Source organism: Medicago sativa, chromosome 6 (genome assembly GCF_051527215.1).
Source record: "Medicago sativa cultivar Bolivia chromosome 6, Bolivia_mono, whole genome shotgun sequence".
In the NCBI taxonomy this organism is placed as follows: domain Eukaryota; kingdom Viridiplantae; phylum Streptophyta; class Magnoliopsida; order Fabales; family Fabaceae; genus Medicago; species Medicago sativa.
Genome location: NC_140754.1, coordinates 72,478,082 through 72,539,195, shown reverse-complemented (window position 1 = coordinate 72,539,195; position 61,114 = coordinate 72,478,082). Strand labels below are relative to the sequence as shown.

At 33.3% G+C, this 61,114-nt stretch overlaps 2 protein-coding genes, 3 long non-coding RNA genes and 1 pseudogene across 8 annotated transcripts; 4 read left to right on the top strand and 2 right to left on the bottom strand.

The window, feature by feature from the left end:
* The first annotated feature begins 12,798 nt into the window (after positions 1 to 12,798).
* On the top strand, positions 12,799 to 14,353 carry LOC146916713 (uncharacterized). Its single transcript, XR_015014016.1, has 2 exons — positions 12,799 to 13,095; positions 13,220 to 14,353. It is a non-coding gene; the product is annotated as an uncharacterized LOC146916713 (long non-coding RNA).
* Positions 14,354 to 21,841: 7,488 nt separating this feature from the next.
* LOC146916712 (uncharacterized) lies at positions 21,842 to 22,516 on the top strand. Its single transcript, XM_085721715.1, has one exon. It carries the CDS (start codon positions 21,842 to 21,844, stop codon positions 22,514 to 22,516), a length of 675 nt encoding a protein of 224 aa, XP_085577841.1.
* Positions 22,517 to 25,178: 2,662 nt separating this feature from the next.
* On the top strand, positions 25,179 to 27,124 carry LOC146916711 (uncharacterized; annotated as a pseudogene). The gene is made up of 2 exons (XR_015015228.1): positions 25,179 to 25,312; positions 25,650 to 27,124. The product of XR_015015228.1 is annotated as an uncharacterized LOC146916711 (transcript).
* Positions 27,125 to 27,251: 127 nt separating this feature from the next.
* LOC146916710 (uncharacterized) lies at positions 27,252 to 29,403 on the top strand. 3 transcript variants are annotated; one of them, XM_085718682.1, is made up of 2 exons: positions 27,252 to 28,271; positions 29,034 to 29,403. In XM_085718682.1, the coding sequence occupies exons 1-2, from the start codon at positions 27,483 to 27,485 to the stop codon at positions 29,094 to 29,096; spliced, it is 852 nt and encodes a 283-aa protein (XP_085574808.1). In that variant the 5' UTR covers positions 27,252 to 27,482; the 3' UTR covers positions 29,097 to 29,403. The 3 variants fall into 3 exon arrangements, with proteins under 3 accessions (XP_085574808.1, XP_085574807.1, XP_085574809.1); XM_085718681.1 differs by having other exon boundaries at positions 29,030 to 29,403; XM_085718683.1 differs by having other exon boundaries at positions 28,950 to 29,046.
* A 22,582-nt stretch (positions 29,404 to 51,985) lies between these two features.
* Positions 51,986 to 54,414, bottom strand: LOC146916709 (uncharacterized). The gene is made up of 2 exons (XR_015014013.1): positions 53,947 to 54,414; positions 51,986 to 52,171 (listed from the first exon to the last, which is right to left on the bottom strand). It is a non-coding gene; the product is annotated as an uncharacterized LOC146916709 (long non-coding RNA).
* A 2,170-nt stretch (positions 54,415 to 56,584) lies between these two features.
* LOC146916708 (uncharacterized) lies at positions 56,585 to 60,544 on the bottom strand. The gene is made up of 2 exons (XR_015015229.1): positions 60,088 to 60,544; positions 56,585 to 58,312 (listed from the first exon to the last, which is right to left on the bottom strand). It is a non-coding gene; the product is annotated as an uncharacterized LOC146916708 (long non-coding RNA).
* Between the last annotated feature and the right edge of the window lie 570 nt (positions 60,545 to 61,114).

Genomic DNA, 61,114 nt, shown 5'->3' with positions numbered 1-61,114 from the left:
TTTTTTTTTTGTTGTCAAATAGTTTAGTAATTTTAAAATTATCTTTTTTAGAGGTTTGTCTATAAAATTATTTAAAGGTAGTGGTCAATTGGTATGTCTTTGTCCATTTCTAATATTATAAAAGAAATATAGAAAGTAATTCATTTCATAAAAAGACAAAAAGACAAGTTGCTTTAGTTTATCATAAAGGAAATCGTAGAATTATGACTTTTTAGCAGATAATGGGGTACAATATGACTTTTTCATGCGTAGTTTGCGTGGACTAATCTCTCCAGCCGTGTAAGATCCAAACGGGGGGAAATTCACTTTAAGAGTTTTGACGTTGCAGCATACCTAAAGTTGAATTCAAAGTCAAGACATTGATTAACCTAGAAATATGGATGACAAAATGGGTTGGACCCATCGGATTACAGTTTAATCCGCCATTTTTAGCTTACATATAAGCAATGTTGACTGTAAAAAAGGGGCTTTAAAAAAACTTCAATCTTCTACTTTATATTTATTATAGAGTTGTATCCATGCGCATATATGAACGCATGAAAAAATCTTTACTTTATCTAATGGATTCAACATTTGTATAGAATTATTTATTTTTTATATCCAACTATGAATTGTTTGTAGTAATTCAATAGTAATCTTTTGAAGTCTAATCGTGTGGAGATTATTGTAATATGATGGCCGAGAATGGTTTCTCTCTTTTGGACTAAAGAGAAAAGACGTGTTGAATCTAAGCTAGATAAGAAGTAATCTATGATACAAATGTCATAGTTTTCGAGGGTGTTAATTTTAATCTTCTTTAATTATTTTTTAACTTGATTGAGAGGATGAATATTTATGTCTTGATGAGTATCCAAATTTACTACATTAAAAGAAATTATATGAATTAATTTAGAACCAATTCTTTCTCACTCAATTTTTGTTTTTCTAACATATCTATCTCCCATATTCAATATCCTTAAAGAAACTTTAAAATTCATGTCTCAATATTCTTTAACACTTGCGATCAATACTTATATTTCTCAAACATTTTAACAATTATAAATCGTCACAGGTCATAATTGAATTGACTCTAATAATATTTGGATAAAAGGGACTTTATAAACTTTAATGTTCTAGTTTATATTTATTTATTGATCCCAAAAATAATATTTATTATAGGAAAATGTTAACGAGTGCCTCCAGGGCATTCTTTAAGACATTTAAATGGGAAAAATTTATGAAAATTATGGTATTTAATGCATTGAAAATTGAAATAATTGACTTTTTTAATGGATAATTTCTTGAATTAAAATGTTTAAAGAGTACCCCAAGGACACTAGTTAACAAAACCATTTATTATAGTATAGTTGTTTAATTAGGTGGCTGATATAGGTATCCCTGCATGTCTATGTTATAGTATAGTTTTTGTATTGAAATTTTCTATCCACTTATGAATTTGTACTTTGTATTAACTCGCTAATATAAAGTTTAAAACCAAATCTATTCAACAAAAGAAGGAAAAAAAATTGGAAACTCAATTATTTTAGCAGATTGATTTTCAAAATCAAAAACAAGGGAAAATTTAATTTTTTTTTCCCTTGTTTCCAAAGTTTGAGAATCAATGCACCAAAAATTATTACTAATGACCACCATTAAAAATTAGATGGACAGTACAATGTTAGACATTGGGGTTGGAACAATTTACTTAGCTCACAAGTATAGAAGGTTGTTTTATAGGTAAAACTTGGTCTTGGTCTTTTAAGCCCATCGATGTGGGACAGAGTGCTAGCTGCTTTGCTAATAGCCACAAGGTGTTTCTTCCTCCTGCTCTTGTTTCTAGTTGTTTTATATGTCTTTAGAACTTTGAACCATTCAATCACTTCAATCCAAAGGCTTTCCCCTCAAATATCTACCAAATCTTCCAAACAGCCATTGTTCTATTTTGGATTTTTAGATGGAGCTTCTGAATGATGAAGATACTTCTTTAGATGATCATAATACATTGTCGCATATAACAGAATCATTTTGAATACATTATGTACTTACCATTATCATATTATCTAATGCATAACAACAAACAAACAAATTACAAGTTATATGGTTTTCTTCAACTTTTGTAACTTGTACAAATTGAGAGATGGTGGCATACGAGGGAGTGGAGGCAGTGACAACAGGGATACGAATGCAGAAGCAGCGACCGCGGATCATATCAACGATCTATGTGTTGTTTCAGTATTTTCTGTATTGCATGTCAATCCTACACAAGAATGAATGTCTCATGTTTTGTTTAAAAGCTACTAATATTGCTTTATATTACACTTAACCTGTAGTTTATGGTAGTGCTGTTCATGGCAATCAATTCATTTTAATCAAGCCATTGCACCATTCATCCATTTTCAGTTGTGAGATGATATAGTGTAATGTTGCAAGATCATATATGGTTACACGTGTGTATAGTTATTTTTTAATATGCATATTACAGTGACATGTTCTCATTACTATAAGATGCAAGTGGATGATAAGAACAAATTGTAAGAGAAGATTCACATCTGTTCTTCAATGTCCTGGCCTACCCTTTGCTGATGCAATCAAACATGGCACCAGGACCCTGCTAGATCTTCCAATTCTATCCAATAATTTTGAAATTAAATGCAACGCTCCCAACCTGAAGTTCTAAAAGTAAACTTTTGAGACCAATTTCACAAAAGGATCCACTTTCCAACCAATGATATAATGTGATGTTGTTTCCGCTCTTTACATTGATATGCAAACATGTCTCAGAGAAACGCAAATGATCAACAATTTTGGCTCTTCTGATATGGACAACGTAGATAGTAGATTTGCTATTTTTACATGGCCAGAAACACTAGCATAATCATTCAATAATTGTTTAAGATCATAGCATCATCTGTAGAAAAAAGATCAGAGGGGACATAAGTCATAGAAACCGTGGTTGGGCCTAACACAATCCCACGAAGTCGGTTTTATAAGCATGATCGTTAGGCCCAAATTTTAACAATAAAAACCTCTAGGACCCATTATCAAATTAATATTACAATCTTGCACAAGCTGAACTATGCATCTTCTCAAAACTCCTGCGACCTCCAATACAAAAAAGAAGAAATGACAAAGTGTCACCTTGTATCACTCCCCTTTTTACAGAAAAAATAACAAGCTGATTAAAGATGGCTGTCCGTAGGAACACCAGTCCTTTCAACTCGTCCAGGATATTCATAGGATCTATAACGACGAAGCACAATCATGTGGAACAATATTCTATTGTTTTTAACTTAGTTTCCAAACATTCTGCAAGTGTTTTTAACTCAGTCCAGGGGGCTTTTCTCCATTATTTGCACAGAAAAAATACTTGTTTGGTGTGACACCTACAATATTTCACGAGAAATGTGAGGCAGACGCATATCCAAATACTAGCAAATTTACATTCAATCTACCACCGATAAGGGTGAGTTTATTTTTTGTTATGAGACTCTATTGTGATGTTGATGTTACCACTACCTGTGAAAGAGAATGCTTCTCCTTCTCCCGAAGGAATAAAAGACCCCGACCACCAAACCTCTTGTATGTCCTGTTATTCATCCCTGCTCATATTTTTAGCTTTTTTATATGTCCTGCTGCTGAGAATTTGTATATTTTAGTATTCTTTACAACTTTGAACCTGTTCAATTTTGAATTAAGATGGGATTTGTTGCATATAGAATAATGGTTCAATTGTGGATTCAGAACAAGATGTATGAGAGGAAATTGAACATCAAATTGTGTGTTTGCTATAATCACAGAGAAGCAAACATCGGATATAAAACTCTTAAAACCATGAAGATAACCACCTATGTCAATGTTAGAACAACTCTTGAAGCCATGAAGGGAAGAAGGAAAGTCTTATCAATTACCTAAACTCTTGAAGCCATATGACAGAAATTATCCAACTATAAAATCAGTAAAATACCTAAACTTAAAGTCATATACTGGCTGGAATTGATAGTTGAAAGTGGTTTTCATTCATGGCAATGAAGTGTGTTGGAAATGCAGCTCTCAAAAATGGTTGTAGAAATTCATAGGCAGTTCAATTCCATTCTCTCGAAAAGATTTCCTCTGACTTCTCACTTTAGTAGATAATCCCACCAGGTACAGTTGCAAACATCTAGACCAGATAGAGTGTAATGTTGTCTCCACTCTTGTTTATCACACTATTTTCAACCTTTTTCATTCTTGGAGTGAACCATGTTTTGCGCAAATTATAAACACAAATCATTATTGACTTAAGACAAGTAGTCACATCAATGTTATGTTTCGAACATGAATCAAATAATTTGACATTGATTTTCAAACATGTCTAGTTGAAAGATTAAAAGATTAACCAATAACATATTAAGAAAAATAATAGACATTACGGTTTATTTTTTTAATATTAGTAGAAAATATTATAAGAATCTCTTAAAAAAAAATAGAATTTTTAAAGCTCCAAAAGATTTCCTAAGAAATGAAGAATACTATGAAGTTTAAAATTGTTAGTTTTTCATACTTAGAAGTTTCGAATTAGATGAAGTTTAAAATTGTTAGTTTTTTTTTTCACTCAATCTAAATCGAGTGGAAAGATAGGAGGGAGAGGGATTGAATGAGAATGGAAGAATGAGTTGAAACCCTAATTCAAACGAGAATAATCAAGGGTTCTCTCAATCTTCAATGTCACATGATAGTATTTTTAATTTCTTTGTTATTATTTTTTTTTCCATTTTAATTGATGAAATGTTGGGGTGAAAGTACAATTTAACCTTATATAAAATAAAAAAAAAATTAGGGAACAAAAGAAAAGCTACTTGGAGATTTAGAATAAGTTTAGAACAATTAATTACACTCATTCAAAACTCCTCAAGCCCAATTCATGTTTTGGAGATACTTTTGGAGTATATAATCACTATCATAGCATTTAAGTTTATGTCAAGATTGAACATAAAAGAAGAATTCAACAACCCATAAGAAAATAAAAACATGAATTTTAAACTTGAAAATTTATACGCAAATGGTCGAAAAGGACAAAATTGAAATGAAAAAAAGATAAAGGACTAAACTATTTCCAGAAATTAAGTTACGGGACTAAAAATGTAATTTTGCCTATTGTTTATTTTTTTAATATTAGTAGAAAATATTATAAGAATCTCTTGAAAAAAAGTTAGAATTTTTAAAGCTCCAAAAGATTTCCTAAGAAATGAAGAATACCATGAAGTTTAAAATTGTTAGTTTTTTATACTTAGAATTTTCGAATTAGATGAAGTTTAAGATTGTTAGTTTTTTTTTTCTCTCTCTCAATCTAAATCGAGTGGAAAGATAGGAGGGAAGGGATTGAATTAAAAAGGAAGAAGTAGAAACTCGAATCCGAACGAGAATAATCGAGGGTTCTCTCAATCTTCAATGTCATGTGATAGTATTTTTAATTTATTTTTTATTATGTTTTCCATTTTAATAGATGAAATGTTGGGTGAAGGTACAATTTAACCTTAGATAAAATCATAAAAAAATGGGGGGGGGGGGGGGGGGGGGGGCGGGGGGGGGGGGGGGCTAAAGAGAACTTACTTGAGGAGTTTAGAAGGGAGAGGGATTGAATGAGAAAGGAAAAATGAGTGGAAACCCTATTGCGAATGAGTATAATCAAGGGTTCTCTCAATCTTCAATGTCGGATTAAAAGTACAATATAACCATAAATAAAATAATAAAAAATTGGGGAACTAAAAGAAGAAGAAGGCAAGACTGAGTTCAGAACAAGTTGTGAATAATTCCACTTTTTCAGAACTCGGCCTCAATCCCAACTTCAAATTCAAAAGATAATTTGAAGTATATAACCACTATCATATCATTTCTTTCAACCGAGGTGGGACTCTTTTTGATGCCCTTTTCTTGCTTTCTTTAAGTTTCAGCCCCATGGAACATAGAAGAATTCACTTTAAACAACAACTCATAATCTTGCCATAAGCAAAAATTTATCCATTAGACCATGCTTCTATAAAGTAATTAATATCAACTATTAATTAACAAATCAAATATAGATATCATAAGTACATCTTAAGAAATCACGAGTTTGTTAAAATGTTTATAAAAAATTATTATGATGTTATATGTGGTTACATATATGTAGTTATTTCCAGCACATTACGGTGACATGTTTTCATTATAACTATAACATGAAATTGGATGATAAGAACAAACTCATCCACTAGTTGACATCAATTCTAGAGTGCTGGCTGCTTTGCTTAGCTTATTTTGAACAATGACTTTTCAGTTCACCTGCTCTAATCATTGTTAAGGCAAATGAACAATTGACTATGACAACATAAAAAAAATGTTTAGTTGTGGAAATGAAATGCATGCTTAGGCGACAGGGTTTAAAAATATTCAAGAACAAAGTCATCCAATTAAGCATGGCACCAAGACCCTAATAAATATTCTCATTCTATCCAAAGATGAATTCAATAATTTTAAGACCAGTTACACAAAACTCCAAAAATTTAAAATTGACAAAACTCATCAGCTCATTTGGATATCTCCAAACCTAACCCAAAAGAAGTACTAACAGTTGCAAAAACCTAGTCAGATATATTGTGATGTACATTAGCACAATTTTAATGCAATAAAGCTACCACAAACTCTTCAAACTATGTCTACCGATTTAAGCTTCTAGGATTCCATTTTTAAGACCAATTTAACGAACTACAAGTGCTTCAAAAAGTCAGAAAGCTAAAAGGGTTAATTATGTTTTTGGTCCCTACAAAATTGCGACCTTGTAAGTTTAGTCCTTACTTAATTTTAATAGCATTTTTAATCCCTACAAAAAAAAATTTACTTATAATTTTAGTCCCTGCTAAAATAAATTTTGTTTAATTATCCTTAAACTCTTAAATTTTTTAACGATTCTTTTTATACAAGTTTAGAACACTATGAAAGGTTCATTTACTAAAATCTATAATTTTTTAACATGAAATAAATTAAATATGAATTTTTTAAAACGACAAAAGTTTAAGATATAAGTAACAAAAATATGGACGTAGAAATCAAATGCGATATTTTTTTCAGAGGACCTTTTAATAACGTTCTTAACACGCCTGTAAAAAATTGTTGAAAAACTTAAGAGTTTAAGCATAAATTAAACAAATTTGGATTGAGTAAGGACTAATATTGAGTGCAGAAATTTTTTGTAGGGATTAAAAATGCTATTAAAATTAAGTAAGGACTAAACTTACAAGGTCGCAATTTTGTAGGGACCAAAAACATAATTAACCCAAGCTAAAATTAACAAAACTCAACACCTCCTTTGGAGCACTACAAACCTAGACCCTCATATAGTGTACTGATGTCTCCATCACACTACTTTTAACCTTTTTAATTCTTGGATTTTTTTTATTGCTATAGATTAGCCTATAAATGAAAGTGTAGGTTTTGGCATATTTAATTGACTACAATTGGATATTTAAAAATTCATTCACAATAGTAAAATGACATATAAGTGAAGTAGCAATTTTTTATTTTTTTGGATTACAGTGGAGTAGCAATCTTTGATAAAGTAATTGAATTATGATATAAGCATCATTTATTTGAATCATAGCCGTATTGAATAGGTATTAATTTAAAACATGTTCAATCCACTACTAATAAGGGTGAGTTTATTTTTGGAATGTAGACTCCAATATTTTTTAATAGCTAAGATAAACCATTTATATTTTCAACTTCTACTTTTGCATCTTGTAAAACATTGGATGATTTGTCTTTCACGTCTTTGCATATCTTCAAATCATCTCCCGAATTTAAATCAACCTCAACACTTGTCTGAGATGAAAGCCGAGTTATCGCTTACTGAATTGTGCCTCGAAGAAGAGCCATCAATTGAATTTTTATGTCCTCGAAAAATGTTTTTTTGAAAATTGTAGTCTCATGCTCATAGAAAGTTTCACATGATCTCTCAATCATCTCATTTATTGTGTTTTTCAAAATCTCCACTTGAGAATCATTCCACACAGAAACATAGCATGGTGATGTGGAACGACTTACCCTCCCTAGTAGTTTCACTGCAAAATGCCACAATAGAGATGCAGGTTCTATCATCCTGCACTTAAAAACGAAAATTGAAATTTTTCTACTAAAATAACATGATGTAGATGGCAGAATAACACTCATAACTCATAGCTTAGATAATAAAGCTACTGAGTTATTATTACTTTGTTTAAAAAATTCATTCACGTTAATACTAATTAAGATCTTTATAGTCCTAATAAAATCACACATTTGTTGTATATTAAAAGTAAAGATTAAGAAATCACACAGATGGTTAGAAATCTCATAATCTAGTATGAATTTTCTTGTTCAATGGACAAACCAGATATGCTGTACTTTTAACAGGCTTAAGGAACAAATTTTCATCAATCATTATCATACCGATTAAGAAAAAAGACCAAAATAAAACTAGCTAAGAATACTATTTCTTGAATTCCGATGAAGCGCATAGAATGAAATAGTGCACAATTTTAAATAAAAATGAAGACATGGCCATAAGAGAACAACTAATGGAATTCCAAATCAATGTTTCTTGAATTCCATACTCAAGTGTGCATGTGTCTGCAACACTAAACATACTTAAGCTTGTTTTTCTTGTATAGCAATTAAAAACAAGAAAATAAAATGACAAAAGAGAAAAATAAGAATACTAAACAAGGAAGAGGTGAAAGTAAAGATGACATATCTGATAAATGGTGCAACACTAGTACAATGTGGATTGAAGGATTCTGTGAGTTTGAGACTATAAGAAAAGCATTAACCGTTAAGAAAGAAAAATGAAAACTGAGAGTACAAACTAATTTAAGTATTATATATGTTGAATTATATTGTAGGTCCTTTAAGTTATTTAATTGTAATAAATAGGTTTTCTAAATTTTTTCGTAGCACTTACATCTTTTAAGTTATTTAATTGTAACAAGTTAGTTTTTAAGTATTTTTCGTAATACTCTAATTCTCTAAGTTATTTTATTGTAACTTTTAGGCCCTGAATAACTTACATTTTTAAGTCTGAATCCCCCAAATTATTACAGTTAGATAACTTAAATGACGTAATTAGTATGAAAAAAAAACGTATAAGACTAACTTGTTACAAATAATTAATTTAAAAGACCTAATAAGTACAAAAAAATAACTTAAAGAATCATATTTTTTTTTTCAAAAAAAATAAGTCGAACTATATGTACCTTATATCAAACTTAATTTTCAATTATGACTTATTTAATAAATTTGCATAATGCATTCATTTATAGAGAAAGTAAGTACAAGTACAACAAAAATAAAGACTTGAATTTTTTTCGGTGGATTAATGTTTGAAAGAACAAGTACATCAAAAGTTAATAACAATAACTTTTAATGAACTTGAATCTCAAAAAGATTAAGGCACCAAAAATCATTACTGTTGAACCGTTTTATCAGTCAAGTGAGTAGCCTTAAAGTGAATTTTTTGGTCCAAACAATTACTTTATCAACATGTATACATGGGTATTTTATAGGTAAATCTTCCTATTGACCGTTTAAGCACCACCGATGTGGGACTATTGAAACCAAACTATTCAGTATGTCCTGTTCTTCAACTGCTCATGTCTCTAGTTGTTTTATATAGCTTGGTGGTGAGAAATTTTATATGTTTAAATCACGTCAATATGTTTCAAATAAATCCAATTCCTCAAACAAATCAAATTCTTTCAGCAACATTTCGGTTAAAATAGATTGCGATAGAGATAGAGAAATTTATAAAAAAATTGAGAATAGAAAGTCTAATGTTAAGGAAGAGGAGAATGATGAAGATGCTTTATTAGATGCACATGAAACAGAAACACTGTCACATTTAACACAATCATTTTAAATACTTTAGGTGTAATCCGCAACCACAAAATCAAACAATGCGTAAGTTATATGGTTCAAGTCCTTACCTGGATGAAGTTATTTTCAGCATATTATAGTGAAATGTTCTTATTACTGTAACATGCAGGTGGATGATAAGGGCGGAGCGAGGTTTGAAACATTGGGGGGACGAAGTTTTAGAAGGTGTAATTTATTAAAGAAACACTTAATCTTCAAATGCATTAATATATAAGAAATTTAAGTTATACTCAAAGTTAGTATTTTCAAACAATAACCCACTTGGATTGGTTTGGTGGTATTGACTTGGGACTTACGAGTGTGCTCCTCTTCAAGAATATGGATTTAACAGCGTTTTGATGCTTTGATGCTATTACAGTGACATGTTCTCATTATAACATCAATTCCAGAGTGTTGGCTGCTTTGCTTAGCATATATTGAACAGTGATTTTCCAGTTCATTTGCTCTAATCATTGTACAGGCAAATGAACCATTGACTATGAAAACATAAAAAAAAAAAAAAAAAAGTTTAGTTGTTGAAATGAAATGCATGTTTGAGGAACTGAGTTTACTTTCAAATTTTATGCAACCAAATGTAAGTTTAGGCGACATAGTTTTAAAGTCATCCAATCAAACATGACACCAGGACTCTACTAAATCTTATCATTTTATTGAGAGATGAATCCAATAATTTTAAGATCAATTACACAAAACTCAGCATTTCCTTAAGAGCTCTCTAAACCTGACCCAAAAAAATAACTATTAGTTGCGAAAACCTAGTCACATATATCAAACTTATTTCTAATACTAATAACAATGTTAAGAAATGTTGCCAACCCTAATTCTTGACCTATTGGCGCCAACTCTTTGGTGTTCCCATATTTAATGCATTGCAAGCACAATTCAAGAACCTTTCAACTTCATGTTTGTTGCCTTTCAACTGATGGGGCTATTCACCTTTCAACTGTCATAAAATGAACCTCTTGAGTTGGAGCATTAAAAACTGCACTAATTCATATTTCTCACATTATATATAGAAAAAATGTAACTTCTCATTGCATGATAAATATGTATACCCAAGAGTTGTTTTAACCATTGACTCTATATATGCTGAAATTTAAAGATGTTTTTGAGATGCTATAGTAATTATATATGTCCACATAAAAATCTTATAGACTAAAAATCTTATAGACTAATTAATCGAAATTCTTTTTGTTTGATTCTATACATTAATCAAACTCTATATATGCCAAAATGCCTCTCATTCAACGTGCTCATTAAAAAAAAACGTAACTCCAAAATTCTTCAGCTTTTACTCGGCGGTTTCAAAACGGTTATCGTTGATAATCTTGATAATTCTTCTGAAGTTGCTGTTCATAGAGTTAAGGAACTCGCTGCTGAATTTGGAAATAACCTCAATTTTCATAAGGTGCTTTTTTTTTTTTAATTACGCATTTTTTTGCTCAATTTTGATTGGTTGCAGTGTTTTTTAATTTTAGATATTGATATTTTCTGAATTTAGGTTTACTAATTTGTTCTTCCGTTTGTATTTTTGCAATTCGTTGATATTTTGATTTCTGTAATTTTTGTGATGGCGGTGGGTTTGAAAAACTAAAGTTTTGTACTTTGTTTAGTCCTTGATAATTTTTTTTTTGGAAAAGGTAAAGTTTAGAATTGTTGACAGATCCAAATATTGCTTTTGAGCTTTCTGTGATGTCTAATTTAACACTAAATATTTGACTTTTCATGTTAATTCTGTTCAGTCAATTGTTTATGAGCTATTCAAAAAAAAAAAAAAGTCAATTGTTTATGAGACAATTTGTTTATTTGTTTTATAATTTAACTCTACATATTTTATGTAAATTGTTTAGAGGGGAACAATTTAGATGGTTAAGTTTATATTTAAATATATAGTTGATATTTCAAAAGAATTGAAAGAACGACATAATACATGAGAATATAATATCATGTTGTTCTTTTAAATTTTTGGCCCTCCAAAATATAGATTACTTCTGGTTTTCTAAGTGAAGTTCATTAGTACTAAAGCTATTGTATATTTCTTTTTCTTTTATCAAAAATTATTTTGCACTCCATAGATGATGCTAATATATAAAAAGATGTTCTTTTACTCAAAAAAAATATATAAAAAGCTGTTCCTAATTCCTCTTATCACATCATTGTTCATTCAAAATTAATCTTTCGCTTAAGTTACAAAAACTTTTAAACTCTACTTTATATTTATTTATATGATGTTTGTTAGTCTATTTTCTCAACTTTCTTTCATATTTTGTTTTATTCCTTGATGTGTATGTGAATCGCATTATCCTTTCAAATATTCAGGAAACAAGAAAGGTGACTTATAGGGGGTGAAACACGGTTCCTCATGTCATAATAGGCTCATGCTGTGTTTTTTATCATTGTTGATCGGAAATGGAATCCGCTAAAAGGCGCAAAACCAACGGTATGTAATTTTGATTCTTAGTTTTAAATGACACGAAGGTAGCACAGTAGTTTTTATTACTATAAAAGTGGCAAGTTGTGTCGCAGTCCTTGATCAATGTTGTTCAATGTAGCTGACACTCCATCAACGCATAAAGACAATGGAACTTTACCGTTAGATAAAGTAGGCCTCAAACCAATTGGTCCTGGAAAATATAGTCTAAGGCATGTGGGAAATCAAGGTAGTGGTCTCAGAATTCAAAACATATGCCCAGAAGACGTTCCGCCGACAGCTTCCAATCAATACACTTACGATAATGAAGGTGCTCACATGTACTGAATTATTGTAGTCAAGTATAGACCTATAATGAAAAAAATTACAAAACCTTTAATGTCCTGTTTTTAAAAGATATTGTCTCCCTGTTTTGTTAAATTTTGTGAATTTCTCATTTTTTTTCCTTTAGGGGATGACGTTGATATAAGCGATAGTGAAACACTATCGGATGAATCGGATGTGGATGAGATTGAACCCCCGCATGATTGGTTTAATTGCGCACAAAATAGCGAGCAGTATGATGTTCCTGACAATGATTATGGTAGGTTAAAATAATATATGTTGTTCGTGCATTTCTCTTGAGCGAATAGTTTTCTCTTTTTTATGTTAATATGATCATTTGCGTGCCACAGAAGGCATGGAGGTGATGGAAAACATCATGCCATCTAAAAAAAGGACAAGACGCAAGAGAACAAAATTATTGGTTGAATCCGATATAGTTGGTAAATTTCCAAAAATACTTGCCGATTCTCTCAAATTTATTATTGTTAGTTTTTTTTTTTTAAATTGATTGGATGACACACTCTCAAACTATTAATGCTGCGCATATCTCCCTTGATTATTCAGAATATTTCGATGTTGGGGAACCGCGGTATGTTTGTAAGGATTGCAACGCATTAATGTGGTATGAAGAAAGGGCAAATAAAAACAGGCGCACGTCAACGCCAGAATTTTCTATGTGCTGCATGCAAGGAAGGATAGAGATTGCACCATTCGCCCGCCTACCTCAATCCCTTCATGAGTTGTACTTTAAAGATGATAGAAAGAGCAAATATTTTTTCGATAACATTAGATCATTTAACAGCATGTTCGCCTTCACTTCAATTGGTGCAAAGATCGATAAGACCAAAAACAATGGCAGAGCACCGACAGTTTTTACAATGAATGGAGAAAATTACCACCAAATCGGTAGTTTGCTGCCTAAACCAGGGGATCAACCTCAGTTTGCACAATTGTATATATATGATACTGATAACGAAACTCACAATCGGATGGCATCCGTGAGGTAATTTTCTTATTTCATCAAATATGAGTGCATGTCTTGCTTAATTTAGTTACTAAATCATTGGTTGTTACAATTTAATATCATGGTATGTTTTGCAATACACGTCATGATAGCAGTATAATATACATTATTTGTTTCCTTTCACTATAAGAAAAATATATCACTGAGGAATTTAGACATAAATGTTGGCTTATGCAATGGAACACGATTAATAATTACAAGAATGGGAAGATATGTATTGGAAGGAAGGGTGATTTCATGAAGCAACATTGGGGGCAAGGTGTTTGTGCCTAGACTATCATTGCAACCTTCAGACACTAGAATTCCGTTCAAGTTCCAACGTAGGCAATTTCCCATTACTGTTTGTTTCGCAATGACCATTAACAAAAGTCAAGGTCAATCATTAAAACAAGTTGGCGTATACCTATAGCAATCTGTGTTCTCTCACGGCCAATTATATGTAGCAGTCTCCAGGGTGACATCAAGGAAAGGTTTGAAAATACTCATAACTGACGAAAATGGAGATTGCATTGATAACACAACCAATGTCGTATACAAGGAGGTGTTTCATAATGTATAGCCTTATGCATTCAAGGAACCAATTCATAAATTCCAATTTTTTTGCATTTGTCATAATATACTGTATTTTGATTTCTTACTATATGATACTTGGCTTGGTGCTATACTTTTTATAATCAAGACAATAACTGCCCGTGCGATAGCACGGGTAGGGGGACTAGTTGTGATGTACATTAGCACAATTTTAATGCAATAACGCTACCACAAACTTTTTAAACTATGTCTAATATGTTTTTTAAATGATTCATTTGGCCCAGCTTTTAGTTAATGAAAACACTATTTTTTTCTTATGAAGTTATTTATCAGAATGTGAAAAAACCATTGATATGGTATTTTGGGAGCTTCTTTTTTCATCCCACATGTGCCTTGTAAGCATACTCTTAGAAGTAAGTATGGTTTTTTTTTTTCCGTCCATAAGTATAATTTCACACAAAAATACAATTTGTATTTGTTCAAAAAGTATACTTTGGAAATGATAGGCTTAAGTGCAATTTTGCCCCCCCCCCCCCCCCCCCCCCCCCCCCCCCCTATTTTGACTGAATCGGAATTTACCCCCCCCCCCCCCCCCTATTTTAAAACTCGGAATTTTACCCCCCCAAATTAATGTTTTTCGGAATTTTACCCTCTCCACCACATTATCTTATTATCCACCTAATTAATTATTTAAATTAAATAATTTTTAATTACAAAAAATAAATAACTTTTTAAAAAAATGGAAAAAAACTTTAAAAAATACCTTAAAATGCAGAAAAAAAATAGAAAATAAAGATAAAATGTAGGAATTACAAAAAATAAATAATTTTTTATAAAAATCGAATTTTTTTTAAAAAATACCTTAAAATGCAGAAAAAAATACTAGAAAATAAAGATAAAATGTAGAAAATAAACCAGAATAAACAACAAAAATTCCATTAAAAATACATGGAAAAACAGTATAAACGAAAAAAAAATCCCATTAAAAATACATGAAAAAAAACATAATGCACCTGTAAATATTTAGATGATCATTAGCCAAATATACGAGTGCAATAATACACCTAATAATTGATCATCCAAATATTAGCCATGTATTTTTAATGGAATTTTCCATGTATTTTTTTTGGATTTTTTCGTTTATTCTGGTTTATTTCCTACATTTTATCTTTATTTTCTAGTATTTTTTCTGCATTTTAAGGTATTTTTTAAAGTTTTTTCGATTTTTTAAAAAATTTATTTATTTTTTGTAATTCCTACATTTTATCTTTATTTTCTAGTATTTTTTAGAATTTTTTTCTGCATTTTAAGGTATTTTTTAAAGTGTTTTTCGATTTTTTTAAAAAGTTGTTTATTTTTTGTAATTAAAAATTATTTAATTTAAATAATTAATTAGGTGGATAATAAGATAATGTGGTAGAGGGGGTAAAATTCCGAAAAACATTAAATTGGGGGGGTAAAATTCTGAGTTTTAAAATAGGGGGGGGGGGGGGGGGGGGGTAAAATTCCGAAAAACATTAAATTGGGGGGGGTAAAATTCCGAGTTTTAAAATAGGGGGGGGGGGGGGGGGTAAAATTCCGATTCAGTCAAAATAGAGGGGGCAAAATTGCACTTAAGCCGGAAAGGATATGTCATGTTTTAGAAGTGCAGGGTAAGAAATTCTCATATACTTTTGACTATATAATCAGCAAACACTAGGTGTGTATAATCGAAAAAGTGGTCGGTAAAATTTTAATGATTGATTAAACTTTGATTATATTTCAATTTTAGTCTTACAATCTTAATTGAAAAAAAAAATAAGTATTAATTAAATGCATTTTTTACGTCATTTTACATGTATAAATTACATCGACCATTAATAAATTTTGTCAAACAGTACTATAGAATCAATCAACTAACTTATTCACTATCAGCTGTAAATTTGTATATAAGTCATCCGAGATAACCTAACTTTTTAGCCGTCTTCTATTTTTTACCAAACAAAGCCAAATACATCACTTTAAATGTAAAGTATTCGTCGAAATAATTAATCTTTCATTTTTTTTTTTTCCGTTAGACATTGAGATCACATTGATACTAGTAAACTAGAGAATTTCGTCAATGAAAATAACTTGATTTTAAGAGTCTGCCAAAAAATCTGCAACAATTGAACCAACCCAAACCATATTGATTTGGTTTGATTTTAATTTTAAAAATCAACCGAACTATACCAAATGCTTTTTTATCATGATGACTTTTAACTTTAAAACCGAATCAAACGGCATCACAAATACCTCTAATTATGTGTTAGAAAAATTAGAGATTTATATTTTTTTTAGATAATTTATCTATTGACCAAAAAAAAAATTAGGGACTCGGGACATTGACTACTGATGGCTACAGAAGATGTAAAAATATTTAATAAAATTAATTTTTACATCCACTATAGACCCAGAAACTAATATACCAAATTTTTTACTAATAAACTACTTAATAATCCATTATAACTTTGTGGATTCTAAAGACTCAACATGAAGTATTGGGTCCATGTAATTACTCATATCTAATGTATACAAGTTGTTCTTATAAGTAAATCTTCCTCTTGGTTGTTTCAGTTTCTTTGACGTGGGACTAATGTCCAAGATGTGAATAAGAAATGCGAAGTTGGTGATTGCATGGACTACAAGATCACTATCAGTTAAGTCCATCAAGTGTTTCATTTTGAAAATTGTAGGCTCGTGATCATTGAAATTTTCACATGATCTCTTTTAATCATTTCATTATTGTGTTTTTCAAAACCTTCACCTGAGAATCATTCTGCACAGAAACATTCAAAACAACATGAAGTAGATAACAAAATAAAACTCAAAACTCATAGAGGTAAAGGTTATTGTGTTTGAAAAATGCATTCATGTTAACACTAATTAAACACTTTATAGTCCTAAAATCACACATTTGTTGTATAATAGAGGTAAAGGTTAAAACATATATCACAACGAGGAAAAGGTAGGTAGATCAAGCACTCTTTTATTGTTCTAAAAATCACATATTCAAACTAATTTACATGTACTTAGATTGTTAAAAATCTCTTAATCTAGTTTGCATTTTCGTGTTCAATGAACCAACTGAAGATACAGGGCATTTAACAAGCTTAAGGAACAAATTTTCATCAATCATTGTCAGAATGGCTAAGAAAAAAGACCAAAATAAAACCAGGTACGAATATTATATTCTTGAATTCCAATGAAGCACATATAATGAAATAGTGCACAAGTCATATGGTTCAAGTCTTCAACTTTTGTTTACAGGGAAAAAAAATACACAGTCGAGAATTACACAGATACAAAGACACTAGCTACCAGTTAGAACAAAGAATACTGCTTGAAGCATTCAAATAGATACTAACATGATTATACTTTTGAGATCAATTCATATTAATATCAATTCACTAAAGATTAATTTATCTATAAAATCTAGGTGATCTAAGGAATACAATGTACTGATTCATATAACCTTAAGGACAAAGGTTAGTTAATAAACTATTTTCCGTAAAACTAAAAATAAAAAATTAATGAACTATTTCGAGTGATGTTTTATGATTTTTAGAATGTTTTTATCATGTATAGTTTCAATGACAAATTGTACATATATATGCACTCAAAGCTTATGTAGAACCTTTTATTTATGGGTCATCAGACTAATTACCAAGTGCCTTAAAGTCTAAAGTTACTATTTTTTATTGTTTAAACAATATTTTAAAGGTATTTATTAGCATTTTTCTTTATTTATTTTTAAAAAAAGCAGGAAAATGTGGTTTGTTATTGTAATTGAGTTGTTTTACGACCTTTAAAGAAATACTCCCGCTCAAGTTACATGGAGTACCTTGTTTATTTTATTTTTTCATTTTAAAAAATGAAAATAGCATTCGCATTTTAAAAAACGTTAAATACCATAACTTTTAAACTATAGTACACTAAACTATATTCTTCGAAGAATATATAACTCAAATTCAGCTCAACTATTTATTCAAGCCGGTTGGGATTGGGGACCAAGTCCTTTCCGCTTTAACAACTATTGGTTGGAGAATAATGATTCCAAAAGGGTGGAGGAGGAAGCGTGGAGAGGGTCTCATCGTCAAGGTTGGATGGGTTTTGTGTTGAAAGAAAAATTAAAAGATTTGAAACTCATCTTAAAGGAATGGCATCACGGTTTCTATGGCGACTTGGAAACTAGGCTGAGAAAGGTGGTGGAAGATATTAAAGGGGAGGATATAGGGTTGTGTGATGAAGAGGTGGAATTGCAGAAGACTTTGTTTCAAGAGTTTTGGAGACTTGTAAGAGCGAAAGATTCAAATATCGCTCAAAGAGCTAGATCCAAGTGGCTTAAGGAAGGGGACACTAACTCTAAGTACTTTCATAAGTGTGTTAATTTGAGGAAAAGTAGGAACTCGATCAAGGCTCTTAGGGTCCATTTGGTGCACATGATAGGAAGACAGGATATGATAAAATTATCATATCCCACTTCAATTTCTTGTTTGGTGCACCAATAGGAAAGGATAAAATAATCTCTGATGGAGGTTAGGAGGGTTGTGGTGGAGTACTTTACTAGTCATGTAGCGGATACTCCGTGGGAGAGGCCGAGACTAGATGGGGTGCCGTTTAAGGGGGTTAGTGAGGCGGATAATGTGGGGTTAGTGGCGCCTTTCTCTCTTGAAGAAATTGAGGACGTGGTCAAAGATAGTGATGGTGATAAAAGTCCGGGTCCGGATGGCTTTAATTTTGCTTTTTGTGAAAAAATTTTGGTATTTGTTAAAAGGAGAGGTGAGGATTATGTTTGATCAATTTCATGGGAATGAGGTCATTCCTAAAGCGATGTTGGCTTACTTTGTGGCTTTGATTCTGAAGATTAATTCTCCTTTGGAAATTAAAGATTTTCGGCCTATATCACTTCTAGGGTGTCTCTACAAGCTTTTGGCAAAGGTTTCGGCGAGGCGTTTGGCAAAGGTGATAAATCCTATTATATCTCCAAATCAATCGGCTTTTCTTAAAGGGAGGAATTTGGTGGTTGGGGTTATGATTATTAATGAAATTGTGGACTTTGCTAGGAAATTTAACAAAGAGTGTTTAATTCTTAAAGTTGATTTTGAGAAGGCATATGATTCGGTGGATTGGGGTTTCTTGGTTTATATGATGAAGAGGGTGGGGTTGTGCACTAAGAGGATTGCTTGGATAAAGGCGTGTGTGTGTGGAGGAAGTCAGTGGCGGAGCCAGAAATTTTGCAGAGCCTGGGCAAAATATTTTGCCAAATATTTTCAGAATATATATTAAATAGTTTTATACTATCAGTAAAATTGTCAATTGGTGTAGTGGTTTGTTTTATTGAAACTTACATGGAGAATGGCGGTTCGAGTCTCCACAGGACCATTTTATTTTGAATAAAATTATTTTTAATACAATAGAAGATAAAAAAAGAGGGCTGCCATGGATCGAACCCACATCCTAGGGGGGGTTAGGGCGCGCCTATCTGCTGCAACACCATGGAACATTTGAAAATATTATGGATAATATGATAATTATAGGTAAATTGAAGACTGGAGTGGCACCTATGGGTCTCCTACGAGATCCGGGACTGAGCCCGGGCGTGTGCCCAGGCTAGCTGGGTGGTAAAACCGCCCCTGGAGGAAGTATGTCTATTCTTGTCAATGGGAGTCCAACGGAGGAAATCAATATTCATAGAGGCCTTAAACAAGGGGATCCGTTAGCTCCTTTCCTCTTCCTTTTGGTGGCGGAAGGATTTAGTGGTTTGATGAGGAATGTCGTTCGGTTACACTTGTTCCAAGGTTTCAAAATGAAGGAGGAAGGGAAGGTGTATTCTCATCTTCAATATGTCGATGATACTATATGTATGGGGAAGGCAACGGTTCAAAATCTTTGGACCTTGAAAGCTTTGCTTAGAGGGTTCGAAATGGCTTCCGGGTCGAAGGTAAACTTTTATAAAAGTTGTTTGATAGGGATTAATGTGGAGGTGGATTTTACGGATATGGCGTGTAACTTTTTGAATTGTAGTCAAGGGAGCTTTCTGTTTCGCTACTTGGGTTTGCCGGTTGGAGGTAATCCGGGTAGAGTGTCAACTTGGGACCCTCTTTTGGAGTATCTAGCTAACAAGTTGAATTCGTGGGGTAATAAGTATATTAGTCTTGGTGGAAGAATTGTCCTCCTTAATCCCGTTTTGAACTCTATCCCTATTTTTCATCTATCTTTCTTTAAAATGCCGGTTAAAGTGTGGAAAAGGGTTGTTCGTATTCGAAGAGAGTTCCTTTGGGGAGGGGTGGAGGGTGGTAGGAAAATTAATTGGGTTAAGTGGAGTGTGGTGTGTCAACCGAAGGAGTTTGGAGGTCTTGGGGTCAAGGATGTGCGGTTGATGAATTTAAGCTTACTTTCTAAGTGGCGGTGGAGGTTGTTGTATGGGGATAATGCCCTTTGGAGGGAGGTGCTAGAGGAGAGGTATGGGAGGGGGGTTTGTTCTAAGATGGAAGAAGGGGGAAATTTTTGTCCATCTAATGCTTCAAAGTGGTGGAAGGATTTGGTGAATTTAGATAATAAAGGGGAGGAACATTGGTTTAATGAAGAAATAGATAGGCGGGTAGGGAATGGGGCTAGTACGAGTTTTTGGAGGGTGGCGTGGCGGGGGGCTAGTCCGTTTATGATTGAATTCAATAGACTTTTTTTCAATTTCTAATCAACAAGAGGCTACGGTAGATGAGATGTGGGAGGAGAATGAAGGGGGAGGGAGATGGGTGTTTAGTTGGAGACGTCGTTTGTTTGTGTGGGAAGAGAATCTTCTTAATACTTGTTGGTGATTTCCAAAATAATGGAATCACTTTAGAACCAAAAGTTGTAACTCTTCATGGGAATCATTCATATACATTGGAACATTATTATTTATTGATAGATAATGAACCATGACATTGATTCAAGTGTATATGGTTATAACATTTGGCAAAAGGGTGCTTAATGAACCATAACATTGATTCAAGTGTATATGATCATAACCTTTGGCATAGGGGTGCTTAATGAATCATAGCATTGATTCAAGTCAAAGGGGTGTCTTCTCTCATGTGAAGAGTCATATAATGCACTATAAATGCTTGGCATTTGGGCATTAGTTGGACACAAGAGAAAGAACAACAACACACAACTTTGGACATAATTTTGTTGCATTAACAACATAGTTCTCCCTCATTCTCTTACTCTAAATCATCCATCAATTCACTAATGCATGAGTGAATTGCTGGAACCATAAATCTGTAAAATACTGTTAGGAGATACGCTTGGTGTGGTTGTGCAATACACGTCAAGGAACTCATAGTATCCTGAAGGGGATTCGCCGGTCATTCCTTATTGCATCCAATATACAGTTATTGGTGTGGGCGAATCGAACCTAAAGGTTAGTATGGCAACCCCATACGCTTTGAGTTTGCATGCATAACCATTAATCTTTTCAGGTTTCAAGTACAGCAGCATCTTCCCAACAATCAAGATATACAACAAATCTTTGGAATTTATGTGCACACTTCATCATAGTCATCTTCATCATCTTCTTGGTCAAGTTATTGCAGCAGACCCCCAACACAAGTTCCAACAATACTTTGATGGGTGATTTGGAGGGTTTCGTGAGGGGTGACGTGGAGGATAGATGGAGGTGGAACTTGGGGGAGGAAGATGTCTTTTCGGTTAAATCCTTGTATGTGAAGTTGGAAGGGGGTGGGAGGGACGAGAGTCTTATGTTGGAGGAGGAGAGGAGAGTTTTTTGCAATATTTGGAAGACCGGAGTTCCTACCAAAGTGTCCGCGTTGGTGTGGAAGACTATATTAGACCGAATTCCAACTAGAGTTAATTTGGATACTAGACATTGTTTGCCTCCGGATAGTGGTTCAAATTGTGCTTGGTGTGGTTCGGCTCCCGAAACTACTTCTCATATTTTCCTCCATTGTGATATGGCTAGGAAAATTTGGTTGAAATTAATGGTTTGGTTGGATTTGAATTTTATAATGCCTCCAAATTTGATTATTCATTGGGAATGTTGGAGTGGAGGTGCCTTGAACAATAAGATCCGTAAGGGCTTGCGTATGATTTGGCAAGCGGTTATTTGGGTTATGTGGAAAGTGAGGAACAATTGTATTTTTAATGCCGGTGTTATTAGGTGGGACGAAGTGGTGGATGAGATTAAGGTTTTGTCTTGGAGGTGGTTCTTGGGTAGGTTCAATGTCCCGGCTTGTTTCTATTACGAGTGGGAGTGGAGTCCTTATGATTGCTTGGTGAGATGATTGGGTGTAGGATGTGGGAGCAGTTCTTTTCGGTGGATTTCCTTGCTGTCTGGCTTCTCTCCTTGCTGTCTGTCTGGCTTCTGCTTGCGGCTGCTGCTGTTTTGATGCGAGGGTTTGCTCTTGGCGTGATTTGCCTCTTCATATCGGTCCAGGCTTTTTTGGTTTGTATGCTGCTAATCCTTTTTGGCTGGGCGGTTGTCTTTGTTTCTGCATGCTGGCCGGTTGTTGTTTTTGTTTTGTATTATAGTTGTTTGTTCATCGGTGTGTGGGAATCTCGTTCCTGTGCTTTCTGTGTTGGTTTTCCTTTGGTTCTTTTGCTGGTTGGCCATCTTAGATGTTGATGCAGGGATATGCTGTGGCACTACACCATTTGTTGTCTCTGGCAACACTTTTTTAGGGGACGTGCAAAAATTGTCCCCTAAAAGTGCCTAAGGCAACGTTTTTTGATTGTCAGTAGAAATAAATTCGCAACCCCTAGAAATCGTCCCCTTAAAGACTTCTGGGGACGTTTTTGGAGCGTCACTCTGTTATTTCTTTGGTGACAATCATTAATTGTCCCCTTAAATATTTTTGGGGACATTTTTGGAGCGTTACTCTATTATTTCATAAAAATTTTAACAACATCAAATTTTTGGTGGCAAACTTCCCTCTAAACTTGTTCATCAAAATAATTTTCCCTCCAATCATTCTTTAAAAAATAAAAAAATAAAAAAAAATATTGCTAACACATCACGTTAAAGAATAATATAGTTTTTTTTTTAAGGAGTATATAGATTTTTCTTTTGTATCACATATATAGTAATAATAATATATCTTTATTATGTAAAAAAATTAAAAAGAACATAATTATAATTTTTTTAGTAAACTATCAATTTGGTCCATGGCTTTGTACCAAATTCTCAAATTAGTCCATGACTCTATTAATAACTCAAAATGGCTCCTGTTTTTATCAAATGTTTCTTAGAGTGGTCCTTGACTCTATTAGTCGTTTTGTATTTTTAGTGATAATGGCTCAATGTCTTTTGCATATTATTTAGTGGTTAGTGACATAATGCATTTTGGATCTTATTTGGTACGTTAATGACTTAAAATACAAAACAATTAATAGAGTCGGTGGTCAATCTGAGAAACGTTTGACAAAGACAAAGACTATTTTGAGTTATTAATAAACTCAAGGACCAATTTGAAAATTTAGTACAAAGACATGGACCAATTCGGTGATTACTCTTTTTTTTTTTGACAAAAAACATAATAATAATATAATATAACATAATATAAGAGTATTTTTCTGTTTTTGGTAGTGTGATATTAGAGTATCTTTATTTGTATAATAATAATATATCTTTATTTTGTAAAATAAAAAAATGATATAATAATAATTTTTTTAGACAAAAAACATAATAAATAATAATAATAATATAACATAAGAGTACATGTACCTTATCTTTAGAAAATGTAACTTTCCCAAATTCACTCCGCCATTCACACAAACATTTCTCTCGTTCACTCCACCATTCATTCATTCTTCCAGCAATCAAACATTTCTCAGATCCGGCGACTCAAAAAGATCCATGTAATTCTTCAAGGGTAAGTGATCTTGCTTTATTACCTTCTCAGATTTCACCATTAAAAAAAGCCCCAAATTTTTATGTGAAACCCTAACCCAATTTATTTTACTACCTTGCTCTTATTTGAATTGAATATTTTCTGCCTTCTACTTTTATCTCTTCACTATTCTGTTTATTTTGTTCGTAGATATTTACATATAATCTGTCATCATTTTCCTTCAAAAAAAAAATTTCATCAGTTTTGGGACCTATCTCTGTTTATGGTGATTGATTCTTTGTTTTTGAGTTCACTTCAGATATTGACTCCAGTTTTGTTATTTAATTCGTTCTTTTTTCCTTCCCATATAACTTGTTTTTCAAAAGTTAAATAAATGTTGGTTTGGGTCCCTGTTGTTTAGGATTACTGGGCGAATAAAGGAGAGAAAAATGGATTATGAGAGGAGAGAAAAGGAGAATAGAAAACGTTCTGATTTAATTTTTGGTGTATACAACTTATACACACGTGTATTATTCATTGACTTCAGTGGTATATATACTTCAGTGGTATATCATACATAGGCCCAATACTTTCTAACTAACACATATGATTATGCAAGTAACTTCTCCAATACTAACTAACTAACAATTTTGTGCTTATCTAGAGTATAATTAACAACCTTGTGCTTATCTATACATATATCACACACTATATTAGTGAATCAGCACATCCTTTAGACCTTCATAATGACTTATTATAATTCCAAACATCTAAAATATTCTTGTATTGAAACTTGGTCTATGAACCATGCTTGGATTAGGTGTGTCCCGTTGTTGGACACGCGTTGTGTTCGACACCGACATATATAATTAAACATAATTATATGATTTTTTTAAATTAGTAGCGTGTCTGTGTCAGTGTCCTTGTCCGGTGTCGATATCCGTATCCGTGCTTCGTAGGTTCATAGCCTTTAGATTTTGTTTAGAGAATTTTGAAATCTATGAATTTATCACTGGTTTGGATTTTGTATATCATCTAGCACACATATTAACTATCATTTGTCCATGTTTTTGAGCAAAATACCATCGACTAGCAGCACCTTTTTGACAAATAATATAGCTCAAGTTTATTAATAATCATGACATATACATATGGTTGCAGCACTGTTCTACGTTTACGGCATTTTCGGGGTTGTTGCGTTCTTGCTTCTCTGTGTTGCTGCGTTCCTGCTTCCTGCGTTGGTGTGTTCAGGTATTATTTTCAAGTTTTTTAACTTCTTTGCTGATATATATGTTTCATACATGCTTAAGATATTATTTTACTAAAAATAGAAATGTTTGTTTCAATTTGATTTTGTCTCGGCAGCTTGTATTTTAGTTAAAAATTGAAAGGGTTTCCTACTATATTGTAGTAGTTTTATTTTTTAATAGTTACATGTATGTTGGTTTCATTTGAGAAACTCTAAAATGTATAAAATATATAATCTTATGTTTAGTTAAAATACTTTTATGATGCATTTATTAGGTTTATAATGCCTTATAGGCTTACGGAAATAGTAGGCTTATAGTAAGCTTTTATTTCATTTTAGTAAACCAAACATGATAAAGAAGGATTGGGTGGCATTGCCTCCACATAGTCAAAGTTACAAGGATGGTGTTAATTACTTTTTGGATATTGCATTCACCAAAGGAATGGTTGAAGAAGAAGAGATTTTGTGCCCCTGTGCTGTATGTTGCAATGATAGTTGGGAATCCAGAGATGTAGTGTACGACCATTTATGTAGCAAAGGATTTGTAAAGGGATACATGGAATGGATTTATCACGGTGAAGATGAAAGTCTTATGGATCTTGATGGTGATAGTCATGACGAAACATCATCTCATGATGATATTAATGGCTTACTTTTTGAGACGTTTAAAGATGTCGCTGAAGGAGGTAGAGTACATGAAGGGCTAAATGAAGATGCAAAGAAATTTTATAAACTAGTTGATGATGCAAATCAAGAGTTGTATCCTGGATGTGAAAGTTTTTCCTCATTATCATTCACTATTCGAATCTACTTGTTGAAATGCCTCCATGGATGGAGCAATGCATCGTTCACTGCTCTCTTAGAATTGTTGAAAGAGGCTATGCCAGATTTGAACATCCCTGTCTCTTTCAATAAAACAAAATCTATGATAAAAGATTTGGGCTTAGACTATAAAAAGATTGATGCATGTCCCAAAAATTGCATGTTGTTTTGGAAAGAGCATGAGAAAGATGACTCATGTCATATTTGTGGAGCATCAAGGTGGATAGAATATCCTGAAGTTGCTAATGAGCCTGACGAATCTAAAAAAGCTCACAAGGTTCCCGCCAAAGTTCTAAGACATTTTCCTTTGATTCCAAGATTGAAAAGACTCTTTATGTGTTCAAAGACAGCCGACACATTAAGGTGGCACTCAGATAAGCGTTCAAGGGATGGGAAGTTAAGGCATCCGGCTGATGCCAAAGCATGGAAAGACTTTGATGCAAAACATTCAGATTTTGCTCGTGAAACCCGTAACATCAGGCTTGGGTTGGCAAGTGATGGGTTTAATCCATTTAGGACTATGAGTCTTTCACATAGTACATGGCCTGTTGTATTAACAATATATAATTATCCGCCAAATTTGTGCTTAAAGGCTGAAAATTGTTTAATGTCGTTAATTATTCCTGGACCGAAGTCACCCGAAAATGCAATTGATGTGTATTTACAACCACTAATTGAGGAGCTAAAGATATTGTGGAATGTCGGTGTAGAAACGTATGATATTTCCAAAAATGAAACATTTCAAATGCATGCAGCTCTTATGTGGACTGTGAATGACTACCCTGCATATGCTATGCTATCTGGTTGGAGTACTAAAGGGAAGTTGGCTTGCCCCGCTTGTAATCATAAAACTTCTTCAAGATACTTAAAACATAGTCGAAAGATGTGTTATATGGGTCATCGAGTCTTTTTGGATTCAAATCATGTTTGGAGATCAAATTCAACTTCTTTTGATGGAAACCCAGAATATAGGTCTGCACCTTCTTTGTTAGATTCAAAAAAGATTTTAAAAGACTTAAAAAAGATTCCTGACATGTTGGGGAAGAAAAAAAAGAAAAAAAGGCTTGGTCCATTAGGGAAGAAAAAAAAGAAAAAAAAGCTTGGTCCATGGAAGAAAAAGTCTATCTTTTGGCAATTACCATATTGGAAGGACAATTCTTTGCGCCATAATTTAGATGTTATGCATATAGAAAAGAACATTTGTGATAATATAATCGGGACTCTCTTGGAAATTGAAGGGAAGAAAAAGGACCATGCAAAAGCTCGTTTGGACTTGCAACACATGGGGATTAGAAAAAAGCTCCACTTGAAAGCAACGAGTGATGGTAAGAAAACTCAAATCCCTAAAGCATGTTTCTCCCTAACAAAGCAAGAGAAATCTGTTTTTGTGGTGTTTTAAAGACAGTAAAACTTCCTGATGGCCTTGCTTCTAATATTTCTCGATGTGTTCAAGTTAATGAAGGAAAAGTTTCTGGGTACAAGAGTCATGATGCTCATATTATATTGCATTACTTGTTGCAAGTAGCAATAAGAGGGATAGGCCCTAATCAAGTAGTTATTCCTTTGCTTCAGCTTTGTTCATTTTTTCGTTGTTTATGCCAAAAGGTTATAGATATGAAAACTTTGGATCGCTTGGAAGTAGAAATTGCTGAAACACTTTGTCAATTCGAGCGTATTTTCCCTCCAAGTTTCTTTGACATAATGGTTCACTTACCAATTCACCTTGCAAATGAGGTCAGATTGGGTGGGCCAGTTCAGTTTCGATGGATGTATTATATGGAGAGATATTTAGGTGATTTAAAATCTTTTAAAGCTGTTATGGGAAAGGAGCGTCCCGGCAGGTTACGTTGTTATGGGAGAACAGTAACTAAAACTTCCTTAAAGCGAAAGGTTGAGATTAATGCTTTGAAACAAGCACATAGTCAAGAGGTATCTACTTTAAGGCATGAATTTCAAGATCAGATTGATAAATTGCAAAATGCGTTTAAGACCGTCATACAACAATGCAATCCTCAATTAAATATGGAGTCAATAGAACATTTGCTAGGATTATCTCATGGAGATGCTAACAGTTCCCCAAAGGATAGTAGAGCACAAATGCATTCCTCTGCTTCAATTCATACTCCATGTCATGGAAAGGTAACCATATATAGAAATATTATTGATTATGTTACTGTAATTGAGTTAAACTAGTTATATTTTACTTGTTAATATATGCAAAAAGTTGTTGGTAGTGACATCACTTGGAATGTAGGCAAGTGCTTGAAACTGTTAAGTTACGTGTGTAGGGTCTGAATTAGAGCTGTGTGAATTTATGATTATGTTATTTTGCTGAATTGTTTAAGATGTGTGTGCAGGGTCGGATTCTGTTTGTGTTGTAGAATTTTATGCATATATTTTGTTTTGCTTGTTATTATATATGCAAAACGTTGTTAGTAATGACATCACTTGGAATGTAGGCAAGTGTCTGAAATTGTTAACTTGCGTACGTTGGGTCTAAATTAGAGCTGTGCGAACTTATGATTATGTCGTTTGGCTGAATTGTTTAAGATGCGTGTCCAAAGTTGGATTTTGATTGTGTTGCAGAATTTTATGCATAAATTTTGTTTATGCAATTTGTGGTGTTTGTGCAAACTCGTGATTTATTTTTCTGCATTTTGTGTTTGTTTCTCTGTTGCATAACATGTCATAAGTTGCAGAAACTTAAAAATGAGCTTGTAATGATAGAATAAGGAAGGGAAATGTGTAAAACAAGTTTCCTAATTGCGGCTATGTTGACTATGTTTTACTTGTTGTTTTGGTTTTCATTTGTGCAAGGTACAACACTTGATGATGTCTTTGATTGTCCTTTGAACCAACAATATCTATGGTTGATGTATTTTTTTGTTCTTATGCAGAAAGTTATCAATGAAGATGTTGTACAGGATGAATTTCTTGAGGACGAATTTCTTGAGGACAACTTAAGTGATGAATTTCAAGAGGATGACGTAGATGATGAATTTCAAGAGGATGACATCGGTGATGAATTTGAAGTGGACGATATGGGTGATGAATTACAAGATAAACTTGAATGATCGAGTTGGATGGTGTTTTATTTTGGATGGTAGTTAAACCACATTTTGGATTGTAGTTAAACCACTAAACTTGTCCGAACTATAGTTTTGCTATTTTGCTAGGCTTATACTTCGAAGCATTAAACTTATCAAGTAATGCTTGACATTTTGATTACTATTATGTCTTGAATTAATGTTTGAACTATTTTATTATATTACATCTTTGGTGGTTGTATTGCAAAATTCGATCTTAATTGAGTTATAATTGACAATTTTAATATTGCCTTTAAGCTATAGTTACATTTCTAAAATAATTGGAAAATTCTAAAATTTTACGGGGACACTCTAAAAATGTTGTCTGTAAGCTATGGGGACGTTTTTTGGTTTTCTTAAAGATTCACATTTAAGGCAACGTTTATTAATTGAAGCAACCTATGGGAACATTTAAAAACGTCCCCTCAGAATCCCCAAAAAATCGTCCCCTATTCCTAGGGCTTAGGCGACGTTTGGTAAAAGTGTGCCCAAAGATAATGAAAAAACGTCCCCATAGACTATAGGCGACGCTCGTATAGGAGACCCCTGGAAAACGTCCCCTATACCTTTAGGGGACGCTTTTCATAGTTCTGGCAACATTTTTCGATTGTTGTTATAAAGGATAAATGGTGTAGTGTGGTTTGTCTTTGGTATAGGCTTGCATCATTACTCTGTAGGCTTGTCTTCGGACTGGGGTGGTTTTTTAAGGGGTTTTTGTTCGAGCCGACGTCTTTGCGGCAACCGATTTCCCCTTGTATTTATTTTTTTTCCCACCCAAGCTTGTTAGTGCATCTTGCACGGGCTTGTTGGTTAATAATATTTTGCCAATTCAAAAAAAAAAATCAATTGAGTTCGCATAATGCATTCATTTATAGAGAAAGTAAAGTTCAAAGGATTAAATCAGGTGACAAATCCTTCTATTTGTTTACCACCGATTCCTTTATTATCCATTTGACCAAGATGCTATTGAAAAGAATTTTATCCTAAGGTGTAACGAATACGTCTAGATTCAAACTTCAGTCTCTGCGTCCTACAACATTAATTATCGGTTTGTCGATAATACCGTTATCTATATATTGTAGAGAGATATAATTGAGTGCAATAATATATGGTTAATGCTATCTTAAAAAACACTTTATTTCATAAAAAAATGACAAAATTTATTTGATTTCTTATTATATATAAATTCTTAAAAAACGACAAGTATTGTAAAATCAAGAGTACTAGATAAATGCCAAAAGATGAAAAATAAAATACTTCTATTTATTGGGCAAATTGATTTTAGAGGAGTACTCTAAAAGGAAAAAAAATTAATTTAAAATATTTTTTTTACTTCCGAGCATCCTCAAAAATCAATGCACCGTCGATTACTATACATAACTTAATTATTACAAATTAAGTGAATATCGTCATAAATCAATGCACCGTGAATTATTGGATTGGATCCGAACTGTTACTTTTATAACTAAACCTTCTTCTTGGTTGTTTAAGAACCTTCGATGTGGGATTTGTAAACCAAACTATTTTATATGTCTTACTCTTCCTCCTGCTCAATTATTCTAGCTGTTTTTTTATGTCTTGGTTATACAACTTAATTTTCACCTCAACTTCGACTCATTTAATTTATAAACCGAGTTTAAATCTTTATTTTGAGTCACACGATGTTCATTGATTTTGTTCCTGAGCAATGGTATAGGATTGCAGGAAAATATTAACTATTAAACAAAACAAAAAAAAGGAAATTGAACAGAATAGCATAAGACTAATTGAGAGTAAAAAACTAATAAGAAAGTTTACACAGAATAGTATTTGTTACACAGTAATTGTTGGTATTATTTGTAAATAAATACTTATACTTCATGAAAGTATATACCAGATAAACAACATCGTAATGTCTGTCTTCTTCTCAAATACAGGTATCTATAGCTCGTAAAGAGTATATTTATTGATTAGGCTATAGAATAATATTGAAGAAGGCACAAATAGAAAACATGTTCAATCTGATTGGTCATGCGACCTAATATTGTTCCCTGCAATGTATTGAATTCTATGTGGTAGATAAAACTGAAAAATGAGTCTAGTCGAGTTAAACCCACCTTAAGAAATGTTTCAACTTAAAATTCAACTAACTTTTTATTTTTAGCTCAACTTCGACTCAAATAAATTTATTAGATTCAACTCGTTAGCTTGAATCGTATAATCCAAAAGTTAAAAACAAAGTCAAAATTTTTAGATCTTTAAAATTATAGTTTAATTTTAATTTTTAAATATTTAATTTAATTTATAAATATTTAATTTAATTAAAAAAATCAAATTTAATTTAATTTTTAAATATTTAATTTAATTAAAAAAATCAAATTTTTAGTTCATGTAACAAATTCAACAAATTAATTTATTAAAAATAAATAAATATTTTTAGTTTTTGTCAAAAATAAATAAATATTTTTAGTTTAATATTTAAAATAAAAATTTTAATTTTTAATTTGTCCTACCACTAAATCTATTCAAAAAGAAATAAAAAGATTTAAAGACTTTTGTTATTTCGGTCTATTGATTTTTTTAAAAACAACCAGATTAAAAATTAATTAACAACATTAATTTCAAATCTCGTTGCTGCTTAAAAAATTTCAAATCTCGTTGCTGCTTAAAAAATCAATGAACCAAAAAATATTACAAATGAATCGTTTAAACATTTAATGAACAGTTTAAACAATTAGGGGACAGCAAAATGTAAGTTAAAGTTATTGAGTCCGAACAGTTACTTTCCCCTTTGTATACAAGGATCTTTTATAGGTAAATCTTCCTATCGATTGTTTCATATCATTCGATGTGGGACTATTGAAAAGAGCTAATTAATTACCAGTTCATTTTCTCTGATGGATAATAAGATTTCAAAATTAGGGATGGGTACTGCATAAAAAGATCCTTGTAATCTTTAATGTCAATACCTCCTTTGGTGCTCCATACCTGACTGATAGAACGAACTAACATTTTTTAATTCTTGGAGTTATATTTTATATACGTATTCTTTGTACTAGTATTCAGACTAGGATAACCACTTAGGCCATTGTTTTGGTTTTCCTCAAAAAAATTCCATATGTTTGTACTTAGTAAATCGAAAAACTAGAATAGAGAATACTAGAATATGGATTTAACAGTGTTTTGGAATCGGTCTATAGCAATAAGGATTTTGTTGATTTTATGTATACATGGAGTAGACCAATACTAGAAGGAACCAATACAGCAGGTTTTGTGGCTCTTAACTGTAACGGAGCTGTGACGATTGCAGAGGAGGAGGAGTTGTTGGCTGCAGTGGTGTCATAGGCTATACGGAATGTGATTTCAAAGGCCTAAATCCGGCTTGGCAAAAAGGACATAGTCTCATTCGAGTTGAATCATACTCTTTAATTGCTATCAAACTGATTAAAGATGGATGTCCAAACGAGTACCAGTCCTGGCAGAAATATTAGCTAAACTTAGTCTTTACAGTCTGAGTTATTAAGAGTTTTGTATTCTGTTCCTGTACATGCAAATAACAAATTTAGAGAGAAAAGGTATTTGAAACCATGGAGATAAGAAGCTTTTCTAACAAATAACAATTGAACTCTCTGAAATCTGTGGTAGATATCTTTATCATCCCTTCATATTAAATATGATGGAAGAGATTTCTTGGTTTCCTTCTTGGATCTTATCATATGATTGCAATTGATTAGCTTGGTATATAGGAAGTTTGGTGGTATTTGTTATGTAGTAATTATTGCTATTATTGGTAAATAAATACTCATACTTAATCAAAGTATACATCGGTTACCTTGCATTGACTTGTGCAATCTCTAAAGTTGTTTGTATTGGATTTGATTCAAACCATAGTCACCAGGTTCGCGATTCGCTCGGTACGCGATTCGCCATCTACCAAGAATTCGGTACGTCAGGGGGTACACAGAGTCGGTACACTCGAATTCGTATAATATAAATATAATATACTAATAACTATACTATCAACAAATTTTTGCTTAATAGTTTTGTAAAAACACAATTTATCTTTAATTAAACATTGAATTACAAATTAAAGCATTAAATAATAGAATAAAAAGAAAGGGCTGTATACTTTTTATTTTTGTTTTACTTTTCCAATGTTAAGTCACGGGAGAGTTGTTTTTTTTTTTTTCTACCAAAGCATTTTACACTGTGCATTGAAGACAATTTTTTATTTTTTCTCTCTCATATAATAAATGATATGACTTTTCTCTCTCATAGGATAGAGAACCGCTTCAGCTTCATGGTTCCCTTGCCGGCTTAAACCTATACAACTGCCACCGCTTCGCCTCTTTACCACGAATTAGCACGAACCCGTACCGCGAATCAGTACGGACGAATTGGTTCGCGGTTCGCATAGGGGGAGAGCGAATTATGTGACTCTGATTCAAACACTTACAAGCGTTCTTTCAATGTCCTGGCCTATCCTTGCTAATGATACCAAAGAACTAAAAGTCAGCTCATCACAATAAAACAAAGCATACTGCTTGAAACAATCAAACATATAACATAGAAAAAATGACGATCCTCTTTTATTTTGATTTGTGACTATTTATATATATTATATCATATGTGAATTTGCGATACATCTACACATTACAATAACATGCAAGTTGATGATAACAAATTAACAAACGTGAGCAAAAAATAATGGTAAAGACTGGACTTGAAATCCTCTAAAAAAACATTAGTAACAAACGTGAGAAAAAATAATGTTAAAGATTAGACTTTAAATCCTGTAAAGAAAAGATTAGTAACAAACGTGAGCAAAAAATATTGTAAAAGATTGGACTTTAAATCCTCTAAAAAAATATTAGTAACAAACGTGAGGAAAAAATAATGTTAAAGATTGGACTTTAAATCTTCTGAAAAAAAAGCTTAGCAACAAACGTGAGCATGATATAATGTTAAAGATTGGACTTTAAACCCTCTAAAAAAAATATTAGTAACAAACATGATCAAAAAATAATGTTAAAGATTGGATTTTAAATCCTCTAAAAAAAGATTAGGACTCAAAATATTTTAGAAAAAGATTTGTTAGCACTTTAAATATTAATTATCAATATGTTTCGAGGAGAAGAACATAATTTGTTGTCATTTGACGAGGTTGAAGAGGATACTCATAACTTAAATCAACAGGAATTCCAAAACTCAATTGCTCAAGGAAGTATCCCGAGAAATGGCCTGTGTAATGAGACATGATTGTTATGTCGTGGTTTATTTAAGAATATGTTGGATGTGGAAATCCTAACAAGAAGCAATGCTGCAAAAAGAGCATTCTTGCCTAGAATTAAATTAAAAACAAATGTGAGTTCAGGACTTCCGTTTGTGCTTAGTAGAAAATAGTGTTCCGTTAGACTAAGTTTTGCTATTACCATAAATAAGTCACAATGGAAGATCATTCCCAATGTCGAAATCTATCTTCCATGATATGTTTTCAGCCATGGTCAATTATATGTAGTTTTATCAAGAGGAGTTTCTCAAAATTCAACAAAAGTTCTCATTAAAGGAGGGAAAATAGAAGGAGAAGATGGAGACATTACGAAAAATGTAGTTTTCAAAGATATTTTTTTAGCATAATCATAGCAATGTTTCTTCTACATAACATATCATTTTTGCATTTATGTATGAGCAATGCTATATATCAAGAAACTAAAATAAATAAAAAATAAATGATAATTATTTTATCTTAATTTTATAAGTAGGCAAACTAAAATATGTTGAGATCAAAAATAATTTTGTTATATTCCTTGCCAATATTTTGTTTATAAATCAATATATCAATAATCTTCATTAATATTTAAAATTTAAAAATTTTAATCATAAATATACAAACATAATAAAATAATCACATGCGTTAGCGCAGTAGAAAAAGCGGACAGACGGGCACGATAGTGTCCGTCTTTCCGCTAGTTAAAATAAAATTATTGATTTTTTATATTTTTTAAATATTTTTTTATATTACTATTATTGTTTTTAAATATCTTTTCTAACATCTTTAAATTTTTTTATTTATAAGTTTATAATAATAGTAATATAAAAACTATTAAAAATTAATTATTTTATTCTATTTATTTTAATTATGAAAATTTTGTCTTTAGTGTGCCACGTGGCGTGAAATAACTGGTCCACGTGGCACACCGTTAATTTTAACATTTTTTTAACTTGAAGTTAACAAACGGACCAATGCAATTTTTTTTACAAAATACAAGGACTTAATAGCGACCAATAACATGTTTAAACCTAACTTCTTTTAAAAAATAATTTATAATCAAACTAGTTTATTATCCTTTTTAGGGAACTAGTTTATTATCTTGAACATATTTAATTTAATAATTTATTGGATTATCAGTAAGTATTGTAGCCAATTCTAGTCAACAAGAGCAAAAAAAATTTAGAAACTCCATTTATTTCAGTAGATCGATTTTCAAATGTACAAGAATACGAAAAACTAATTAAAAATTAATTTCTCATTATTCAAGTCCATCAGAAAAACAATGCACCAAAAGTTATTACTGATGCCTCTTTTATAAACTAAGTGGACAACACAATATGCACTATTGAGTCTAAGCTATTAGAGCACAAGGGTCTTTTATAAGTAAATCTTGCCCTGAATTGTTTTAGGCCCACCGATGTGGGACTGTTCAAACAAAAATGCTAGCTGCCTACTAACTGCAGGGTGTGATACTTCTTCCACTTTGCTCATGTTTCTTGGTTTTTGACATGTCTTGGTGTTGAGAATTTCTATCCTTTAGAACTTTGAATTTAGTAAATCCACAGTAGAGTGACATGATATCAATTCTTTCGTATGTCCACAAAAACAAACAATGAAAAGTCAGCTGATCTTTCTTTCGAATATCATGTTTATCACTATGTATTTGATGCATCTGTGCTTGCTTATGAATAGAGTGTACTAGAATATGGATTTTCTTGACTTTATGTATACATGGAGTAGATGGTAGACACTTTATTAGTTTGTTGGTACTTTGTAATTTGAGAAACCAATACAGCAGGTTTTGTGGCTCTTAGCTGTAACGGAGCTGTGGTGATCGATAGAGGATTTGTTGGCTGCGGTGGTGTCATATGCGGTAATTAAGGAAGGTAATTTCAAATGCCTAAATCCGGCATGGCAAAGAGACCATAGTCTCATTCGAGTTGAATTCATACTCCTTAATAATAATACCGAAGGGACAAGTAAAAGAGGCAAGTCACCATGAAATATCAGATAGCCATACACTTCTGTTTTATAGACAAATATCCATCTGTGCTATTTACACATTTTCGACATGGAATCTTAAAACAAGGCCAAACAATTATTAGACAATTTCCAATGGTAGAGGATAATAATGATCATGCTTTTTTAGATGTACATGAAACACTATCATAGCAATTTAAGGAGATACTTTTATCAAATATAAGCACTATCATAGCATTTCCTTCGGTCGAGGTGGGACTATTTTTAGTGTCCCTTTTCTTTAAGTTTTAGTCGAGATGAAACATAAAAGATGAATTCAGCAACTCATAATCTTACTATAAGTAAGCATTTATCCATTGGACTCCTTTAAAGTTAGTGATTCACTTTACATCATAAATTAAGTAATATCAATCATTAATTAACGAATCAGATATAGATATTGTAAGTACATCGTAATAAATCACGAATTTGTTAAAATGATTATAAAAAATCATTAGCTAGATGATATATGTGGTTCTATGTATGTAGTTATTTTCAGCAACAATTCAAAGGATTCATTTTTTGCATAATCAAGTGACAGATCCTTGTTTACCAAGGAAAAAAATATAGTAGGACACTAGCTAATTCAGTACGGATTGATTTAAGAACCATTCTCTCATTTCAATCCCAGGGCCTCCCTTTGGAAAATCAACAAGCACTTCCAAACTGCCATTGGTAAAGGAATCAAACGTTGCAAATAGTACAATGTGGATTGAAGGAAAGTATTAACTATTAAGCAAGAAAAATGGAAATGCAACAGAATAGCATAAAGACTAATCGAGTGTAAAAACTAATGAGAAACTTCAATTACTTTCACTTTATATAATGACGTGATTCCTAAAATATATCTAAATGATATATGCTTTGTTTTTCAATGATTTTTGTCATTCTCACATACAAAAATTGGTAAAAAAAAAAATTGTTAAAAAAAGATGGTGAAGTCAAATAAGGGATGAGGGCATAATAAGGTTTATTAGTGTAACATTCTTCATAACAAACAACTCGGTTTTTTACATCAAATCAAAACAAGTACACTATGGTAGGACTCTTGGCTTCACATATGCTTATAACTAGCTAGTTATTGACTATGATAACAAAACTCTCATTATATTCTCTAAATATTGCTATAGATTAGCCTAGAAATGAAAGCGTAGGCTTTGGCATAGTAAATTGAGTACGCTACGGACAATTAAAAATTCATTAGCAAAACAAAGTGACAGTATAAGTGGTAGCAATCTTTGATAAACTAGTAGAATTATTGCTTGTTAGCAAAGCCAAGTGTAGTAAACTTCCAGAACCTTGACATAACAGCTTAAAGAAGTCCAGAAAAAACAACATGCTTCTCATGGGCGATCCTTCCCATCATAGAACACAATTTTAAATTCAGGTAACCATAGAACATCCATAATAGTTTTCGATGCAGGTTACTTCATCTACTTGTATACAAAGGTATTTTATAGGTAAATCTTCCTCTTTGTTGACATCAATATGTATATGGTATTCTTTAAAAATTTGAACCATTCAATCAGTCCAATTGATAAAGGAATCTAATGTTGCAAATAAATCCAATTACTCGAGCGAATCAAAGTATATTAGCAGCAATTCAGTTGAAATAGATTGTGATGGATAAATATTACACATGTATTTTTGGAGAATGATGACAACCTATTTTCGGATGCACATTTTCGGATGGCACCAGGACCTTGTTATATCTTCACATTCTATCCAATAATTTTTAACTTAAATACAATTCTACCAATCAGAAGTTCTCAGCTCTAACAGTCCACTTTTGAGATCAATTACACAAAATGTTCCACTATTCACAACCTGAAGTATATATTAGGATTATTGCATGGAGGTTCATATTTTATGATTAAAACTCAGTAGTGATAAGGGGGCGTTATTTGGTGCAAAATTTTATAATACTCGCATGATAAGAGACCAATTGTTTTTCCTTATTACTGTATATACTTCTCATATATACCAAACTTTACAATAGTCTCAGTGATAAGGGATCGTTATTTTGTGTGAATTTATTTAGAGGTAGCAGTTAGTTACTTAACTACTCAGTTCCTTGTGAAACAAGAAACTGCTAATCAGTACCAATTCTATTCAACAAAAGTAAAAAAAGCCAATCAACAAAATAAAATTAGATACTCTGATTATTCAGTACATTGATTTTTAAGAATGCTTATCAATAGAGAATGCTTACTTAAAAAAAAAAAAAAAAAACCAATAGAGAATACTAGAATACTAGAAGGAACATAAAACCTGCTTGTGTCTCTGACTGGCTATAACCTCTAGCAGGTTTTGTGGCTCTTGACTGTGATGGAGCAGTGGCGATCGACAAAGGGGTTGCTGACTGCGATGGTGTCATACGTGATAGTGAAGGTAATTTCAAGGCTGTCTTTTCCTTCAACATTAGGCTCATTCGGGTTGACTCAGACTCCTTAGTTGCTATCAAACTGATTAAAGATGGTTGTACAAAGGAGCACCAGTCCATTCAACTTGTCCAGGATATTCACAGGAACTATAACTGCAAAGGCACGATCATGTGGAACTATATTTGCAGGAAGGCAAACCAAGTGGCAGAAACATTAACTAAATTGAGTCTTTCTTTAAATGATAATTATATTGTTTTTAACTTGGTTTCAAACATTTTGCAACTGTCTTTAACTCAGTTTTAGGGTATTGATTTTTCAAACAATTGGTAAGATCAAACTAATTAATGACATTAATTTCTGATCCCCCTCAATCCATTGAAAAATCAATGCACCAAAAAATATTATTAATGAATCGTTTAAACAACAAATTGGACATCACAATGTGAATTACTGGCCCATAACAGTTACATTGCTCACATGTTTAGAAGGGTATTTTATAAGTAAATTTTCCTATTTGTTGTTAAAGCACCACCGATGTGGGACTGTCGACACTCTAGAGTGCTAGTTGATAACGTCTATATGGTTTTCTTCAAAATTTTGGACCATTCAATCAATCCAACTGATAAAGGAATCTAGTGTTGCAAATAAATCCAATTACTCAAACCAATCAAAATCTTTTATCGGTAGGTAATTCAGTTAAAATAGATTATGATAGGGAAAGATAAATTGAGGAAAAAGTTAAGAATAGAAAGTCTGATGTTAAGGAAGAGGAGAATGATGACTGTTACATTATGCATATTACATGTAGTTATTTTCAGCACATAATAACAGTGACATCTCATTATAACTATAACATGCAAGTGGATGGTAAGAACAAATTATTGGAGAGCACTCACATGTGTTATTCAATGTCCTCGGCTTATGCTTGAAGTATCCAATACATCAGCATTCAAATAGATCTTCCCATTCTATCCAAAGATGCAATCCAATGATTTTGAAATTAAATGCAATTTTTTCAACCTGAGGTTCGAACAGTCCACCCTGATCCATTACAAATGTCCTACCACTTATATAGTGGAATGTTGTTTTCAGTCTTCACTCTTATCACATTATGCTTAACGTTATTAATTCTTGGAGTTAATTTTGATATGTATTCCTTGTATTAACTAACCAGCTTTTGCACAAATTATGGACACGAATCAAAACTTGATATCATGACTCCAACGTTCATTCAGTGTGATAAGCTTAGCTTATCGTAGTTTGAGCAGTGACTTTTTCAATTCAAAACTTGATATCATCATATCATGGCTCCTGAGTTGTATGATCTATAATATCTATCTAGTGATGCATTCCAATAATTAAGAGACTCACATATGTTCTTCAATGTCGTGGCCTATTCTATCCAAAGATGCATTCCAATAATTTTGAAATAAAATGCAATTCTTCCAATCTGGGTTCTAATAGTCGTACCACTTATGCATTCTTTGTATTAGCTAACCAGTTTGGCACAAATTATGTAATCAAAACTTGATATCATGACCCATGCGTTCATTCAGTGCGATATGCTTAACTTAACTTTGTTTGAGCAGTGACCTTTTCAATTCATATGCTCTAATGAACCATCCCTAAACATTGTAAAGGAAAATGAACAATTGACTATATGACAACATAAAACATGTTTAGCTGTTGTATTGCATTTTTAAGGAACTAATTTTGCTGTCAAATTTAATTCTATATTAGGAACATATAATCTGCATTGTACAGTCTCGAAAGTTGTTTGTATTGGATTTGAAACTACATATATTAAGTTAAAAAGAACAGTTTTGAAGTTAAAAGCACTTGCAAATGGTGAAGTTAAATAACGGATGAGTGCATACATGAATAGTTTATTTCCATTCTCTTTGTATATGGATAAATTCTACACATGGATAGTTTATTTAACATATATGCACTTAACATAATCAATGTTTTCTATGTCAGACTAACAAGTTCCAAAACCTTAACATAATCAGAAGTGTAAGTAGGCAAGAAAAAAAACAACTTTAAATGCAGGTAACGGTAGCTCCTGTAGAATATATTGGTTAGATTTTAGATTGCAGAATATTGAATAAAAACTAAAAGGTTAAAGTATTTAACTTTTTAGAAAATAATTAGAAGTTCAATTCATATTTTTTTTAACAAAGTTTAATCCACATTTAAAAGGCAAAAATTAATTAAAAACTATCTCAAGCGTTGAAAGGATGTAGTTTAATGTAATTTTAAATATTTATTTTAATAAATTAAAGGTTAAGGTATACAATTGTTTTAGAAAATAGTTTAGGTATTATAAATATAATTGAGCTAACTAATTAGTGAATGAAACTAGAACTATATATAACTCAAATATAATTCCAATTCAGCTTAATTAGTTAATAAAACTCAATTGAAAATTCAACTCAACAAAAAAAAAATTAAAAAATTAGAGACTCAGATTATTTTGGTACATTGACTTCTGAGAAAACATGTGGATCGAAGAATAATTAATGAAATTAACATTAATCTTTCACTCCACTGTGCTCCCAGAAATAAATAAACCAAAAACTATTCCTCACGAACCGTTTACTCAGTTAAGTGGACAACACAATGCGAATTATTGGGTCCAAACTGTTATACTTCGGCAACATGTATACAAGGGTCTTTTATAGGTAAATCTACCTCTTAGTTCCTTACGAACCTTCGATACGGGACTATCATAATCAAACTATTTTATATGTCTTGTTCTCCATCCCTCCTCATGTTTCTTGCTGTTTTATATGTCTTGGTGTTGAGAATTTGTATATGCTATTCTTTAAAACTTTCAACTTATTCAATTTTTTTATGAATACAGGATTTGCTGCATAAAATAATATTTAGAATAAGATGTCTGAGATGAAATTGAACATCAAGTCTTAGTAAATGATACTGATGTGATGTTACCACTACCTATCAAAGAGAATGTTTCTCCTTCTCCCAAAGGAAGATTTAGTCCAATGCTCCTCTCATGTTTGTCTTTTTTTTTTTTGGCTTAATTAATAATTTGGTCCCTTAAGTTATTTGTTGGTTACATTTTGGTCCCATAAGTTATTAACGTTACAATTTGGTCCCTTAAGTTACTTTTTGGTTTCGTTTTGGTCCCTTAACTATTAAAAGTTTCGTTTTGGTCCCTTAACTTATTTTTTGGTTTTGTTTTGGTCCCTTAACTTATTTTTTGGTTTCGTTTTGGTCCCTTAACTCTTCCTCCGTCAACCACTTTGGTCCTTTACGTTAGGATGAATGTATTAGAGTTAAGGGACCAAAACGAAACCAAAAAATAAGTTAAGGGACCAAAACGAAACCAAAAAATAAGTTAAGGGACCAAATTGAAACAAAAAAATAAGTTAAGGGACCAAAACGAAACTTTTAATAGTTAAGGGACCAAAACGAAACCAAAAAGTAAGTTAAGGGACCAAATTGTAACGTTAATAACTTAAGGGACCAAAACAAAACCTAAAAATAAGTTAAGGTACCAAATGAGTAATTAAGCCTTTTTTTTTTTAAGCAAAAAGAGGTGCAGATGGTAAACCAGCTGCAACACCCTTAAAATATATAAATAGAAAGAAACAAAAACAAAAAGAGAAGGGGGACATAGACCAAAACCTTCTCAGACAAGAAAAAAGCAAAACAAGAAAAACAAAGCAAAAAAGAAAAAAAAAAGCAACAAAAAGCCAAGAGATAGGAAGGCAAGAACGAAACCCACTTAAAGAACTCAAATCAAATCGGAGGTCTTCCCTTAGAACGAGTGTTATGAACTTGAAAACCTTTCTGCACATTCTTCTTCTTTTTCTTAGACACCTCAATAAAAGGTTCTTCAATAGCAACAGAGCGGTTCTTCACGTAGCTGATAGCTGCCTCTCTTTCTTCCTCATCAGTATAAACCCGAGGCTCATTTGCACCTTTGTCTTTCAAATATGGCCGCAAAATCTCCAAGCCATGAGCGATGTTGGGCTTTAAAACATCTTGGGTAACCATGACATTGGAAGAACTCAAACCATACCAAGACGGGGGATCTTGAATATAATCCAAGTCTGTCACAGCGTCACTCCAAGGACCAACAATGCGCATATCAGGAAGTTCATTGCTTTGTTCACTTTGTTTTTCATTCATCGCTTCAACATGTGTTGATTGGACCGCTTCAACATGTGTTGATTGAACCTGAGCTGCTCCAACGGAAGGGCTAGAATATAGTTCTTCCTCAAGGTTTATAACATCAACCACAAACACATTAGGTGTTACTTCTTAGATCTCATTATGTCAAGAATAATATAGAAACACAATTCAGCTACATTGCCGCTGTTGACCGAATCAAAGAAGAAGATATTAGAGAAACACCACACTCTTGCAAGTTAGAAATAAAAAATGACATTGGATGAATTGAGTAGTTAACAATAGAATAGAGTATTATCTTGAAAAATAGGAGTTTTAAGCCTAGCTGAGTAAAGTTTATAGTAAGGTCTTTTGCAAATTATATTAATAATCATGATAGTTGGTGGAAACAACTCCAAATTGAAGGTACACCAGTCGAAGTATTATAAGTACATTAATATAGCAATATAATTTATAAAATAATAAAGAGAGAGCGATAAGTAACACTAAAGCGTAAGGCAATGAGACCCTGGCTTCAACACGACACTGACCCATATGTTTATACTCATGTCTGTGTCGTATCCATGTCAGTGTATAGTGCCCGTATAGGCAATAACTCCCATTCGAAAGACAAGAGAACCTGGCTCCCAAAATTTTAACTAAAATCAAAATTCACAACGTGGTCATTCACTTGCTCTTTCATGTAACTATTCAACTAAACTTCAAGTAAATATATAAGGCTTTATTTCTACGTCCATTTTCAATCTCTTGACTTGTGCTCAGGGACGGATTTGTTCAAGGCTGGGCGTGGCAATAGCCACACTAGCCAAGACTCAATTTTTTATTTTTTATTTATATGTCCACTCCAACTAGCCCGACCCATCAATATTAAACACACTTGTTTTTCTCAAAGCACAGGAAAATTTACTCACACCCCAACAATTATACCCAATGGAATTATTTTTTTAGATAATATATCTATAGGAAACGCTAAAGAGTGCCCTTAAAGCATTGGTTAAAAGAACAAAAATAAAAAATTTGAATTAAAAAATGATAAAAAGTGATGAATTTAATTTTTTAAAAGTTAAAATATTATTCAATCCAATGCAAAATTACTATTTCATGATTTCCTTAAAAAGTGCCCTTAGAGCACTTGTTAGCATAAACATATATATCTACACACCAAAAAAAAATTAGGGACTCGGGTTATTTAGCACATTGACTTCTGAGGTCTACAAAAGGATTTAAAACTACTTAACAAAATTAATTAATTACTTTTTAAATCCACTGTACCCCAAAAATTAATATGCCAAAATTTTTACTAATGAACTTCTTAAAAATCCATTATAACTTTGTGGACTCTTTAAGACTCAACATTAGGGATGGCAATGAACCGAACCAACTCGATTAATGTTCGTAATTCGATTCGATAATTGATTCGTCGAACTTGATTTTATATATATATATATATATATATATATATATATATATATATATATATATATATATATAATTGTGCTAACTTTGAATCAAAAAAGTTGAACTATACATAACTTAAATTCAACTTAATTTGATAACTCTAATCGACTCGATTCATTATCAGCTTTTATCTAATTGAGTTTCAAACCTAGTTATAGGAGAGATATTTTAGTCTCTAAAACAAAGGAATTAGACAAATGAATATTTATTTATTCTTATTCACATATTTACAGAGAAAGCAAGGTTCAGAGATTCTTCCTTCTAAAAAAAGTTTCAAAGATTCATTTTTGGAGAACCAGGTTACAAGGGTTCCAATTTCTTTACCGCCAAAAAAATTGATTTCATCAAAAATCAAAAAATTAGGAACTTTCGTTATTTCGGGAAAATTGAATTTTAAAAACACACAGTTGACCAATAATTAACTAATAGCATTAATTTTTAATCCTAAATAGCTTTCAAAGAACAATAAACCAAAAATTATTACTAAAGAGCCGTTTAATCAATTAAGAGGACAACACAACGGAAGTTTATAGAAAAATCTTCCTCATTTTTGTTTAACTCACACACACAGAGTGGAGGTACCACGGTTCGAACCCCGGTCATGACGTCTGGCCTAAACATTTCGGCATTCTTTAAAACTTTAACCTTGTTCAATTTTGAATTAATATAGGCTTCGCTGCATATAATAATTGAACATCAATTCTTATGATATTGATATGACTAACTTTTATATAATACTTGTTCTTGTTTTACCAGTAGTTGAGTTATGCCTAGTTGAGCTTACTTGAATCATTGGCTCTACTCAATAGCTAATTATTGAATTAAGTACTTTTAATTGATACAAAAGAAATTTGGGAACTCAATTATTCTATTTTAGCAGAATGATTTTCAAAAGGCCAAACATATGAAAATTTAATTTTTTTTTTCACACGTTTGCGCCCAATGAAAATCAATACGCCAAAAATTATTTCAAATGACCACCATTAGAAATTAAATGGATAGTACAATGATAAACATTGGTGTTGGAACAATTTACTTAGCTCACATGTATAGAAGGGTGTTTTATAGGTAAAACTTGCTCTTGGTCTTTTAAGCCTATCGATGTGGGACTGTTGAACCAAACTCCCAGGTGTTACTTCTTCTTCCTACGCACGTTTCTAGTTGTTTTGTTTATATGTCTTGGTGCTAAGAATTGCTATATTCTATTCTCTAGAACTTTGAACTTGTTAAATTTTGTTAAAAGAGGAAGACAAACTGAGAAAAAAAATTGTTGTGAAAGTGACTCAAAATTGGAGAAATTGAAGTTTGCTGAGAAAAAAATAATTAGAACAACATAGGATATTCTGCTCTACTACTAACTACAGTTAAATTGGTGTTTACAGAGAGAAAAACAACACTGTAATTTCACCGAAAAGTCACAAATTCAGAGAGGGCATGGTACATTTTACACTGATTATTGTATCTTGATTGGTATTAAACAGTAATCGAGTGAATGAAATTGGAACTGTAAACACTACATTTCCAATAGGTTATTTCAATTGAGTTTCAGCCATTTTTCATCCAATGAGTTCTACTGCGGTGGTGGATCCCCACACTTTGTTCACAAATGCAGCAATAAAAGGGTGAACCTTAATGTCCAAGGTGTGTATTAGAAATGGGAAGTTGGTTATTGTTGTATAATAGAGACAAAGGTTAAGAACATATAGCACAATGAGGAAAAAGTCGGTAGATCAAACACTCTTCTAATAGTCCTAAAATCAGACAATCAAACTATATTTACATGTATCTTTCTAAACTGCGCACAGATGGTTAGAATATTATTGAGTTCCACAATCAAACTCTCCTATGGTTACTATGTTTGTGTTTGGTTTAGTGAATCAAAAATTAATCCATAAGAATATTGAATGCTTATCAATATAGAACTTAGATTTAACAAAGTTTTGGAATCACTCGACAGCAATATGGATTTTCTTGATTTTATGTATATATTGGGTAGAAAGTAGATACTTGATTAGTTTGTTTGTGCTTTGTAATTTGAGCAACCAATAACCTGCTTCCGTCTCTAGCTGGATAAAACCTCTAGCAGGTTTTGCAGCTCATAATTGTGATTGAGCTGTGGCGATCGACATAGGAGTTGCACGCTGCGGTGGTGTCATACGCAATTGTGAAGGTAATTTCATGGCTGTCTTTTCCTATACATTAGCCTCATCTGGGTCGAATCACATTCCTCAATTGCTATTAAACTGATTAAAGATGGCTGTCCAAAGGAGCATCAGTCCATTCAACTCGTCCAAGATATTCATAGCATATATAACAACGAAGGCATGACCATGTGGAACTATATTCATTAGCTAAATTTAATCTTTCTTTAGATGATAATTGTATTGTTTTTAACTTAGTTCCAGACTTTCTGCAAGTGCCCTTAATATTCATACCTCACTTCAAATGCTGATTTTTTTCTTTTTGGGGCTAAAACTACACCAATTCTATTCATAGCCAGGTCTTCCATATAAAAGTATCAAAAACAAGAGTCTTTAGAAGTATACTGATTTGGCTATGCTACGCAACAATGTAAGTATCAATTTATAATAATGATGGCTTTAGATAGGAAGGGTGACACATTATGTACTTCACAAAATTCACGTTCATAGCACATCGAGACACGAGAATTATCAGGCAGACGCAAATCCAAATATTCACTAAAACTTGTTCAATCTTCCACTAATAAGGGTGAGTTTATTTTGTGATTACGATACTAATATTGTGTTGAGTTAATTTCGCCTCAACTAAATTCATAGAAAGCCTTCCTTATGCTCCTGACCATATACTAATATGCCTGATTTAATTCCTTTCATTGCATGGAGCAGCAACCGCATGCTATGTCGCATTGCATCCACAAGTTAACGGGTTCAGTTACATTGCAGGGCCGGCCCATAGCCTGTCGAGGCTGGGCTATGACACCGGGCCCTGATTATTTTGGGGCCCAAATTTTTTTTTTTTAAAATACAAGTCCATAAAAAATGACTTATATATGTTGAATGTCGGGTATATGACAGAAAAAGTGTCATGGTCTAGTGGCTTCCTCCTTGTTTTTTTGGCTTCCCTGGCCTGGGTTCAAGGCCCAGCAGGCTCCTTTTTATTAAATTTAGTCTTTTTTTCTTGTTTTGTATATATATTTTTCTATATGGCCGAATCCAAACCCTTTGTTTTTTGTACCCAATTTTTTTTTTTTTAAACCATCAATCTTTTATGTGCTTCCTTTTGGGGCCAATATTTAAAATTATAACGGGGTCTCTAAATTGTTTAAGACGGCCCTGTTACATTGTACACTATAATTTAGTCTTTTGATATTAGACGCAGTTGACTCAGAGCTGTTACGGAAGCCATAGTAATATAGCTCAAATTTGGTCAAAACTTGATATCATGATTGCTGAGTTGATATCACTGATTTTAGAGTTGACTAGAGTGCGGTAAGCTTTGAACAGTGTCTTTTTCAATTCATCTTCTCTAATCAACCATCCCAAAACATTGTAAAGGCAAATGCAAATGAAGAATTGACCATGACAACAAAACAAAGTTTACCTGTTGTATTACATTTTAAGGAACTAAGTTTACTTTTACGTTTATGAGGTTGGCAAATGCAAATCACTGTTTATTCAATTTTGCATAATCAAAGGGGAAGATCTTTCAATTTGTTTACAGAGGGAGAAGATTTGGAGACTAATTATTTTGGAACATTAATATTTGAGAAGAAGTGGAACAAAAATATTTGGAGACTGCTTAATTAATTAAGTAGTAGAATTAACTTCTACTCCACTTGAACTAATAAAAATCAATAAACCAAAATTTTTTACTAATGACTTTCAAAATCATTCATCAATAATCAACTATGAGGACTACACAATGTGACTTATAGGTCCAAACAGTTACTTTGTGAACATGTATACAAGGGTCTTTTATAAGTAAATTTTCCTCTTCGTTGTTTCAAAACCATCGATGTGGGACAACACAATGTGCTATCTGCTTTGCTACAGGATGTTACTTTTTCCTCCTGCCTCATATTTCTAGCTTTTTTATATGTTTTGGTACTGATAATTTGCACTTAGGACTTGTTTAATTTTGGATTAATGGAGAATCTAAAGTTAATGCTACTAATCATTCCATCACTCCCTGGAAAATATACCCAATCTTCCAAAACAGCCATTGGAAAAGGAACCCAACGTTGCAAACAAATCCATTTCCTCAATTGAAATCAATGTCTTTTAGCAGCAATTCGGTTAAATTATATCAATGTCTTCAACTTTTGTAACTTATACAAATAGAGAGACAGCGGGATATGAGGAATAGGAAGCATTGACAACAAGGGTATGAACACAAAACCAGCGACCGCAGGGGATATCAACGGTCTACTTGTTGTTTCAGTAGTTTGTGAGATTTCATAATGTCCTGGCTATTCTTGACAAATGTTCTTTTTTCTTTGTTTCAAATTCTATTGTTTATCACAAATTATTTCATGAATTTGTGTTTCTAAAATTTCATGTTTATCTTCTTTTTATCATGCATGTTTGTATTTATTCATAAATTTTTTATTAATAAATAGACAAATGAACAATTGACTAATATCTATTCATAAATTTTTTTTTTGCTCAAAAAAAAAAAACTTTAGATATTTAGATAATTTATTGAACAGTGTGATAAATTTAGCTTAAACTGAATAGTGACTTTTTCAATTCTGCTATTTGGAACATATGATCTGCATTGTGCAGTCTCTAAAGTTAAATACCATTGAGACATTTACAAATGGTCAAGTCAATTAAGATATGAGTGCAAAACAAGGCTTATTAACAAACTACCCCATCCAATCCAATACTAGTAAGGTCGAGTTTATTTATGGTTATGTGACTGATATTGGTGCCTAGAAGGAGAAATCAATATTAGAGATAGAAGGAGAAATCTCAACTTGCTTCCGCATAACCAAATATCATGAACTTCAATCAATATTGTAGTTACAACGAAGATCAGAACCTGAGGGAACCAAGACTTCATGAAAATATTCTGTTTTATAAATTGAAGAGAGTCATTATTGGAAAACTTCCAAATCAAGTTATCATCACATTGAAAAATAGGAATATGGATGTTTTGCAACATCTGCACTAAGGTAGAAAAACCATGTAAAATAGACTCCTGAATGTACCACTTCAGATTATAGAAGAAATTTACCACTTTATCTTGAAGAAACTGATGTCTGTTATTCGGAACATTCAATGCATCCACCTTTCTAGAATAGATAGTCAATAGTCATGTCAAAATTAATCATGTTACCATTACCAAGAACTCACTAAATGCACGAAAAATGAATCAGTATAGTATGAACCATTATCAAGGGATTTTTAGATGTGGAAGTACAAAGTTTATACCAAGAAACATTAACAAATTTTCAGCACATTACAATGACATGTTCTCGTTATAACTATAACATGCAAGTGGAAGATAAGAACAAATTCATCCATTAGTTGACATTGATTCCAGAGTGCTGGCTGCTTTGTTTAGCTTAGCATAGATTGAACAGTGAATATTTCAATTCATATGCTCTACTCAACCTTCCCAAAACATTGTAAAGGCAAATGAACAATTGACTATATGACAACATAAAAAAAGTTTATCTGCGGTAAAGTCAAATAAGGGATGTGTTCGTGCATGATCGTTTCTTTGCATTCACTACTGCACATTGATAATTTATAACTAGCTAAAGAATTAATTAGCTAGTTAATGACTATGATCAAAAGACTCTCATTATAATATATCCTCTAATTATTGCTATAGATAAGCCTTGAAATGAAAGTGTAGAATTAGTAAAGTGACAGTGTAAACCAAGTTTAACGAATTATTTATCAAATCAGGTTTCGAATTTGTATATGGTATTCTTTAGAACTTTGAACTTTTGTGTTAATATGGGCTTCATATCATATAAAATGGAGATAAGTAATTATTATTCTTTGACTGAAATCTGTTACAACTTGAGGTATATATAGAAGCTTGAAATGACACCTTATCATAACTAACTTCTAACAAACTAAAATGAAAATGAAGTAACTTGTGCCCCAAGCTATCTCAAACTTAAGTTGCAAAGGTCGATTCTCCTTCAGTTTTGTTGCTTTCTTCTAATAAACACCATTGCTTCGGGTAATTTCTACATGGTCACGAGAGTTCACATACTGACATTGAACACATAATATTATGGATAAAAGAAATAATCAAATGAAGTAATATTTTGTATCCCAATATGGTATGTGTAGACTCATGTGTCGTCGTTAACATAATTATTGGGCTATAAGTGTAAGTGTTTAAGTTCCACATTATTAGAGTATAGTGAGAAGATAACTTGGAGAGCAAGTTATCTAGATAGCTTGGAGAGCAAGCAAGTTAGTTAGGAGTTAGTTACACTAACTCACCTTTATAAATAGCTCTCACCATTGTACTCATATTCATCTTTTATCAATCTATTCGTTCTCTAATGAGTTTCTTTGAGTATCTCCCTCATGAGTACTCTTATGCTTGCTATCTCGCTTACATCTATGATCTTCATCCCTATGATTCTACGATTCATTACATGGTATCAGAGCGATACCCAAGGGAGGAAGATGATGATGATGCTTTCGCTTCTGCTTCCGATTCTGACATTAATGAAGATGAAGATTCTGATGACGCAGTTTCTGCTTCTGCAATTTAGGAACCTTCCGCTTCTCATGATTGCATCCGATTCGGCAGTCTCGATTCTCCAATCATTTCGGTTTCTACTCCTTCAATCGAACCAAAATTCGATGGATTCTCCGTCAAGATTGGTGAGATTTCTTGCGTAATTGTCGATCCATGCTGCAACATTGTCAAAGAAGACGACTGTGTGTTTCTTGATTCGCAAGAAGATGGGAAATTGGACGTTCTTGAACCTGACTTGGAGAATCGTTCCTCTGATTTTGTCATTTCTGAAGCGCCGGAAGTTCTCATCGAGACATTACCGGTGAGATCGTGTAGCTCTGTTTACAGTGTCGCTGCCGTGAAGCTTTTGGCTTCGTGGTTGTTCGTCAGAAAACAGACTGAAACAATTGCTTCTGTTGTCGACAACAAGATTCGGTCTTTTCAGTTACATGACGAATCAATCGTTGATTTTGATCCCGGTGGAAGCGTTGGTTCGTGTTTGTTTTTTCTCCGTTCACAATGTTCTCTATCGTACTTATTTCCGTTTGTGGTGGATGCCTTGGGATCGAGGGAGGCATATCTTGATTCCGTTTTCCAGAATTAATCATTCAGTTTTAGCTCAAAACTATAAGCAAGTTTCAATCAGAATCAGAAACTCAAAAGCACGTTCTTTGGAAAAGCGATTTTGGAAGAATCCGCTTTTGTTCGTAATGAATCATGATACGTGTAACACCCATACCAGACGTATCTAGAAAGTCTGGCACGTGCGTTAATATTAGTACTGGAAACATTAAAATATACAACAATTAAAATCTTCGAATGAATAATATTTACATCAAGTTCCGTTCGTATAAATAATAATAGAATACAACTCATCCATACGTAAAAATACATCCTTGAAGTCCATAACATCTTGCAGCTTCATGAACGAACCCTTGAAGTAATATCCATCCGGCTCCGAACATGCATAAACATCCTGCTTATCTGAAACAAATAAGGATTGGGATGAGACATAATGTCTCAGTGAGTTCCGCTAAATCCTAGGCTATAGGCAACCTCAGGGGGAAACCTACGGTCACCACGTGTCTACATTACAACCTGACGGTTGATTATACGTGTGTGGGGACTTGCATACTTAGACGGTAGTGCATACTAGAGCCGTCATAGTCTTATCTCACTTGTTATAGGCTTCACTTCCTATACGTGTCATGGCGGTCGAGAGGGAACCTAGAACCGCATTGCCAAGAATACACGCTAAGTATCGAGGCCTAAGCATAACATGATCATGACACGATTCTAAACCGGACGATTAGGGGAATCCTAAGATCGTCATCGGTAACATGTTTATTTCTTGTTCTAATCCATGTTCTGTACCTGTCTTAAAGCATCTAATGCTCTTATTCTCGTACATAATCGTACATGAGTTCCTACGTGTTCATAATCATAATCGTGCATGGAACCATAATCATAACATACTTAAACGTAACTAAGTTCATTTATGTTAGCGTTGAACAAACATTATTATCTTGGTTCATTTTACGGATAGTCCCGGGTGGAGTAACCCCGAAATCAATCCCATACATGACCGATGTACGTACATCGGACTCCCTCGGTGTCGTGCGGGTCCCTTGCGGCTTAAACCGTTCCCCTTAGGTCGAGAACCTCCCGTATCCCCCTGGCGTGGATAACAAGAGACACGAACACCTACGTCTTGCTTACTCGGTGACATGCGGGTCCCTTACGGCTTGAATCGTTCTCATTACGAGAACCCCTTGTATCCCCCTGATGTGGATAACAAGAGACATGCCACCTACACATATTAATCATGGTCTTGTCGTGCATAAGTTAAACATAATCATACATACATGTTTACCTCGGAACCTTGATCGATCCGATTATTGGTAACCTATACTTGTTCATAAACATACCTAATCATGGTGAAGAGACTAACTAGTCAAACCACGGCTTACGTACTTGCTAAATCATACTAGCTCTTGTGCGAAGAGATTACACTTCGCGTATTATCTTTCTAGGGATTCTTGCTAAACATACTAGTTCTCGACTAGCTAAGCCGAGGCTCTACATACATTCCCTTTCTTAGCTTATTACTACCCCATCATAATTAAGCTCTCTTGAGCCACCCTCGAGTTACATGCTAAGATTGCCACGATTAAGGATGCAAGGATCAATTGACGATGCGAGCAAATTTTCAATACTATCTAAAGACCGAAAATGCCATAAACCCAAGTTACGAGCCGTTTACAAATTTCATGATTTGATAAAGCCAAACTTGTTCCAGTAGAAAGATAAGTAAAAACAGTGAAAGAACACTTCGAAACGATCGCTACGGACCCCCACGCGACTGCCCCCAAGCACCCGAGCGCAGAACAACGCGAACGTTGTCCTGTCTGGGGCGCCTGGCGCCAGAGGGAGGGCGCCTAGCGCTGGCTCCCTGACTTGTGGGCGCCTAGCGCCCTTGGTCAGGCGCAGCGCTGCGAATTCTGCGTTTTCGCGTGTTCCGGCCGCGGGTTTTCGCCATTTTCGACCCAAAACTCGTCCAATTCGACCCTGTAATGCATCAAATCCATCCAACAACATACATAGACTTATTTAAACATATCTCATGGCAATTTTAACATATAAATCACAAGAATTGGTCAAGAGAACATTAGGGTTCTAAACCTCACATAAACATAATTCAATCCGTTCTAACATGAATTTACACAACCAAAGGTAGGTAAACTATCTATGGAACTCACCTAAACATGTTTCTTGCATAACTTCAAGCTTCAAGCATCAAACCCTAGCTCCTTCAATCTTGTTCTTGTGGTGAAAAGAGTGAAATCTATGTGAACCAAGCTTCCACATTCTTATGATATCATGAGTGAAGATCACTTAACTTGGAACAAGCTTGGATCAAACTTTTGGAAGGAGTAGAGAAGAGAGGGAGTGGCGATGGAGTAGAGAGAAGGAAGAACCAATCCTTTCTTCAAACTTAGAGAGAGGAAGAAAGTTGGAAAATGAGATATTTTGGTATCTTACCAAATAAATATCCTTCCCCATGCAATTACCAATATACCCTTGTCTTGAGCGTGTTAAATTCGACCCTGATACTTATCTCGTGTTAAGCTGACATGTCATAAAATATTTCCATTAACTTACTTTCTATGAATTTAATTCATCTGACACGGTCAACGGGTAATATACCGATGCTGACAGGCGGGATATTACATTCTACCCCCCTTAAAAAAAATTTCGTCCTCGAAATTTTAAGATCGACTACCAATCATCATAATGAATCCTTACCGTCTTAGTTCTAAGTCATACATATTCTTATCATACATTCTCAAGAAGTTCGTCGTATCATATCCTCATCATATTTCTTAACCCACATGTAACTGAACATAGCCTTCTTGATCTTAATATCACTCAAACTTAGAGTTATCTTAGTATATCATGATTTGGAACTTACCTTGCTACACACAGACGTATTGTCTCAGACTCGTATCTTACCCGCTTAACATGAACCATTCATAAAGAGATCTTATCATAAACATGAACACTCAGGATTTGCCTTTTAACTGGGATCCTACCGGAAACCAGGTTTGCCCTGCAGTGCTTACTTGCAACATTAAAACATCTTTTCATACATTCATAATCTTATCGGGTAAACATATATTTCATACTTCAGTTTGCTTATTGTACCTTGAGACTCATGCCTCTTACTTTTATGAATCATATAAACAATTCCACATATCTCTTATCTCTTTTCAGAGCCTTAGGAAATCTTCCGATTTCATTGCAATCTCATTGCATCTTATTGCACCCAAACCCATGGGTATCTCATATAGCTTAACATAAAGGAGTGAAATCAAATTGTTACTTCATCTGACAATCTAATAACCAACGTTGTGGTTAACATGTTCTTGAAACCTTCTAGCAATTTTACTTGCACATACATCATACATTCTTAACACATTTCCTTGTATCCCGTAGGATATTGGCTCCATATGGACATTGTTGTTCCATAACATGTGCATACTTTCAAGTGTCGCCTCTTGTTAAATGATAACGATACGTGTTCTAAATTCCTTCTTGAAGAAATTTTTTTCTTAAACTTTGGTATTCGGTTTCTTGGAACGAATATATACATGACTAAAAATATTATCATTTCCAAAACTGAATTTGTAATAGCACCACAGAACCACCGGACGAGTTTCTATATTTTGAAAAAGATTTAACAACTCGCCCCAAACTTGTCCATAACAAGTTGATCCTGAAGTTTGTACGTCTTAAGTGAGTTTACTTACGACGTATCTTATCAGTTTCGAAAATGTGTAATTTCCATGAGTTTTAAATAAAAACATCGTTCCCAAGTTCCATAATACCAATCTTACTTTAAAAGTTATAAATCATGCTTTAACATATCTTAACAAGTATCGTTTTCACTCAACAAGTATTGCCTCAGAAAGTATGATTCTCATTGCACAAAGCTTGAGAGTCACGTCTCCTTACATGACAACATGCTTAAACTTCGAAGGTAGATTCTTACATTCTTAACTGACATACATAGTTCAGACACGTATTACTGCATAACATAAACCATAGACGATCCTTGACCCACTTGACGTAACCTGTTCCTCTTCTTTATAAACATATAACTTGATTCACCATATCATCTCATTCGGTTATCGCTTGAGCATTAATACCTTTTCCTGCAACCGGTCTTCTTTCTTGATGCTATGATCATTATATGAATCACAAGAGGAAACCTTCTGAACCTTACATACTTTCCATTATCATCTGACTTAGGTGTTGGCACATACTTAAAACTTTTACCTTAGCCAATGCTATCTACATAAACATCCATACTTACTTACCACATCGAAAAATTCTTCTCAAAGATTCTTTCATACTAAAATCCCATGTTTCGTGTTTAACGATTAGCTTCCAGGGCGCTACTCTGATTCCCACCTGTTGGCTTAAACCATTACCCTAATCCGTTAGAGCAATTGAGACTTCAATTCATGCTTATTACTTGAATACTTACTTCTTGAGATCTTCCATGTTGCAACCAACATCACAATTTTTATACTTGTCTTGTAAATTCAAAACTCATGATGGTTTATCTTATGCTCATAATACTTGACTCGGGGGTAAACCTTACTTTCTTGCTGGTTGCACTTACCATACATGTCATATCTAAACTTATTTTTGAGTAAACTCAATTTCCATTAACAACCCATCTAGCACTTGAACATAACTTTCTTGAACATCTAATCCTTGTACCTTCGCATTTCCGCGGACTATATTTTGCTTAATCATACCAATGCTTGCTCATTAATTTTTTTTTTTCTTTTAAAAAAAAAACTTCGTAAACTAGCGCACAGATCATTGACGTTGATAATTTTCTACTTTATAAATATATTGAGTTTTGGCCCCGGCTGTTACTATAAAATCATAGAACGAGTTGATAACACATACGTGTCATCAATTCTAGATTCTAATGAGTCTAGCTCGCTCTACAAGTGTCGTAGCAAACCGGTTTCCTAGAAAAATCTCGTGAATTTCCAAAATGTCAACTTCAATCACCCATACGCGTAAACTTAATGATCCAACATCATATCGAGCCCTAGCATGTTCGTTAAGCAAAACATAAGTTCGAGAGTTACGCCATAATTCCACATAATCCGAAAACTTTGTGATGTCTTATAACTTGCACCAATTAAATTTCTTGCTTCTTACCTCATGCATACGTATTCACTTTATCCAGTCATATGCCGGAACTTTGCACTATTGATCTTGGCTCTTGACACATTAACCTCCAAAGCTACCTTAAACCGGATTGATTTCCGTTAATACTTGTCCATGCATTTTCTTCCTCAGAAATCTTAAGATATGATGTGCATTCGATACTTGACGTTATAGAGAGTGTTGGTTATACAAAAGATTGTGAAAACAACCCCCAATAGCTACTACTGACCCTAGAGTCGAAATAACAGTTTTCGAAGAAAAACTAAAAAATTCGATCCAGGTTCGCTATTAGCGAAATTTTCGCTATTGGTATATTTTCTTCAACTCAGTTTTCCAAAAAGAAAAATCGTATTTCACATAAAAATCTTATTTCTTCAAGTATCCCAATGCATATCATTCCTTCCAAACATATTAAAACAATTCTATAACATTTGCATGGCAAGCATTAACATCATTCGGTTTCATTCAAGGCACATTAGAAACTGATATCTTGTCATCACGTCTCTTAACGTAAAATTTCCACCTAATCCTTAACTTCATCTGCTAAGAATGACTTACTTCATTACGTTGATACTCATGCAACTTCCAAACATACATATAGTTAACTTCATTCATATAATGCTATTCCTGAGAGCCTGCTGACTCCGTCAACATACACCGACCTCTTACTACCTTGTAGCCTTGTTCGGACATTCTAGAATATCTTAAACTCGTTCCAACAACAACTCTTACCGAAACTTTCGGTCATGGTTAGATACACATATCCAACTTCTTCACTTACGGGTACATGGAGTATCGTTATCATCTTACCTGACATTGTCGGAACGTTTCTTCTTAACATGCTTTACATTCCCAGAGGATTCACACTTCTACTTGATTAGTTCACCGGCCACCTTTTGGCATGATCAAACTACTTCATCATATACTTCATTCCTCCTGGGTCCTATTCAGCTCTCAGGCATCCATTCTAATCACTGAATGCTAAATTGAGTTGATCAGGCTCAACTAACAACAATAATTAGAACTTTTACCCGGAACCCAATGGTCCCACTACCTTAGTTGTAATTTAATGACCCAAGGCACGGTCTGAATCGACCTGCTCTGATACCAATTGTAACACCCATACCAGACGTATCTAGAAAGTCTGGCACGTGCGTTAATATTAGTACTGGAAACATTAAAATATACAACAATTAAAATCTTCGAATGAATAATATTTACATCAAGTTCCGTTCGTATAAATAATAATAGAATACAACTCATCCATACGTAAAAATACATCCTTGAAGTCCATAACATCTTGCAGCTTCATGAACGAACCCTTGAAGTAATATCCATCCGGCTCCGAACATGCATAAACATCCTGCTTATCTGAAACAAATAAGGATTGGGATGAGACATAATGTCTCAGTGAGTTCCGCTAAATCCTAGGCTATAGGCAACCTCAGGGGGAAACCTACGGTCACCACGTGTCTACATTACAACCTGACGGTTGATTATACGTGTGTGGGGACTTGCATACTTAGACGGTAGTGCATACTAGAGCCGTCATAGTCTTATCTCACTTGTTATAGGCTTCACTTCCTATACGTGTCATGGCGGTCGAGAGGGAACCTAGAACCGCATTGCCAAGAATACACGCTAAGTATCGAGGCCTAAGCATAACATGATCATGACACGATTCTAAACCGGACGATTAGGGGAATCCTAAGATCGTCATCGGTAACATGTTTATTTCTTGTTCTAATACATGTTCTGTACCTGTCTTAAAGCATCTAATGCTCTTATTCTCGTACATAATCGTACATGAGTTCCTACGTGTTCATAATCATAATCGTGCATGGAACCATAATCATAACATACTTAAACGTAACTAAGTTCATTTATGTTAGCGTTGAACAAACATTATTATCTTGGTTCATTTTACGGATAGTCCCGGGTGGAGTAACCCCGAAATCAATCCCATACATGACCGATGTACGTACATCGGACTCCCTCGGTGTCGTGCGGGTCCCTTGCGGCTTAAACCGTTCCCCTTAGGTCGAGAACCTCCCGTATCCCCCTGGCGTGGATAACAAGAGACACGAACACCTACGTCTTGCTTACTCGGTGACATGCGGGTCCCTTACGGCTTGAATCGTTCTCATTACGAGAACCCCTTGTATCCCCCTGATGTGGATAACAAGAGACATGCCACCTACACATATTAATCATGGTCTTGTCGTGCATAAGTTAAACATAATCATACATACATGTTTACCTCGGAACCTTGATCGATCCGATTATTGGTAACCTATACTTGTTCATAAACATACCTAATCATGGTGAAGAGACTAACTAGTCAAACCACGGCTTACGTACTTGCTAAATCATACTAGCTCTTGTGCGAAGAGATTACACTTCGCGTATTATCTTTCTAGGGATTCTTGCTAAACATACTAGTTCTCGACTAGCTAAGCCGAGGCTCTACATACATTCCCTTTCTTAGCTTATTACTACCCCATCATAATTAAGCTCTCTTGAGCCACCCTCGAGTTACATGCTAAGATTGCCACGATTAAGGATGCAAGGATCAATTGACGATGCGAGCAAATTTTCAATACTATCTAAAGACCGAAAATGCCATAAACCCAAGTTACGAGCCGTTTACAAATTTCATGATTTGATAAAGCCAAACTTGTTCCAGTAGAAAGATAAGTAAAAACAGTGAAAGAACACTTCGAAACGATCGCTACGGACCCCCACGCGACTGCCCCCAAGCACCCGAGCGCAGAACAACGCGAACGTTGTCCTGTCTGGGGCGCCTGGCGCCAGAGGGAGGGCGCCTAGCGCTGGCTCCCTGACTTGTGGGCGCCTAGCGCCCTTGGTCAGGCGCAGCGCTGCGAATTCTGCGTTTTCGCGTGTTCCGGCCGCGGGTTTTCGCCATTTTCGACCCAAAACTCGTCCAATTCGACCCTGTAATGCATCAAATCCATCCAACAACATACATAGACTTATTTAAACATATCTCATGGCAATTTTAACATATAAATCACAAGAATTGGTCAAGAGAACATTAGGGTTCTAAACCTCACATAAACATAATTCAATCCGTTCTAACATGAATTTACACAACCAAAGGTAGGTAAACTATCTATGGAACTCACCTAAACATGTTTCTTGCATAACTTCAAGCTTCAAGCATCAAACCCTAGCTCCTTCAATCTTGTTCTTGTGGTGAAAAGAGTGAAATCTATGTGAACCAAGCTTCCACATTCTTATGATATCATGAGTGAAGATCACTTAACTTGGAACAAGCTTGGATCAAACTTTTGGAAGGAGTAGAGAAGAGAGGGAGTGGCGATGGAGTAGAGAGAAGGAAGAACCAATCCTTTCTTCAAACTTAGAGAGAGGAAGAAAGTTGGAAAATGAGATATTTTGGTATCTTACCAAATAAATATCCTTCCCCATGCAATTACCAATATACCCTTGTCTTGAGCGTGTTAAATTCGACCCTGATACTTATCTCGTGTTAAGCTGACATGTCATAAAATATTTCCATTAACTTACTTTCTATGAATTTAATTCATCTGACACGGTCAACGGGTAATATACCGATGCTGACAGGCGGGATATTACAATACGCGTCCTTGCTTTTGGTTCAATGGCGTATCGAATAAGCTGATTTACAGTTTCGCAGAATCACTTAACAGAATGACTGTTATATAAGAACGTTATTGGAAACATGCGTTTGGGAAAAGAGTTCGAGTTCAAATGTGTTTTATGTCATGTTTGCTTAATCATTAAAAGCACGTTTTCGATAAGTTTCATTTGGGTCAGAAGCGCGTTTGAAAGCTCTTTCGGTTGCAATGCAAAAGAGCTTACGGAATAAGCTGGTTGAGGTTAAGAAAAAGAAGAAGCAGAAGCAGTGTGCATAAACTGGTTTTGTCTCATAAGTGTGTTTGCAGATTTTGAAGAAGGGATCACGTTTGCATAGATTTAGAAGACTAGCACTTGCCTACTGTATTGTCACATGGATCTGATTTCCTCTATTATTCTTGGGCTTCTTTTCATTTCATATTAGTTTTTCTGATTTTACTAGTTTAACCCGCATTTTACTTAGTTTCTTCAGTTTGAATAATCATTGCACTTTCATTGTATTTCAAACTCAAATTGGTGAATTTTCCCATTTTG

Bases quoted from the DNA above. Each gene is read 5' to 3' on its own strand.
- LOC146916712 (XM_085721715.1), top strand. From the start codon at position 21,842: ATGGGTGATTTGGAGGGTTTCGTGAGGGGTGACGTGGAGGATAGATGG.
- LOC146916710 (XM_085718681.1), top strand. From the start codon at position 27,483: ATGTTTCTCCCTAACAAAGCAAGAGAAATCTGTTTTTGTGGTGTTTTA. The intron at 28,272-29,029 runs GTAACCATATAT...GTTCTTATGCAG, and splicing joins ATACTCCATGTCATGGAAAG to AAAGTTATCAATGAAGATGT.